This window comes from Vanessa atalanta, chromosome 5 (genome assembly GCF_905147765.1).
Source record: "Vanessa atalanta chromosome 5, ilVanAtal1.2, whole genome shotgun sequence".
In the NCBI taxonomy this organism is placed as follows: Eukaryota; Metazoa; Arthropoda; class Insecta; order Lepidoptera; family Nymphalidae; genus Vanessa; species Vanessa atalanta.
In genome coordinates, this window is record NC_061875.1 from 1,514,963 (window position 1) to 1,575,517 (window position 60,555).

Sequence of the window (60,555 nt, forward strand, 5' to 3'; positions counted from 1 at the left end):
ATGTAAACAATGTACTTATAATCGTATGTACAGTGTCATGACACTGTACATACGATTATACGTTTGAATTTAAGGCGACACTGTTATTCATAAAATTTAGACAGTTTCATTATTGCATAATTTATTCAGTAAGCTGATAAAACTATTTGGACTTTGTTGAAAAAATATTCAAATTATAAACAATACGAAAAATAAGAATTTAAAATATCAAATATATTTTTTTGTTGTCTAATTTAAATTTGGAATATAAAACTCTATAATAAAAATATATAATTATAAAAGTCTTGTAACCAGTCTTATGACACCAGGACGCCAACAGTGGATGTTTGCTCGTGCGGACGCATGCGTCTCTCATCACTTCACACAAGACCACCTGACGGGCGTCCTTAACCTCATGAGCTCCTGCTGTCGCCGACCACCTGCCCCGACGCAGGCATTGACGACGACGATTTGGAGGAACGATAGGACAACGCAACCACCGGATATGACACTCACACGGACCGGTCAACTGTCGGATTTTACATGCATCAGACAAGACACATCACTGGGCCAATTAGGCCCTGACCCATTGGGTCAAAATTACTGACACGGTAGCTGTACCACCGTTAAAGAGATCACGAGGCCCGAACCCGGCTTCACCTATCACGATCAAGCAAGGCGACGATGATGTTTATTATTTGGCATTAATTGGCATTCTGTAACTCGAATTCTAAACTAAAAACTAAAATTCACCTCGATTTTTATACGCTAGCGTCAATCTCATGTGTCGTTCTTATAATTTATTAATAACACCAAATAAGGTTTAAAAAATAGCAATATATATAACCTACCTATATAATCGCTTAGGAAGACTTTTATTTATTTATTTTGTCTTTATTGCACCAATACTTAAAACTATTTTTTTACATATGGATTAAACAAAAGTTACATGAATGCAAGAGCACAGTCTCTTCCTCCCGCTCTCCCTTTGAATCGGATTGAAAAGACCTCAACTTTTCGCCAAACTCATTATATTTATTAGCACTAATCTTGGTAATGATATTAAATTCTAGGTATTCTTACGGGAATGTTGGAATCTACCTAAAATAAAAAAATATGTTATTTGTGGTAGATTTAGATTTTGTTCTTAAAAATTCAATCTAAGTATTGAAAGTGTATCTCGTATAAGTAAATATGTTTTAATTACAGTTTTTATAAAAAAAATCACACCCCGGGGGTTATTGATCGCATCGACGGCGCAAACGTTGCGATAATAAGACCGCGTGAATGAAGAGAGGTTTTATTGCCGAAAAGGATTTTATGCGGAAAAAAATATGTTAATAAGTTTAAAATTTAACAATGATGTATTAAACATTACTATGTAGGCACTATATATATATATATATTTTAATATAATTTTACAGATTTTGGATACTTTACAAACATTAGCAGCCTGTAAATTTCCCACTGCTGGGCTAAGGCCTCCTCTCCCTTTGAGGAGAAGGTTTTTGGAGCATATTCCACCACGATGCTCCAATGCGGGTTGATGGAATACACATGTGGCAGAATTTCGTTGAAATTAGACACATGCAGGCTTCCTCACGATGTTTTCCTTCACCGCCTCGCACGAGATGAATTATAAACACAAATTCAGCACATGAAAATTCAGTGGTGCCTGCCTGGGTTTGAACCCGAAATCATCGGTTAAGATGCACGCGTTCTAACCACTGGGCCATCTCGGCTCTTTGGATGCTGACCTACAAATATTACACATACATAAGGAGCGAGAACTCATGTCAGTTTTATTTTTAATAATTCTGTTATGAAGTCATTTAACAATTTTAACGAACTCCTTTGAAATTGTCTTCTTATTGGGAATTAAATTTTTCTTATAATAAAATTTGTGATCGCTATTATTGTGCAAAACCCTTTACATATGGTATAAATATTTAATCTTTATGTTTCCAGGGCTAACCACGAGCGCAATGTCTAATGAGTCCATGGGTATAATAATGACACACCCGAAAGTGATTACAATCAGCTGCATGCTACTGCTCGAATTTGCAATTTCGCAGCTTCGTCTGCTCCGATGGTAACAGAAGATGACCTGACCTGATGGGCGCAATTTTGGATAACAATTTATTTGTAGCACAAATAACCACTTGGCAAGAGACAATATCTTATCACCAGTGGCGTAGCTAGGTGGGTAAGGGCCCCGGTGCATAGAAAAAGAATCGTGCCCTTGCCCCCTCTTCAACGTGATTTTATATTTTATTGGCCTTCAAAATTATAGATAGGAATAAGAATAGGATACAGTGAATTGAACATAAAATTAGTAAGTTAAATCCATACTTCATCTCTATTCAAAACTCTTATCATAGGTTAGGTTAGAAGGCCCCCAGAGCTCAGGGGCCCTGGTGCACTGCACCACCTGGCCCTACGATAGCTACGCCACTGCTTATCACCCACAATTGTAGTTATTATAAGCAAAGATACATAATATCATAGTTCATATCACCATTGGGCGTTGGGGAGGTTAATATTTCTTATAGTTAGTTCAATATTTTAACATTCAAATCAAATTCAATTCTGATGACAATTTTTAGCTTGTGTGCAAAAAATGTGCAAATTATTCAAATGGGGAGTGATTGCGATCGTCCGTAATCGCCACCTGACTATTTCTTTGTTGTATAATATATTGAATAATTTTTAGTTTTTAATTTGACAACCAATAAGTAAGTGTAAAGCCTGATTATTGAATAAAAGTTTTTGATTTGATTACATGAATGTACTGCGTGCTTAATTATAGTATATATTTAAATTAAATGATCCATCAACATTGAAAATAAATTGTTTACATCTTAATTCATTTATTTATCTCTTCCATTTCTTCAATTATAATATAATACATATCTCGGATTACCACTTGATTTTAAATAGTAAAGATATCTTGCTTCCTTTGACGTATATATATTAAAAAAAAATATATAAAAAGAATTTAAAAAAAACTGGTATAAAAATAAAACAAAATCTGGTATTCGCATTTATCCAATGGATAAATCAATTTTATTATATCGAGTCCGCGTTTACAGCGAACCTTCATTTATGAACATCGTAGGCATTAGGTATATTGTCCCGATCAACATAAGAGGCATATTATATACATAGGATTTATAGGTAGTGAATTTTCTTATTGCATTTATTTATAAGCACTATACAATTTTACATATTTCGATATTACAAGCACTTTAATATACAATATAATACTATAATAAATCTAGCTGCCAAAAATATAGCAACTGCAGTGTGCATCTCGATAAGTAGTCAATAAACAGTGCTTCTCATGTACCCCATCACAAATTCTAGCACAGAAGAGAACATTATAACTATGATCTACATTTTATAACAAGATTCATTATCTTATTGATATAATCCTTTGTTAGTTGAACTATAACTTAGCAACTAAAACTACATGAAATTCGAATAATACCAGTGTTAGGTAAACATCGGTGTGAACCGACTATAAGCAAGATGCAACGACTGTTTCCATATGATCTATAAAATATGGCTCTGTTTTATAGCGATGGGTAATTGCCGTTACATCTTAGCTTAGTAATGGCACAATAACTTGAATAAACAGGTAACATTTATGTATGCACAGCTTAGCGAAGCCATAACTGCGAATTGTTTGCCTTGGAGATGTGTTATAATACAATGTGTAGCTGCACTGTAGGGCGTAAATTGACCAATCCAAGGAAATCAATGTATTGCTGTCTTACTTTGCATCTCAAGCGATTTTTATTGCAAACCGTTTTAGAGTGAATGATTCTAGTACAATTTGACGCCCTAGAGTGTTGCCATATACAAGACCAATTTTCGTATATTTGAGTATTCTTAAACGCTTCAAGATTAAAAACCTACATTTTAAAACTGTTTTTATTTGATATTCATATTCTAAAGACTGATGTTTAAGTAGGAAATTCTAACAGACTTTTAGCCACTATTTTTTAATCTATAAAATTAAACATTTTATTTAATATATTTTGTAAAGCGTTACAGATATATTGTTAATGATATTACGATTACCTCATTGAAGCTGATGAGTTATAAAATACAATTTCGTTGGAAAATAAATGAAAAGTGAGTTTAAATGAGTATTGCAAATATTTGTGCCCAGTATTCGAAGCATCAAACAATTCTAATAAGTAGTATGTATACTCATGCTAATAATATATAAGTATGTTTGAAGAAACATACTTATACATTACTCATTTGTTTCGAGACAATTTGGAACGTCATTCACTGCCCATATATATAACTAAAATTATAAATGAAGTGTAATTTATATTTTATATAAATGATGACATTTTTCATGCATCTTCTTTTAATAGTTCTTGTAGCTTGAGTGATAATCGAGCCAATGCAGTCTCTATAGATATATAACATAAATAAACAAATTTATATAAAAAATATTTTTTTTAAAACATAGTATAAGGTTATACATACTTAACCTACAGAATGTAAATTTAATTTAGTTACAGAAATAATGAGAGTAATCTAAACTGAATAATTAGTAATAGCAATGACATTAATTGAAATTTCCTATATTTAATTAACTGTGATTTATACAAGAGATTATCAATTGAATTGTTTGTATATAAAGTATATGAATTTTTTGTTGTAATAATTGCGATTTTTATCGCTTTTTAAATTGAATTGCAGCTTAATTAACAAAAAGTTATAAAATGGAATGTAATTTAACATTGGCAATTAAACATATTTTTCTAAGGACTTACTCATTATGAGCATACGCATGTAACATGAAATCATGTAATCAATATAGCCTCTGCTGTTTCATCAACAATTACCAAAAAAAATATGAATAAATCACATTCTTGTAGCAATCAATTTCAAATGTAACAATTGTCCATCGAATTTATTTTGATTACATTCCAAGCGTATGCTGTTGGTGAGTATTTTTACTCAGAATTAAGAAAATGCCAAAAATACGATACAAAAATGCATATAAAAATATAATGAATATTAGGATATAAAATATTTTTTTATTATCTACACCGCAGGAGTCACTATTTTTTTTAGTTTAGCAATAAAGGCTTAAATTGTATGCAAAAGGCAAAAAATCAAAATATCAAATGCAAAATCACGGGTGGCAAATTATTTCTGATAACATTTAATAGAATGATATTATTTTCGAAGAATAATTTTAAGGCAGCAATTTGAACATATCAACTCTGTATTCAATAACCGGAATAAAATTAAAATTTTTATATACTTTTTCAATGTATATTTTCCTATTAGAAATTTAAATAAAATGCCATTGTACTATCATAAATATTACTATTATCTGTTTTCAACGCGTTTTTTTTTTGTATTTATAAACCTTTTTTTTCAAGTTATCTATTAAAATAGCTAACGGATTAAAAGTAAATCCGTATTTTATTCATATTTACTCAACTAACTTTATTATAATATCGCTTTAAGCTGTACATATTCCATTAGAAAGTCCTTTAATATATAACTGGAAAAAAAAAGAAAAAAAAAAGTGTATTAATAAAAAAATAATTTAAAAAGTTTTAATTCATATTTAAAAAAAGATATATTTAGTAAAAGAATAATAGTTGTTCTGAGAGACTTTCTTAATGAAATAGATTATATATTTTGTTTACTATTCCACTAAAGTATAATATTATTGTACATAGCATATTCCAATCACAAGAGGAGTATTAAAATGATCAACTTTGACATTAAATTGACGTAAAGTCATTGGTCGAGATGTTTAATCTGTGGTATTCGTTATTATAGATTCGCGAAAAAATTGCGTTTTGAATGTTGGCAATGTTATTATCTCAACTTGTACATTTGGAAAAGATTTTATAATATTTTTAAATTAATTTTAAATAAAGATATATTAATCATGAATATATCAGAGCTATAAGCAAATAGCATGGAATAAGTTTATCACTACTTCTTCGATTGGAATAGCATACACAATTTATGTGTAATATGTAAATCTAGATGGGTCGCTACACATATCCTTAAATGGACAAGGAATACAATCATGAAGCATACTGATTTATAGTTATTATGGTTGCTACTTTCATTTTAAAGGATTTTATATATCTATTGTAATTTATGATTTCGATTAAATATAACTCTTCTGTAACGATAAATAACAATGACGATGTTATAAAGTACGTAGCTAATGATCTGAATAAAAATTTCATACATTCATAAACAACTTCGAGGCACCTGGATGGTTATATACGTATAACAATTACGCGTGTAGTTTAATGAATACATACATAAAGTAATTAAAACTATTTTTAAAGGATAAATGATTTGTGGCCTTTCAAATTTAATCTCAAAGAGCACATTCGTTATTTAATCGTAACATATTATGTATGTATAATAATTATCGATCATTTTAATAAATGCATTATTGTGACCTTAGTTTTAATGTTATATAATGTTCGACGATAGCAATTTAGTGATGAAATAATGATAATGGCAGTTTATGAAATTGTGTAATGTTTACGTTTATAAAGCTAATGTTGGAAGTTTATGTTTTTGCCTAATTTAAAAGCATTTTTACTTATAACGGTTCAATATTATTACGATATGGTTCGTATGTTGATTAATATTATGTTTTATTTATTTCCTCATATAAAATTTACGTCAAGTTTTGTAGCAATAACGGCTTCAACTGTAATTATAGTTTATTAAGTAGTAATTAGTTAAACAATGCTGTCTTCTTCTTTCAAATGTCAAATCAATGTCGACAGAAAGAGACGAATCAGCGTGTAACTAAACACCCGCTAAACAACGTTTATAAGCGAGACCGTAGATGTTTGTGCGTTTGAATGCTGTAATCGGTAAACGATTTAATTAGCAATTTTATAATTTAAAACAGCGTAAGCTTTCCTCGAGAGATCTATTAAGAATTCAATTTTTATAATTTGCTATTTTTTTCATTTTTACAATAGTGTCTTAGAAACATTTCCCCAAAATATCTTATTAAACAACAACTTTAATTTATTATAAAATCATACTGGAATTATATTACGGAACCCTAATATCAGCGTTCAAAGCATAAACGTGTTCATTACGCATGCGACCTAGGTCTATGATAATTGTGATGTGTTCGTTCATAAAGCTCTTATCATCGTATATATTAATTCGTTACGGGCTTCGAATTTGTGCACTCACGCACTAAATTGTGTACTTAGAAGATAAAAATAAAACTTAAATTAATAAGTCCGCACATTCTCCACGCAAAACTATACTAACTAATAACAAACACGCAACCGTTCCAACAACAACTCAGCTCGGAACATTGCACATACACTTTTGTAAAGCTCAAGTCTAAATATATTTTTAAATCACATCTCATTAAATATCTTTGGATACGACCAAATAAAAGTATTACACAGCGTACAAAAATACAAAAAATATACAAGAATGTCAATTATAATTCAAGTAAGGGAATTATCAAGTTCGCGTGTACTTCCTAGGCGTAATCGAACCTGCTGAAATATGGTATACATACGTTAATTGATAGGAAATGGTCAACTCCTCCCACTACTTGCACTAAAGGCATCAGATTCGCTACTACAGCAGTATCGCCGCCTCGCTGTCCGCGGGAAAGGCAGTCGCTATCACGTGGTAACGTTAAGGTACTTTTTAATAATTATTTTAGCAACATGCTTATAATATAAGATATACTTTTATTTTATGTCGTCTTGACCGACTTAATTTTAATTTAAATTATGTCATCATTGTGCCTACTGATTTTTTTAAATGTCGTATCGTTTTCTTTCGCGTGATACATACAGCGTCATGGCGCTCCATAAGACCCGCGAGAGCGGCACCCTGCTCGCACGCGGTACTTCCCCGAGGACAGCGAGCCTACAACACTAGCTCATTAGAATTAATTTAGGGGCTACAATCAACCGTCGCTAGAAAGTTTGTCTGGCGACATTGTTGTTACAATAATTGAGATTCGTCGGTCACAGCAGATCCTGCACGTGGGAGGTGTCGAGGTTAGTGATGAGAGTTTTGAGGAAGGTCATCTCCTTATGCGCGTTCTCGAGTATGACTCGGGGGTCCTGCGAGGTGCAGCGGAGACAGTTCGGCGCGAACACCATCGCCAGATTGGACGAGTCCATTTTGGTCTGACTCACCACCTCGGGCGCGGCGAATTGTTGAAGGAAGCTTATCAGATACGTAAGTACCTGAAAAACAAAATACATGTCTTAAGTCGCTACGACTAAGAGTACTTTCTTTCTAAAAGATCGTTCTTTAAAAATCGAAGCACTGACGAGGCGGTTGAGCGGCGGCAGGCGCTGCAGCGCGCGCGTGCAGGCGCCGAAGTCCGCGCCCGCCGACACGCAGGCGCCGTACAGCGCGTCGGGGATCAGCGGCTCGTACAGCTCGCGGTACCACAGCTTCAGCAGGCTGGCCGGCGCGTGCGCGTCTGTGTTTTGCAAGTATAACGTTCAGTCACTGTGACTATACCAACTTTATACAAAACTTTAAATATGGGAACCCCGTAGTCTCAATGAAACAATCTGGTTTCACTCCAGCCTAAAATGGTTCAATTAAAGGTGATAAGCACTCGTGGGCCAACGATTAAATAGAAGCGATCGCTGGACGAATAGAAGCCGGCTCGTACCCGTGAGCATGGTGGCGTCGGGCAGCTCCCAGTTGTCGATCTTGGCCTTGAGCGCGCCCACCTCGTCCACGTCGGCGGGCACGCGGAAGATGCCCTCGGTGTCGCGGCCGTGCAGCGCCAGCACCTGCTGCGACAGCGCCGTCTGCACCCACGGCAGCGCGCGCTGCGGGAAGCGCTCGCGCTGCAGCGCCATCACCTCCGCCAGCGTGTTGCCGAACATCGACTGCCGGAAGATCTGGATCTGCGGGGGCAGGACGACGTAGCAATGTAACGCAGTGAATAAAAGCTAAAACATAAATTATAGAACTTAGGTCTAGGACCTAAGTCCGGTTAATTTCCTACAGTCAATTTGTTCACTTGTGAATCGTTAATAGAAAGTATAACTTAAAACTCACTCTCGCTTGATCGATATCTTCAGTGCTAGGTTTCCGAGGCGGCCTCTTGCCTCCGAAGCCAATCCTTTCGAGTCTCTTGCACGCTACGCTCGCATAATGTGATACTTGAACGTGGATCGGCCACTTGCCGACCTGTACAAATATGAAATTATAAAAACAATACTGTATCATTTATGACATAACATTTTTTATTAAAATTTCTAATTAAACAATTTACCTCTGGGAAACAGTCAGCAAAAGCGGGATCCCTGTGTCTATTAACATAATTAGTGAGAGCGGGCTGGAAGGCAGGAGACGGCGGCACGAATGCGAGACACACGGCCAGTAACTCCCAGCCGCGCAGTAAGGAGTCTCTTAGAGGATTTTCAGTCGTCTGCCTGCACAGCTGAACGTAGAGCTCGTCTCGAAGTCTATGGAAATTTTATTATTATTATTATTACGACCCAGACACAGACACTCCACTTCTATGGAATTTATAGAAATAATACATTAATTTCAATAATATTCATATAATAAATATATAAACGCTGATTCAAACACAATGTTCTAGCTTGCTTAATTGTTTTTGTAATTTATTCAAAGATGGTGACAAGAAATGTGAAGAAACTTCAAAGTGAAAAATAAAAATCACGTATATATTGCAGTGGAATAGCGTGTTGACATAAACTTAAAATTTTAATGAAAGAGTCCTCTACCCGGATACGAAAAATTACGAACAGGAATCCACAGGAATACGTCACAGAAATGTAATTTGAGGTAAAACAATATAACTGTATTATACCTATAGAATAGTTGTTTCCACTTTGGTTATGTACGAGAAATGATCAAACAGTGACGTAACTCTAAGTCATATAAAAATCTCACTTCTCGTTGCTGAAGGTGGCGTGCAGTATGTCTTGCGCCACCGAGTTTAGCGTCATGCCGGGCCGGGCTTTGCGGTCGCCCATGTAGATCTGCACGAGGCGGAACAGATCGATGGCCGCCTTCTTGTGCGCCTTGTCCCACTCCGCGCCCACCATCGGGGCGCTGATGGAGGACGACGTCCACGACAGCATGTCGCGGACCGAGGCCTGAAAAGGAGCATCATGTAGAGCGTTGCGGAATACTTGCAGGGAGGATCTGTAACACGCTTAGTTAGTTCCTTTGGAGCTGGTGAAACCAACTATAACGGAAATTCTAGCAAATGTAATCATCAACAGGTAACGATCGTAGTTTCTGTTTTCGCAACATTCTTCTGAATATATGCTACTATAGGATAGCAGAATATTTTCTCAATAGAATGGCTATTCCAGCGTTAACTGATTCGAGCCGAACCTTTCTTCTGAATATTCCCTTGTTGAAGTTGAGGTTGTCTTTGGCGAATATCTCGATGTCCTGCTCGGGCGGCGGGCCGGCGTGCGCGTGCGCGTGCGGGTGCGCGTGCGCGCGCACGGGGCTGTACAGCGCGCCGTCCGCGCGCGCGCCCGCCTCGCCCGCGCCGCCCGCGCCGCCCGCGCCCCCTCCGCCAAGCGACGACGTCTGCAAACGGTTACATATTCATAATTAGGCATATTTTAAAATGTACAGCCGGTTCCAATTGTAGTAGGAAAAGTAAATAAACGAAACTTTCATCTCAAACTGACATATTACCGTTGGTCGATATCTGAATATTTTGTGGTATTCTTTATGGATTCGAAAAAATCCCACATTGAGTGACGGCGAAGTTGTCATCGAAACTTTAGATATAAAATGAAAATGGATTTTGAAGTATTTAACTGGAAGTTTTGTATTATAAATTAAGCTTAGCTATTAGCAATATGCATGGAATATGTACATCTAAGGTTTATTTAATTTTACTCGTTCTTCCATAGTATTATAATATAGAGGAAAAACAAGTTATTGTCCTTCAAAAATAATATTAGCAACACACCCGATGTATGCCGGGCGACGGCTGTCGGTCCCGCTCGAAGCCCACGAACGTGTTGTAGTAGGAAACGCCGTGGTTCATGTACTCCACATCGGACGGGCGGTGCGCGTACGTGTGCGGGAGGTACACGCCCGAGCCGTCGTCGTCGTCGGGAGTGCGCGCCCCGCCGTCCGATGACTCGTTGTCCGGCTCGTGTCCGGACAGCGAACGCGACTCGGAGCCGGACCGGGAGCGCGACGTGCAGGACTCTCCGTCCGAGTCTGACCCGGCGTAGCGACCGCGACCTTAAATTAATACATATTTATTTTAAATATTTATTTTTTTACATCTTTTGACATTAAGTATTTCTTTTGTCTCTTCCTTTGTAAATAATAATTAGCGAGATATACATTAGCTCTAATGAAAATATCAAAAAGAAAAATCTTTACAAATTACAATCTGACCAATTGATATTTAAAAAACTATTCGTCCACGTAATACTTACTGGAGAGTTTAGCTTGTTGGATGATATAGTCTTGCAGAGGCAATAGGTGCTGCATGCCGCGTAAATCCCAATTGCAGTAAAGAGGTGACCCGCCTCCTTCTTCGTCTTCTTCCTCGCCATCGATTTGAGGATCATCTTCTACCGGCCTCTTATGCCCTATTGTAAATTAATTATTTATTAACTGCTTTAAGTATTTATTCGGAAAAGATATCGGTAGGATTTATCAGTATAAGTCTAGGGGGGATCTATAGTTAATACATTAAGTAAAATATACTTACGACGGGATTTCGTACGGTCTCGTGGCGTGGAAGTTCTTTCTAGGCGTTGATTGTGTTTCTGTACATTGGGCTCCGTCAAGGCAGGCTCCAGATTCACGCATTTCAATTTAAAGTTAACTGCAAAACACGTGTCTAATTATATTACGAGACCGATTATACTTATTCTAGATTTCTATAGCCATTTCTCATCAGGTATAAAAGTGTTTCTTTCGGATCAGTTGCAGTTGACAATCAATAAGCAAGTGTAAGCGACTCTGTCGAATACAGAATATTTTTTTTACACTGCAACATCAGTAACATTGGAGGCGCTTGACACAAGTCTGCCAAGGAACCCATCCGCAGCCCTCACCCGCGGCGACGTCGGGCTCGAGGGGCGCGGCGGGCGCGGCGGGCGCGGCGCGCGCCAGCGCGAGGTGCTCGTGCGCGCGCGCGCCGCTTCCGCCCGACGACACCGACGCCTTGCTCGACGTGTAGCGCTCCGGCTCCGCCTGCTGCCGCCTGCGCGTGCCAACGGACCGATACAGTTGCCGCGGATACACGAAAGGGGCAAATTGTCCCGAGCGGACCGTGGGTGTCAGGCGACGAATAATATAAAATTTATTAACAGCGTGGTTATCGAGTGTCAATTTCTGGTGAGCTGTCTGTGTTTTGTTGAAAAAAATTGGAAATAAATGAAATTAGTATAAGTATTGGATTTGTATATAGACTTTCCATGTTTATATGATTCATTCGACGAGAACTAAATAACAATAGAATAGATGTGAGACGAAAACGTCTATGCTTCGGCATCTATCCTTCTAATCAACACTTCTAACTCATGTTAATTAAAAAATCACTAGTCTTGTTCTCGTTTGCGTTTAGCGTTGAAATGATATTGAAATTGACTTAGACACAAAAATCGTGAGGACATCTATATGTATACTTGTTCTGCCACTGCCATGACGTACACTCGATCAGAGTAAAGTGTTTTCGTTAATTGGAATACATCAGTAAATCATTTACGAAGTGTTGTGATTACTACGACACCACATTATACATAATCCTCAGACAGGAACCTCGTGAACTCCCTCGGCGGATGCCAGCTGGAGGCGTTGTGTCGCAGGTCGAGGCTGGTCTGTCGGAAGGGTTTGTCCACGCTGTACACCGCCTGCTTCTCGGGGTACCGCTCCATACGCTCGAGCTCAGCCAGACGTTCTTTATCCAAGTGTCTGAAAAAAGTTTATTTAGCTATGTAGGACAAAATATTATTTCAAAAATTATTATTTATACTACTGTAATATTGCCAATTTATTGTCAAAAATAATAATTTTCAGGTTGACACGGCACTGAACACAGCCGTATATCAAAGATGCAAATGTAAAATAAAATAAAAAGCAAGAACAATATAAAGAGGAAAGCGATCGAGATGTATATCGGGTCACCTGTCGGAGAAGCGCTCGCGCGCGTGCCGCGACAGGTGGTGCGGGCGCTCCAGCGAGTGCAGCGCGCGCGCGCCCTCCGCCAGCGAGATGGACGACACCAGCGACGGCCGCGCCGCGCTCGCCTGCGACACGCGCGAGCTGCACACCTCGGTACACTACTACTACTACGGCTACGATACTACTTTGTGCCAAGCGTCTGGACTCGCCCACTTCTAAGAGCTCATAATATATACGCGGTATGTTGGACTTCTAAGTCATTAGTAAAAAACAATGCATTATAGGTACTATCGTACTAATCGAGACGCTAGTCACTTCTTATGCAGTTGGCTGCTTGGTTTGATCGAGAAACAATTAACATTTCAAGAATTACAAATTCTTATACACCACCGATTGTAACGATTACCACAGTGTACTCTTGTCCGAGTCGATCCGAGGGTGTCCAATGTATGACGTCAAATACCTGCAAGAATGGCGTCGGTTGTGGTTTCTGCAGCGGACTACTAGGACTTTGCGGCGACGCTGAATCACAAGACGAGCCGCCGGCCGATTGTTGTTTTAGCTGCGGCGAAAATATACGTGTTAAAAACGTGTTTACAATTAATTTTAATGTTCAGATATTCTACCGCCAAACAGCAGTTGTTGTGTTCCGGTTTGAAGGGTGAGTGAGCCAGTGTAATTATATACAAACATCTTATTTAATGTAAGGACTGGTTAATATATCTTACAGCGCCATTGTCTGTCGGCGAAGGTGATCACTTACCATCAGGTGGCCCATTTGCTCGTCCACCACCCGCAAGTGAACTCTGATTTTATTATCTTAATACAATGTTACTCCACCGACAGGTACCTTACGTCTCGTTAACGGTGTGCTTTCGACGGATTTAAAATACTTTTCGTGCATAGAATCGTCCGAGGCATCCTTTCGAGGCGATACAAAGCTGCCGCTGCGATTGAGACCTGTAATTAACGTTACCTTCATTACAAACGTATGTACAAATTTAAAAGTCAACTTCCATAGGTCTATTAACGGATGAATCTGAAAGAGGACCCGAATGCGGCGACCACTTGTCGTCGAGCGGCGGCGCGGCGTGCGCGGGCGCGGGCGGCGCGGGCGGCGCGGGCTGCGCGCTGCTGCGCTTGCGCAGCTGCGGCGTGCACGCGCTGCTCAGCTCCTGATAAACGACATTATTCTATATTACATACTATCTCCTATTTAAAATTAAAAATATATATTTGAGTACTTCTCGAGACTCCCAACTATTGAGGAGAGAGAGAACACTCTCGAACGAACGAGAGACGCTCGAAGGTATACCTGCTTGCGGCGTTGCTGCGCGCTGCTGATGCTGCTGTCTGAGGAGCGACCGGAGTCCGTGTGACGACATACTGCCGTGGTACCGTCTTCACTTAGCCGTCCACGTCTGCTCTCCCCACTGTTTCTACAATAAGAGAGTAAGATATATAAAAGAAGATAAAAAGAATATGTAATGTATGAACTGTTATTTTGGAGTTTTAAATTATTTTTAAGTGATCTACTAAAGGCATTCGAAGTTTAGTGCAAGGCCGCCTGAGTACCATTCACTAACCAGTTACCTGTGTTTAATAACGAACCAATATAAAGTATTAAATTTCCAATTTGACTGGTAAGCAAAAATAAGCCGAAGGTCCCCTTGTTGTTGTATTATTTAATATGCTGATTTTAAAATATATATATCTTGTAATAGATATAGCTTAAGAGCAAAAATCTAATTATTACCTAAACAGACTTATTAATAATTTAAAAAAAAACGTTGAAATGTCGAGGAAGTGCTGATTAATGATGTACATTAACATTAAGTATATTTAAAAAAAATCGATAGTTTTTGATTCACCTCAAATAAGGTCTAAAAAAATGTTTTACCTGTGGTGATAATGAGTTCTCCTAGTACGCACGGGACTGGTTTGTGTGATTGTCACATTTTTAGTATTGCACGGAGAAAGTTTGCTCACGCTCGCCACGGTATTGTTTCCATTGCTACTAATCGGATCAAGTGTAGCGGGGATCTAAAAATAACAATATTTTTTATTAAAATACAACTTAAATTTGATATATCATTAAAAACTAATTATCATTTATAAATAAAGGTAACTTTCATTACAGTTTGCATTATGAATAGTGTTATTAATTCTATAATAATTTTAACAGAAAATATAAACATACAAATCTACGACACTTGGTTCCCGAATTGGAACAGTTGCAGTGAGTCATAGAGTTACACAATGAAATCGAAAATAATAATTGACTTCAGCGAGTGATTCGTCAAATTATTCGATCCAGATATTTTTTCCTAAAATATTATCGAAATAATCGATTCCTTCTTATTTATAATAAATTGTCTTAATCTTATCTTATCGTCACATCTCTAGACCCTTCAAATCCTAAACACAGCATCGCATTCATGTATCGTCAGGAGGATTATAAAATAAAATTATTGCATGAACATTTATTTAAAAAATGATCAAATCTATCGAACGCCTAATAAACTTATTAACAGAACAACTTTTTAGTCGCTTTGATAAAAACCGAGACAATGGCAGAGGTCGAGTTAACTTCCGCCCTCGATAAGCACAATGAACTCCCGTATACCGCAGGGGATATTCGTTGCGTTAGAGAAATCGTGTTAGAATATTGTATAATTAAGACTCAATAACTATCACAAGCATGCAGCCGCGTTTTTGATTGCGTGGAATTACTAATATTCACTTTAACATAATCTAAAAACATTATATGATGCACAATTACATATTACAGATATGCTTAACAATTTTGATTTAGAATACCTAATGTTGTGTATATAAATTATTGATAAGATGTGATAGTTTAACTTGTATTCATTACTATAAATAATTAATAACTTTTCTTCTGTGACGTTAAAAAATTATCTGAAAGAACTAAAGAAAAAACATACATATATAAATTAAAGAGATATGTAGTCTAGTCTAGAATAATAAATTATATTTTAATACAAGAATAGTATTCATTGAGAACTTTAAATATAAATTAAAGTAACTACTGTACAAAACATGAATGCGTAGAATAGCAAAAAGAATGCTACCCTTGTCTGTTGTATCGCATTTCATCTCAGGGTGACAAATGTCTATGTATTATATAAAAACCAATTATTTATAAATATATGCCAAAGATTTTATGTGTATGCCAAAGTTTAATTTAAATCTTCAAAATAATGATAAACAATATAATATGAATAACTTAGCTTTACTTTCATACCAATATCACGACCAACATTTATGAAAAGGTAATCTCTTAGAACATGTAAAAAAATCACTATACTAATTATGCTTTGGTCACTATAAATATACATTCATTTATGTCCTGAAATATTAGACATATTATATAATAAAATGTATACCTGTGGTGCAGCTTGGTTTGTTTGAGTTGATGTCTCACGTCTTTTCTGAGGATCAGTATTTTGTTTCAAAGTTTGAAGCTTTGCTAGAGGTATAATATCACAATCTGTAGGTCTGTGCCACACAGTACTCTGAAATAAATATTGAATACAATTTATTATCTACTTTTAATTTACATATGTTTTTATTACGTTTATTGTATAAACTGATTATCTGTGATCCTAAAATGGTTCTTTTTTTCTAAATTATAATTATAATAAATCTTTTATTTATAATTATAAAAAATACATAATTTAAAAAGTTATACATTTTTTAGTTAATCAAAAGATAGATTCATTAAAATATTAGTACCTACCTGTGTAGATGCATTATAGTAATAAAACCTATGTGTATTGATGTCGAACAATTCCCACCATTGTGATGAATCTGTGCGTTTTACTTTTACTCCCTGTAAAAAAAAATTGAATGTATATCCTTTGTTAGAGCTTCTACAAACTATATAAAAAATTAAATTTTTATGAGGGAATAATTACCATATACAAAAAATATTAGTTAAAAAATGCTCAATCAAAACATCAATCGAGACCAATAGTTCATAATATGTTGAAATACTATTTTAATAATCCACTCATTGATAAACAAATATCTAATGAAAATTGATTTCATTTAAAAATCAAATGAACATATACATTATGATGTAATTAAAAACAGTGCTCATGATTTTATTGATTTGGTAGGGTTAAAGAAACAATAACAAATTCTACAGATTATAATAATAATTGCAGAATATGTGATAATATTGAGAAGATTCAAAAACTCAGATCAAATTAAAAAAGGCCTTTCAATTAATTTGTGTAATTTTTAGGCTCTTTTAGTTAGGCTTTCTATTTCAAGATATGAAAATTTCTTAATATAAATGTTTTAATCCAACACAACAATTTCTGATAATGTGTATGGGAGAACTACATTATGTTTCACTAATTAATTGTGTAAATTTAAAACTTATGTTCGATCTTACCATATATTAATAGGAAACCAAGCAAAAATATCGTTACATGGTTTTTACTTTTTAAGAAAAAACCAATAAGAAAGAAATTTTGTAATTCAATAAAAATCAAGTTAGTAAAATTATATTTGCAACAGGAAACTCCTCTATAGCATGTCCAAATATATAAAAAAAATTACGTTAGTGAAAGGTGTCATTGTATTTTTCAGGAAATGCATAGTTTACCTCGGGGGGATCCCAAACACATTCGCCAGTTGTGAGGTTAGCATACATATGCTCCTTTGTCTTCGGTTCTATAATCTCCACCCATTCAACCCTAGAATAAAACATCACTATGTTTTAATTTATCACAGTAAACTACCGCACACTAACAAACTAATTCTGGGCGTGACATTAGCGATTTCCGCGTACTTTATTGATTTTGCAACTTTCGACAGAATTTCGGAAACGATTCAATATTAATGGTAATTTAATAAACTGCACAAATAACAATTTACCTTTCTGATGACATTTTTACAATTTATTTTAGATCCTCTTGTGTATTACTAAAGCATTTTAAACAATTTTAAGCTAAAATTCGAACGAAAGCAGTAAGAAACCATCCATGTTGAGTGTTTACTTCGTTCCACAGATGCAAAAAATATATCAGTGCAGAAACCAATCAAACACTAATGTCAATTGTCACTTTACAGCTGTGTCATTTGACGGTCAACTTCTCTCCAGATCCGCATTCTATGATAAAAAGCCCTAAAGGCAATTTCACATTATGATATTTCTTAAAACAGTAAAATCACTCCGGATCCCCATTCCACGATAAAAAACCCTAAAAGAAGTTTCACATTTTTATCATATTGCACAAAACCGTATAAACAAAGTAACTCTATTGGCATTCAAACTGTGTATAAAAAATATCGATAAAAAAAGCTGTACCACCAATCCAAACTACATATATACATATACAAACAAAGAAAGAAATGGAGATTGGAGAATTCATTGATCCTACAGGATTGTGATGTATTGCACATTGAGGTTGGTTCTCTGAAATTCATTTTCATTAAATCTAATAAGGACTACCTATATCAGTTTATAAACATTCCTTATTCCAACTTGAATTAATACTACTATAATTTAAGTAATAAATAAATAATAAAAATAAAATCAGATCATGCATGATTACAATCACTATTTGCAAATCATGACTTTATTTACTTTTCGTTTTTTAATATGCAATGGACATCTGTCGCAATTTAATTATAATGAATATATATAATTTTATAATAAATCATAAATATACCATTAAAATCGAAGGATATCACTTGTCTAATTTTTCAAGGACTTTAAAATTTACAACTCAAAAAGAAATCGTTATAAAATATTCATCATAAGCTTGTTACCACGTACATACTTAACTTTTCGAGTGTTTTGATGATGGAAGAACGAATATTAAAATAAATTACACAAAAATTTAATACTTAATTATACATTACAAACATTCTTTAAATCCCTGCTGCTGTTTTCCTTATTTATGGAATTCTTTCGTCAACATTTTTAATCGATAATATCTTGCCATAGACAATTCTTAGTAACAAACGTCAATACGACATCGAATGAAAGTGTCATTTGTCGTGCTGTAGCTTTCTGAACCCTGCTTCCAATTGTCAATTTGTGGAACTTTACAAATTGAAATTAGTGAAGGGATTATTTTGTGTTTAAAGTAGATACAATATTTTAGTAAGTACGGCAATTTTAAATATTTGTAAAATATAATTACAGCTACGGTCAGGTATCTATTATTGTAATCAATGTTGCTTAACCTGACTATTAATCTGTCAAAAAGCCGGCTTATTAAATATGCTGATTCATTTATTAATAAATACAAAAAACTTTCAACGGGAGTCTCTAAATTTAACAGTGTCCAACCGGCAAAATCAATTAATGGTCAGTATCGTTACAGGTCCTTCTGATCATATAAAACAAACATTTCTGAAACATCATAATATAAAGTATCAAGATTTATTTTCTTACGTTACTGTGCTTTTAATATCAGGAATATTCACAATTTCCAATTCAATTGGGTTTTTTTAGCTATGGAAGACAAATCAATATATCTGCTTCCCAATAATCAAAGATTTGTTGAACTAGATAGTTCGCAAGCATTTGAAAATTTGACCAATCAGGAAAAGCTCTATGCTCATTATTTAAGTAAGGTAAGTGAAATTGATTTTTAAGGAATTTTTAACAATAAATTAACTTAATTAATATTTTTAATTGTAGGAACAAACATAATTTTAGTAAAATTGTTAGTAAATAAAAAACATGGAACATATTATGCGGTTATGAGGTTCTTGTGAGGTTAAGATTGTTTACAATCAATAACATGGTTTTTATGCATGTCAAAAACCAGGAGATTTTTCCATCATATTTTTCGAGTTCTTTTATTGTTTACAATATTCATTCCTTAGTCAGAAAGAGTTGTATCATTGCCAAATATAGAAATGAAAAAAGACTGATTTACTGTAGAACTCTTATACTTTTGCATTCAATTAGGCAATTCACAATAACACAATTATTATCATATAAATAAGTGTTCCTCTTTTATCTATTCGAACACTCCTAACAAATTCTGTTTATACTGAAATAATCCTTATTTAAATAAATATAATTTAGCTGTTAATGGATTAGTCTTTTAATTTACCATGTTTTAAATGTTTATTAAATATCATTTTTAAATTATTTTATTTTTTTAATTTTTATAAGTTTCATATAATTGCTCTATAAAGATAATTTTCAATTGATCATAAGGATTGCACTGAGAATTGTTAACTGCTTAATAAGTTTTCCCTAAAAAACAAAGTGTTCTTAATCTCCCCGAATTATTTGTAAAATTGTTCTAAAAAACCTGGAATATTCAGCAAAATTGGTTCCCAGTAGTGCATAACAATCATGAATAACAAAGTGTAACCCTTTGGAATTAAATAAAGCCTTGGTTTTTACAGTCTATCTCACTTACATTAATTATGAAGGAAATTAATTAAGAGGAATGACTGACATGTTTTGGAATGAATTTGCATGAATACGAGAATTTTGTGAATCACAATTTAGTAGGATATTATTAATATGAATATATTTTTATTTATTACTTTCAGGCTGCTTGGAATGGTGGACTTATTGTACTTTTGCAAACAAGTCCCGAGTCACCTAAAATTTTTTCATTGCTACATAGAATTTTTCTGGCTGAGCCTTTAGATGATTTGAAGAAATCTGCAATTGGTGCAGGAGTAGCAGAAGATGATTTTCAGGTGTTTACATTTATTTAAATGTCTTGTTAATTTTAATAAAATTACTCATTTCTAAATGTTGAGTACCCTATGTTAAATAAAAAAAGGTATAATGTATATTTGTTTATGCTTTAATGGTTCATTAACTTGCATATTTGTACTATATTATAGTTTGAGGAAATGCTAACCATAAACTTATATGTTAAGTTCAGCTTATTAACAGAAATGAAATTAAAAACATTATACAAAATAATATTCTATAAAATGTTTGATAGCCTCATTAATAAAAAAGTTATTAATGACGTATTAACATATGATAACAATACCACTTCCATTTAGATACTGTTGTTATTGTGGTTGCTTGTGCTCGATTAATTTAATAGTAAGACCACAAAGTATTATAATTATAATATCTTTGACCAATGTAATTTTTTATAATAGAAAATATCATGAATTAATATACAACTATCTATGTATACAAAAATATTATTCCATAGGAGTTTTTTTTTTTTTGTAATTCAAATGTGTAATGAATAGTGTATGATATAATTGTAATCTAAAAAAAATATTTTTTATTTTTTAGGCATTTCTAGTGTATGCTGGTGGCCTTTTTGCAAACAGTGGAAATTATAAAGGATTTGGTGATACTAAGTTCATTCCAAATCTATCAAAAGAGACATTTGAGTCAATAATAAGAGCATCAAAAGCGTATGCAAATGATAACATACATATCACGAAATTATGGGAAAACACAAAAGATGCCATATTCAGCATCGCACCAAGATTAACAAGTCTCGGCTTGTCAGATAAAGTGAGTAAAAATGTTTAAGTATTATGAATATGTTGAAGAGGTAAATGAATGTTTGAAAATAAACTTTTACATAAAATGGAAATTTCAATAAATTTTTATTTATTTATTATTTAGGGTGTAACTACATACTTTTCAAGTAACTGCACAGAAGAAGATTCTAATCTAGTTAATGATTGGATGAAGACAAAGCGCATCGAGGCATATATCTGTCGGACATTCAAAACTGTTGCTGATGATGGATGTGAGTAAAATTAATAATTTATTAATTACAATAAAAAGAATGAATAAGGTTATTATAATTACTAACATTAAGAGTTAGTAAATGATTACATATTTCTACAGAATATGATTTGTATGTCAATTTGCAGTACCAATATACACAATTCATTTGGCCAGTGTCGAGAAGAGTGCTAAACCCCCACTTACAATGGAAAAAGAAAAGTACAAAAATGCATACTTTCAAGTAACACGTGGTGACTATTCTCCCTTACTAAGTCTTGTAAACGAGAACTTGAAAAAGGCTATAGAATACGCGTCCAATGACAATGAAAGGAATATGTTGAAACATTATATTAATAGCTTCCAAGAGGGTGATCTGAATGAACATAAAGAAGGCAGCCGGTACTGGATTAAGGACAAGGGACCAATAATCGAAACGTAAGTGTGAAGTTCAACTCTATTGTTGTTTGAATGTTTATAAAAAAATACTAAATAAACTATTGTAGTACTGTCCATCTATTAAGCCGGCGCCAGACATGTGCTCATAGAAGTGGTCACTTCTTTGAACATATGTTTACAGATTTGGTTACATATTGGTGTATCTGCCAGATATGTGTCCAAAGATTTGATCACTCTTTTGAGTCCCATATGTCTGGCTCTCTGTGCATCAATTCTATAATCTCGAAAACGCTCTCGTTACTCCATTCCATCGTTACTTTTTTTAGACACAAATTATACAGGTTTGCGCACCGACGCCACCGAGCGCAAGTGTGGCAGGCACGCAAACATTCGAACTTTGATCCCTATGATCGGCAATGCGCACTTGTGTTTACAAACATGTGGCAGTAGTATCAAATGGCCGTGCCACACATGTGAACACTTAATAACACTGTTGTAATTTCAGGTATCAAGGCTTCATAGAGACGTACCGTGACCCGAGCGGGCAGCGCGGCGAGTTCGAGGGCTTCGTGGCGATGGTCAACAAGGAGATGTCGCAGAAGTTCGGCCAGCTCGTGGAGGGTGCGGAGAACTTCATCAAGCTGCTGCCCTGGGGGCGTCAGCTCGAGAAGGACTCCTTCCTGCGCCCCGACTTCACTTCGCTCGACGTGCTCACCTTCTCCGGCAGCGGCATCCCGGCCGGCATCAACATTCCAAACTGTGACTACGCCTCCATGTTTCTTAGACTCATTTAGACCTTACGGTCCTTCGTCTAGTTTATTAAATGATACATTCTATTTGGTTATTATAACATGTATGCGGTGAGGGTTTACCCATACAAATCCGACCGAATAATATTCCTTATAAAATTCAGGTTGCCTAGGAAAACGAAAATTTTAAACTAAGAATTGGTTCATTTCACATAGGAATGTGTTATAATATAAAATAATTGGATATTTTGTTTTCAAGATGATGAAATCCGCCAAAACGAAGGATTCAAGAATGTGTCGCTCGGCAACGTGATCCCGGCCGCGTACAAGGAGTCCGTCATTCCCTTCCTATCGGACGATGATAAGAAACTGCTCGAGAAGTACCGAGTGCCGGCTTTTGAGGTATTACCTATGTACAGTGATTTATTTTACCTTCAAAGGTTATGTCAATTCAAGGTCAAAGTTGTTTATTGAATCGGGTACATGTTCATATCTCATTATTTCGAATGTATCAGGGTTAATTATTATTTTTGCCGGAACGGATAGCGAATAGTATAAATGATGTCAATATAATATGTTTCATACAAAGTCGAATAAGGTGCTCTTTGTGGCTTATCTTAAATCATCTAAAATGTTAATAGCGGAACAAATCGATTGCAAACATTCAATTATTTGATTATATCATCTTAAAATGAAATAAATGTTTTAACGATGTTGCATGAACGAAAAATTGTTAAATATTTAATTGTGAAAATTACAGAATTATACTAACTGATGTGTATGGTGTGTATAATAAGAGGTATATTATAACACGATAGGTATATAGATTTAAAATAAGATATTATACATATTTCTTGGTACATAGTTTATAGATTATCTGAATACTTTTTAAAATGGTATCAAAAAAATAAAGTATATGGTTACTTTGAATCATTTATTAGAACAAAAATGACATGCATATTTAAAAGTTATTATTAATTTATATTTTCATCTCAGGTACAAGTCGGTCTCCATGAACTTCTTGGACACGGCAGTGGGAAGCTGTTACGACAGAACGCCGATGGAACATTCAATTTTGACAAGGAGAAAGTTAAGAACCCGCTCACGGGTCAGTTTTCCATTTGAGCAAAGCTCGAGTTACAATGTATTATAGTCTTGAGATTTTTCGATAAATTTAATTTTTCTGTCATCAATAGATATATGTGCGTGAAATAGCGTAATTTGGGTTACATTGATTTATATTTTACTCGATTATCTTAATTCTCTCGATTAATTTAAAGAAGTAATAGAAGTAAATAACTTAAATATCTTCTGATTTTTTTATTATTACTACGAGATTTTATACTTACATCAAAACGTTATGTAACACAATCACTTAATTTTTTTATCAAATCCATATTGTACGACAGGAAAGGAAATAGAATCGTGGTACACCGACGGGGAGACTTACGACAGCAAGTTCACGACGCTGGGTTCCGCCTTCGAGGAGTGCCGCGCAGAGGCCGTCGGCCTCTACCTCTCGCTCGAGCCGCAGATACTCAAGTAACGCTAACATTTGGCACACTAAACTATCTTATTACTGGGAATACCTTATCTTTTTATTTTTATTATAAAAGTCTATAATAGAATTTTACTCATAGAATCTTCGGTTACGAGGGTGAGGAGGCACAAAACGTCATGTACGTGAACTGGCTTAGTCTACTCTGGAACGGCGCTGCAAAGGCGACGGAGATGTACCAACCCGCTAACAAAATCTGGTTACAGGTAAATTATATATTTGTATACATTTTATAATATCCGTTAAAAATAGTAAACAGTACATCCGAATACACATTTTCTTATACTCAGGCTCATGCAAGAGCGCGGTTCGTTTTGATGCGGTTGTTGGAGTTAGAAGGCAATGGACTGCTTACCGTCACCGAGGTGGAACCTGGAAAGAATTTGCTTCTCACATTGGACAAAAGTCGCCTGGCCACAGACGGGAAAAGAATTATTGGTGAGCATTTCCCTAGTTAATAAAGTAATAATTTATATTGTTATCACTTATATTTAGGCATTAATTATGTTAGTAATTTATTATAATTTATGCGGTACCAGGCGAATTCCTCGTTAAACTTCAAACCATCAAGGCGACGGGCGACGTGGCGGCGGGCGAAAAATTATTCGATACCTACAGCCGCCTCGAGCAGCCCTGGAACAGCTGGAGGGACATCGTCATGATGCACAAACAGCCCAGGAATATATTCGTCCAGCCGAACACAGTGCACGAAGGTAGCGATCGCTTCACAATACTTGAATTTTCCCTAGTAGAATGGCATAAATGAACATAACGGATTTCGCAGGAGACAGCGTGCAGCTGAAGCGCTACCCGGCCAGCGCGGAGGGCATGGTGGCGTCGTGGGTGGAGCGCTTCCCCGCCGCCGCCGTGCACGACGAGCTGGAGCGCCTCGCCGACCACGAGCGCGCGCACTTCGCCGACCTGCAGCGTCTGCTCTGAGCACCCCGACCTGCAGCGTCTGCTCTGAGCACCCCGACCGCTGCAGCGTCTGCTCTGAGCATACACCGGCACTTGTGAAATGACTACTATCTTTGCAAATATATTTTATACGAAGCACTATTTAGTTTTAACTTTGACTTCCGATACGTTTCTGCGAAAATATATGTAGTTTACCGATGGTTGCGTAAATGAAAGGCCAATTTTTCAACTATATAATTTATTCACATTCAATACAAAACGTGTGTGATAGTAATTATAATATTCGAAAGAGTCCGTATTGCCTATTAATAAAATATTAATAATCACCACACAATAATAAATAATCATTAAAATTCTAATGAAATGATAAAATAAATAAATAATGACAAATAGTAATAAATTGAGTCACATCAAAATGTCGCTTTACAAACAGCGCAAACGCCTTACACAGACTAGTTTTTCACTGACATATAAATGTGAAAATGGCAACAAATGAAAAACAGTAACTATTTCTTTTTAAATATTTCCGTTTGATTTAACAAAATAGATTCTTTATATTCGAAAACATTTTATGTATATACCTACACAATGTAAGTGGTTGTAACTTTTACTATAAATACTAATTACTCCTAAGAAAACCTTCAACTAAGCACCATTCTATTCGATTACTGTTGCGACGTGTCTAAGCAGTCAATACTATTCGGTTATTATAAACATTTAAACTTATGAGCTGACTTACGTTATCAACAATCAATAATATCTAAAATAATTAAAATTAAACATACTGAGTAAAACATTTGTGCAAAAACACTAAAACTTGTGTCATTTTTCACCAAACTTTACTATCAAATCCAGTTGCTTATGTTATAAAGGCACATAAGATCAATTCACAATAAAGTTTCTAAAAAATTAATATTCGCAAAATATCGTTAAAATTGTATATTCTTATGAAAGATCTTGTCGAAGAAATATCTAACTAAATATATTAGTTGTAGAAATGATGTTGAATCCATTTTCGATAACTTTTCACGAGACTTTCGAGATTCTTAGGTACGACATAAAATTTGGATATGCTATGATATTGGCAAGAAAAGTATGCAGTCAATACTATGTAGTTACAGATAAACGGAAATATTTTAGTCGTATTCAGTTTAGTATTTGGAAAACGTTCGTTTTCACGTCTATTATCTGTAAATAAATATGCTATTGTCAGAAATGCGTTACAAATAAAATTTCGTAGTGGATATTTTCATCAATAGCGCCTCTCAGTCAATTTTCGCAGCGCGTTCTGAACTGTCGCCTTCGCTTTTAGATGTGACATTGGATCTGGAATTTAAATTCGACCTTATTTTTCTACACATAATGAATATAATACAGTCGGTTCACCGTAACGTTGCTCAATTTCGTTGATGCTTGGTGATGATAATAACGTGAAATGAAATATATAATCAACGGTATTATTTCTACTGAATGAAACTGTTTCGTTAATCGAGAGCACTCCTTCCTTCAATTCTGTGTTTTATTTATACAAATAATTGTGTTCATTAGGGTGAAAGATTAAACGAATGTTCATATTTATTACATTGTAAATGAAAAGTTTAATACAAATATTTATAAAACTATTGTATTAAAAACTTAAGCATTAGTTCCGTAAATTTAATTCAAAAGCGTGAAGCGTGCACAGAGAAAAATATTATACTCGGGAAAGTTATTTATAAAATTATTTACGTTACATGAAATTATCGTGGAAATATACACACCTCGGTACTGATTCCTTTTCAGGGTCAGGCTTTCTTGTAACACTGATCGAAATCTTTTTTTGTCTTATTTTATCGAGTATGTTTTCAGGACTAGGTTCTTTTTCGCTTTCTTTTAGTATTATAGCAGAGTTTCTCGTTCGTTTCGGTCTGTATGTAGCATAACTACCGGGTGAAAATAATGAATTAGTTCGGCTGTACTTAAGGGAATCTCTAGGAAGACCGTAAGTTTGATCTTCTATTGGATCAGTGCTTTCGAATAATGATTTCGTTCTCGAATATCTATGAGAATTGTACGATGACGGTTGATCATAATCCAGATACGATCTGGCCCCCGAATATTTTCTGTCAAGTGATCTATACAAATCAACTTTGTCATTAATTCCATCGTACCTGTAGCTACTTCTTGTATTGATAGGCAAATCGCTTAGTAAAGATCGGTAGCGTTCTGTTGACGGTGATATATCTGAACCGACCGATAAGCCTGGTGAGAGGTCATAATTTCCTGGAGAAGTCGGTGACGCGTCATACTTTGAGTCTGTTGCATGAGAATGTATTCTCGCCAATGGGTCGTATTCCGTAGCTCCGGGACCAACTAAACTACTCTTCCTTCTTTGTTTCTTTTCGTTAAATCTCGAGTAAAAACTTTTTCTTCTTATTCTATCAACTATATCCTCCTTCTCTGGACTTATCGATTCATGATTTCGAATGCATATGTGATGGGTGCTGTCATTTACATGATGTTTATTTTTGACATCTATACTCGTTTCAGACTTAATATCGGAATTCGAATATGTTGATCTACTTCGAGATCGACTTCGCTTCAAAGTATCGCAATAATCTTTTAGGTCACTATCTAAAAGTGCTTTATTTTTGTCTAAGACGTCATTTTTGTCTACGTGTTTTTCAACATCAGAATAATTTATAATTTGTGGTTCTATCACAGCATTTGTAGGAACTATTTTTTTTACTCTTGGCAACCTAGAGAAATCTAATTTTAAAGTATTTTTGGAATCATTTTCTTTTTTAAGTACTTGGCGTTCATTATTTTCTACTTTTGTTATATTATCATCTTCACTCGATGACCTGTTAAATCTACTTTTACGTCCTAAACCGTTTAATAATAATGAATTTGGCCGTTTGGGTTTTTCTTCTGGATCAATGAAATTCGCTACATTATCGTTTTTAGCTATACACTCATTGTTTACGTTTATATTTTCTTTGCTATTTTTTTCTATGACCGATTTAGAGTTCTTTTCTTTTGGTTCAAATTTCCTGAATAAACCTAATACTTTGGATACAGTTGTTTTATTTTGATTGCTATTTTCTAGAGCAGCAACATCAGTTATCGTTACAGCCCTTTTAATTAAATTAGATTCTGAAATCGATTCGATATTTGCTGGTACCGAGTGTTCTCGTTGATTTCGATTTTGTTTAGAAGAATCATTATTTTTATCGTTTATTGGAATACTATTGTCAGAAACTTTTTCTGGTGAATTTGATTTGGATGATGTAAATTTTTCCAACTTATGTCCTATCGATTGCAATACTGATTTCTTTTTGGGAACAGTCGTTGTTTTCGTAGTATCATCTGTACTTTTATCTTTTTCCTTAACTTTTTTTATGACTTTCTTTTTATCTCCAGAATTTTTTGTTTCATTGGCGTCTGAAATGCTCAAATCAGTCTTTGATTTTGATGAAACTTTTTTAATAATTTTCTTCTTAATCACTCCTTTTTTCTCATTCACTTGATTTTCTGGCGATGCTGACTTTACATCGTCTTTCACAGTACCATTTTTGACCTTTTTTAGCTCATCACTGTTATCGACCTTGACTTCAGATATCTCCGCCTTTTCATTTTTGTCTTTTAAATTTGTAACCTTATATTTCTTTAATGTCAAGGAATCGTTTACCATTTTATTTTCTGATTTTGAATCCATTGATTCCAATTTCGTCTGTGAGTCTGATTTCGATACTAATGATTTTGTTTTTTTTGGTAAAGTTATGCTAAAGCTTACTTCTACGTCGGTTTTTCCATCTGAAACATTTGTCACTTCTTTGGAAGTTTTTGTATCCTCTTTTTTATTGTTACGGTTCAAATAAACTTTTTCTGGAGAAGGACTACTTGTAGGATAGCTCTTTGGTCGCATTAGTTTCGATTCCCTGCAAATTTTTCTATCTTCTATTTCATTATCGTCATTTCTACAACTATCTGTTACTAAGTTCTTATTCGTATCGTCATATTTTTCGATATTTTTTATTGGATAACTTTTAGGCCTGCTTAATTTTGAATCTAAGTTAGAAACCTTATTTTTCGTGTCATTGCATTCTTTAAGATCTTTAGTTTGTTGCATCACAACTGAAGAGTCTAAATTAGTTTCCTTTATATTATCTAGAATAGGGAAAAATGGCGTATTAGATCTACTGCGGTCTTTTAATATTAAATTAGTCATTGGAGATAGACATTTTTTCGTAGAACATTCATCTTTTGATGCAGGCTGAGAATCATTCATTTCAATAGGGTTTTTAGTGACAATTTCTAACGATTTATTTTTCTTATCTCTTATTTCTTTTAATATTTTTTGAGTTTCTAATTCCTTTTCTTTCTTGTGCTTAGCATATGAACTCTCGTCAGAAGGTGTATCGAAGAAATCTGAACGAAGGAATCTAGAAATCCGTTTTTTCGACGTGTCTCCACTCAACCTTAAAGAATGACGTCTGAAATTCGATCCCGGAGTATTGATCATGGCGGGCGATCCATACGCTGCAATATAGCTAGGTTCCGACAATATACTACCACCGTCCGATGAATACGTCGTCTCGTCCAAAGATAAATGTTTCTCAGGCGCCAAATATTTACTCAGCAGAGGCCGCTCCTGAGTATACCGTGCGCTTTCGCCCCTAGAGCTATCGGAATCTCTGGTCGACGAGTCCACTCTCGACGGACTCTCCTGTCCGAACTCCGAAACGGGGGGCGGCGACTCGGGTTCCCTCGACGGGGCCTCACGCCGCCGGACTCGAGGCAGGGTACAGAATTGCGAGGCGGACGAGGCGGCGGGCTCATCGGCGGGCTCCTCGGCGGGCTCCTCGGCGACGCCCGGGCGCGGGTCGCCGCCGGCCGACAGCGAGCGGTCGGCGCGCGCGCGCGCGGGCGGCGCGGGCGCGGCGTGCAGCGACAGCGTGCGGCGCAGGCGCGCGGCGGCGCGCGGCGGCAGGTGCGCCAGCAGGTGGCGCTGCAGGCGCCGCGACAGCGCCGGCGTGAGGCCCGACAGCGCCTGCATCTCCCGCTCCGAGAACTCTATCGCGCTCAAGTCCAGGTCCGACAGATCCAGTGCGTCGGGGGCGTCCGTCTCCGAGTTTGGCGAGGCTCTCGTTTGGTGCTTGCCGGTTTTCTTACTACTACCTGCAATTCAATCGAAAACACACGATTTCCATCATGCATGACGTTCGCTAGGATGGTATATTTACAGTGTCGTTATACGGATGGTGGGTCGACTGGGTACGGTATACACCTCCGGTAGCGATCCGGTCTCTTTCGCGGCGACGGCTCGGAGGGAGCCTCGCGAGCCGTGGAGTTATTTTTGTCGTGATTAGAGATGCAAACATAGATGCGACTAGTTAATAGTTATAGGTTTTAGTTTAAGTAAAAATTAACAATTAATGTCATACGAAAAGCGAAAATGCAAACCAAAACACACAATAAGTTTATGCATTAAAATGTTGCTTTCGGAATCAAAAGTGATTTACCAGAATGCTTTCTAAATAATTATTGCATTAGCGATTCCACATAACGGAGGCGTCCTTACTCTGAGATCAGCCGCAACGCGCGATGCGCAACACAAAAACACAAATGAAGAAATAAACATAGTTTAGTACCTATTCTTGCGTGGCGTTTGTGGTGGGTTTGTGGTCGGCGCCGGAGCCGCTGTGAAGTGAAGATTTGGTCGGAGCATGCAGTGTAACGCGCAACCCAACTGCAACCACACCAACACAACCTCACTACTGCGTGTCCGCTCGCCCTCTCGCCCCGCTCCAGCCCTAGCGTGGTGGCTCTACGTACCCGGCTCGTGTGGCGGATACTCGACTACCGTCTACCACATCGACTAACTACGATAAGGCTGTGATTCTTTCCAAACAAATTAATTAACTGTAGGATTTGTTTGAGATTGTGATGTGTCTTTCGAGAAATTTAAAATAAAAGAAATGCTCTACGTCATTCGAACTGTGTTCCTTAGCCTCGATATTTACTATGCGACGTGAATAATGCCTTTCCTGAACACTTCATGCAATACATAACTACATCGATGAATTTATGAATATATAGAGCAAGGCAACATTTTCCTGCTAATGTTAGGGGGGTAGAAAATTCCACACCTGCACAAGGAATGCTTTATAAAACAATGTAAACACTACAATGCAAAAAAAAGTTAAATTTAGTAAAAGTGTTAATAAAAATCTAAAAACACACTGAAACATAAAACAGACTATTTTGAACGTATCCCATATTCACAATAGTCTGTTAAACGTGGCTGTTATATAAAAAAATGCCGACCGAAAACGTTACTAATACCCGACGTGACACTGACTCGAAAACGGCGTTTTGGAACAATTCCTAGATCGCGGTTCATAGTTAATCGATTTGTTTAGTGAAGCTGGCAGTACTGTGAGTGGGAGCCGTGCGGAGCTTAGCTACTGGCTGTGCCGTGAATGAGTGATGTCTATACACTTGTTATCCTCGAATAGTTTACGATCAGTTTCAGATTTACGATTCAGTTTTCACTTTAGATAAATTAAATAAGAATATAACGTTTAAGGTAAACTTTTTTGAAAAAATATTTTGATATGTTCAAAGGTAGGGTAAAAATGTGCGAAAAAATTTCATATTAATCTCGTAAAGATTTGCAAAGATGTCGGTAATGTGATGTGAGCGAGTCCCGGCGGTGCGGTGTAGCGCGGTGTAGCGCGGTGTAGCGCTGTGTAGCGGTGTGTAGCGGTGTGTAGCGGTGCCTAGCGGCGTCAGCGGTATCGGCAACGTTTCGGGCGTGCGCAAGCGGTGCGAAGCGTCACTCACCTCTGGGCGTGGCGGGCCGCGCCTTGCCGAACATGGAGTCGAACGGCGCGTGCAGCTCGCGCGAGCCCCAGCCCTCGCGCCTGCGCACACAACACTCCGTTAGCGACCTGCCACCCGCGCCCCGCGCCCCGCGCCCCGCGCCCCAGCGGCGGCGTGGCGCGACGAGGGACATTCCTCGCTACGCTTTTATTACTCTAGATGCATTACTTATATTACTGAGACTCACGTTTCAGAAACGCTTCTTTTATTTTCCGTATATCTATGGGTGCTGCGTGTAAAGTACGGAAACTATTAATAAAAATATTTGATAATAGTGGTTTGGACATATTGCTTCTTTATTATTGTTATTTATATGGCGTCCTATGATAACATGTTTAGATGAAAATGTTGATACTTACAAGAGGTTTCTCCGCGGTAAGTGGGGGCTGCATGCGGAAAAAACGTCATTATTTATTAGTCTGTACACAGAAAAGCATGCGTGATTAATTAATTACCTGAAAATAACCTGAATGAAACAAATTATATGTATTAACGTGGATGTAATATTTACACATTTATTACCGTTTTATTGCATTAAAACTTAGCCATAGCGTATAGTTATGAAATAGTGCATTCATATTCAAAGTCAAATTCAAAATCTTTATTCTGTATAGAGTCGTGAAACTTGCTTATTTGTTGTCAAAAATCTATCATCGGTTTGGAAATAAATACCTCAGACCTGAGTAGAACCGGCGAAAGAAACTCAGCGGGATTATTTATCATCTCTTATCTACATATTATGGGATTCATTACAATAACAATTTTTTTTTTCTAAAATAACCTGAGTCGATCCCCATTCCTCTAAAATCGTCAATTAATCATAATAAATGCACGTCAAGGCGATAATTTTATTATACTTAAAACTCTTTCATGACTCATATAAACACACTCAAATGAATATCACTCAACTGTTTCTTACAGTTTTATCATGAATTAAGTTCCGTATGTTCACCATGATGATATATTAATACATTTAGAAAAACAAATCGAATTACTGTTAATAAGATGAGAAGTCGAATGGGACTTTAATATTAAGTAAAAGCCCGTATGTACCAAAATTGGACAAATACAAACAAATAATAAATAATACGAGTATAGAATATAATTTTCTTTATGATACGCAAAGCGACGCGTTAAAAAAAATTTGACACAAAATAATTGGTGTTCTTTCCTCCCCATCCTCCTCTCGCTCTAGGTTGTATAAGATTTAAGGATTGGATTCACCAACACTTTTCAAAAGTACTAATCAAAACAAATGTCACAAAAAGAAACTAAATCGGCGTTAATTAATATGAGACACCTTTTTCTTTACAATATACTCTCAATGTACTCTGTGTGCGTGAGACGATTAACATGAGAGTAAAACCAACAAAAAAAATAATGATATTATAATTCTGATAATTAAACAATAGAATTTAATTTCTGTCTGTTATCGTTAACATGAACGCGACCGGAGCGAGAGTTTCAATTCCACTCGTATTGTTTATTATGTTAATAGCAAAACCCTCATCACACTTTAAGAAGATGAGCTTGTTGCTGGAGGTTGTATGATTCAATAGGAAATAAATCTAACAAACGTAAACAAAAAAAAGTATGATAAATATTTTTTTGTGTTTAATGAGTATTAAGGGCAATATTAGGCAGAAGTGGGAGGCGGTTCGTCATCCGCGACGCGACTCACCTGTTGAAGAAGGGCGACTGCAGGTTGTAGAACAGCGAGTGCGGGTGCTGGAAGCCGGGGCCCTCCTCGCCGTTGAGTCGCTGAGTTAGCGCTCGCACCTGTACACGCGCACGGACGTACGTTTATATGTTATAGTACTAAATATTTTTTATTATTGATTTTATTTATTTCGAACATAATTTATTAGTCTTACATATCATATGCTGTAATGAGTAATTGTCAAGTTTAGATTAATACATATTTAAATCGATGATAATGCAATACAGCTTTTTATATGGAGTTAACTTGGCAGGAACGACGGGACATTTATAAGTTACAACTTATTTAAATTGACTGTTTAAATAATAACCAAGAATATAAACATACTCTGTGTAATAGAGTGGAGAAAAGATTCTCTGCGGTGAGAAGGTGGAAGCCCTCGTCCTCCTCGTCTTCTTCTCCGGAACTCACAGACTCCGCACGAGCAGCTCGAGTAGATCTAAATAATAACATTTACATTAAAGGCAGATAATCCCAAAGAACAACGATCCTAATTTAGAAACATTTATAAAAAAAATATGTGTTTGTCTCTAAACCGATATCACGAAGAGTTAGCTCTCTCGTGTCTAATCTCAATCATTAAAATTCACTTGGAATGATCTTTATAAACGAATATTTTATATCAAAACGGATTAAAAATTAAATGAGCGAATGTTAGACCTTAAGTTTTAATTCAAGTAAGATATCTTTACATTTATCAAGGGCATTATTACTTCATTCAATAATATTAGTTTTGAATAGTAAAGTGTTAATAAGTAATACATAAAAAAATGTTTACACACCTCAATCGGTGCATATGTGTATCATCTTCCTCTTCCGATTCCCCACCGCTGACCAGGCTGCTGTAAATATATAACATTATTCGTAAAATAAATTTAGTTTATATTTAACCTTAAGGATAGTGAATCGGTTTGACGGCTAAAGAGTAATTGTATTGGTTTTGACACATGATGTGCGGGCGCGTACCTGATGCGGCGCGGGCGCGCGACGGCGGGGCGCGCGAGGCGCTCGGGCTCGAGGCTGCGCTGGCGCGGCGTGACGTAGCCCTTGCCCTCCACCGCGATGGGGATGATGAACTCGCGCGCCGACTTCTTGATGGGCTCGCCCGACGACGGCGACGCCGCCTCGCCCGCCGACTCCACCGACGCCAGCCGCCTGGAACGAGGGCGGGCTGTAGGTCGGCCACGTGCGGTCGCGCACCGGTGCGACGGCCCGATAGATACCTCAGCGGCGTCTGGGTGACGCGCGGGGCCGCGGGCGACACGGGAGACGTCAGCGAGGCGGGCGGCGACGCGACCGGCGTGACGGGCGTGGCGGGCGTGGCGGGCGACGTGGGCGTGCCGGTGGACGTCGGCGTGGCCGGCGACGGCTCCTCGCCCGGCATTGTGATTGGGATGATGCGCTCCACCGATACACCTCTGTAATATTTTTACTTTCAATGAGACGCGGCAGGAAGCGCGATCGTATAGTGGACTAATAGAGGAGACGATAATTCAGAAGGACAGCGAATGGCCGTCGGGGAGTGTGCGTACCTGTTGCGATGGTCCTCGACGCGGTGCAGCGCCTCGGTGCGGAACACGCGCGGCGCGGGTGGAGGCGCGGCGGGAGGGGGCCCGGCGGGGGCCAGCAGGCCCGCCACGCCCGCCGACGACGAGCGCCCGTAGGGCACCGGTGGCTTGCCTGCGAATGTTTCATAACAGACCATTATCATTTCACATTAAACATAGTAACTTGTTCGAAATATTCTTGATGTGAGCACATACTTCATGTCAATCTTTACTGAGACTTTAATTTGAGTACAATCGTTTAACATTCGGCAATCGAAACGATAATAAGGTACCCGTGCGAATGGCAGAGGAGATGATGTCCCTGGCGGCGCGACGGCGACTGTCCTCCCCGGCGCGCTCCTCCGCCAGCTTGGCCATCGAGTTCTGCAAGCTCCTGGAGGCGAGGGACGAACAAATCACATGAGTGTCCCACGAGCGATACAGTACTGAGGGCGAGTGCGTACCGGCGCGCGTCGTTCAGCAGCGCGGCGGGGTCGGGCGCGGCGCCGGGCGCGGGCTCGCTGTCGGCCTTCTGCACGCCGCGCGGCGCCTGCGGGCACGGCTCCCGTGAGTGCGCGGGCGTACGTACCGGCGACGGCTGGATGCCGATCTGCTGCAGCCGCACGGTGCCGTTGTCGCCCGCCTTGCTCGACAGTTCGCGGTCCTCGCTCTGAGCCTTCGGCTTCGCGATCTTCGACACGACTGTTCGGAAATATATTTGAGTTACGTTCCGTGTGAGGTTCGAATGCGTTGCTCGAGAGCGAATTGTCTTCTGGAGAGAATGAAAATGAGAATCGACTCGACTCTTAAAGAAAAAATCGAACCCGGTTTGGTGATATTTCGCTTTATTTCCGGAGCGGCGGTGAGGGATGCGCGTCTCTCGAATTGCTCCTTGAAGCTTCCGACGTGACCGCCTATAAAAAAAAATTGCTTCATTAGTTAAAATTAAATAATTTTCACGTTGTTATCGTTGCATTGCGAGAGTAATGTTTTCAAACTGTTAAAAGTCTGGGCCAGCGGTGGGGCTTGGCCTGCTCCTGTTGCGGAGAAATATTTGAATCCTATATACATATGATAACTTTCTTCGCGGTGTTTCGTTTCACTTTCGACCACAAATTGAATTATTTCGTTGTGCGTTATGAACCGCGACTTTCGGTTAAAACCCAGTATACCAACGTTTTTTTTAAACAAGTTGAAAGTTTACGACAACACATACAAATATAACATGTTACCTGGTATGGACAGCTTCTTAGGTTTAGCAGGCGCAGACGCCGGCGTCGGCTGAGCGAGCGACGGAGACGGCAGTTTGTCCGTCGGCGACGACACACTACTTGTTTTGATTCCATCCTTAATCAAATAGTTTTAATAGATAAATAAAATTGGAAACATTACAAAAACATCCTCTCATTTCCAGCCCAGTTTTTCCTATCTTTTGTTATTGTTAATATAATAAAGAACTTAATTACGAGATCATAGCAAGAATAGTCGGAGGAGCTGCGACTAAACATACTTTTAATTATAATTACTCGATGTTTTCATTTTACTATATTACTGTTGTCGAGTTGCTATCTAAAATCATTGATACTTGTTTGTTTTAACATAAATATGGCTCCTTACCTGAGGCTCCTCCAATTTTTCCGCGTTTTCGTCGGCCTTTGGGGGCGACATTTTCTTCTTAATTACGACTTTAGTTTTAGCTTTGGGCTCTTCCTCTTTCACAGTATTTTCTACAACTTCGTTTTGTTCTACTTTGGGCGCGGGCGACGGCGTCGGCGCCGGAGATATCGTCATTGTGGCGGACGATTTCAGCGAAGGCTGAGTAAACTGTATCTGAAACATAAAGTTTACAATTATATTATTGTCCTTTGGTATCCCGCAGAATATAATTAGATTCTTAATCATTGATACTTATTGTTAGACCAAAGTGTGAGCTTCCTTCTGTATTGAGTTTTTTTATTTTTTATTTAGGTTGGAGTGTTAGTTAGCAGTTTGATGAAATATAATGTTTGTATGGTTTTTACTAAAGCATACAATGTTAATCTGTAGTTCGTATAACTTTAAAATCAAACGGATATTTTTTTATATCATATTTACAATGTAAGTAAAGTTTATCTCACCGAATCCTCAGACATTCGTTCCGGCGGCGGAGAATCGAACTTAGCCTCCTCCTCGGGCAGAGCGGGAGACAGGGGAGCCATACTCGCACAACTGTACGAGAAAATGGTTTAAGTGCGAAATCTATAACATCTTCTTTTGTTTTATATTATATAAACATAAAAACTTTCCATTGCTCATAATGTTTAAGTAACACGTGGTAATTTGACGCCATTTTTAGAATAAATTCGTATTTGAATGCGCTTTAAGCCCGCCATGGGGCCTGCGTACCTGGCGCGCGGCGCGTCGAGGCGGCGCTTGCCGTCGGCCGCCGACACCAGCGTGCGCGTGGGCGACGGCTTGATGGCGTCCTCGCCGCCCTCTGCGGAGCGGAAGGCACGGGAGTTATTGCGGAGCCCAGGCTGTGATGTCGCACTGGATTCGTATCGGGGGGCGGGGAACGGTCGTTACCGGCTACGAGCTCGAGGATCCTCTTCTCGGCGGAGTTGCTCGGCTCGACGGCCATCGAGGTGGAGCTCGTGAGATCCGTGCGGCTCTCCTGCGGGCCGAGGTCGGTGGCCTCGGACGGCACGACGACGCTGGAGCTGGAGGGCGCGTTGGGCGCCAGCGACAGCAGCAGGTCGAGGCGCACGGGGGTCTCGGCCGCCAGCGCCTCCGACATCTCCAGGCACGACGTCTCGCAGCCCGTGTTCACCCAGCTGGGTCGGCGATATTGTTTATTAGAACTACTGTATTCGTCTGATTTATTGCATATTATGACATAACACTACTGATAGCCAAGGTAAACCACCGATGCTTCGGAGAAGAAGACATACAAACATTTTCTGGGGTTGTGTTATAAAATAGTTTACAGATACCTAACAATTAAATGGAACTATTGTCGATTTTATACTAAAACTATTTTTAATTATGTCGTGCGATGACGTACCTACACCGAGATTAACTATAGCCTATTCCATGGATGTAGGGAAAAAGATAAACAAACCTTAGATTTACGTATTTCATACGATTTGCTAATAACTAAGCTATATTGCTCACTACTAAGAGTTTATGATTAATATATCTTTATTTAAATTACAAGAGTACTGCACTTAACTACTTATTTTCACTTTAATTTTACTTCCAAAATTCCAATAACAGTTTCGTCGACATTCAAAACGTCATTTTTTGGAAATCCATTGTGAATATCATAGATTAATCAAGCTCTCGACCAATGATATCTCATCAATTTGCTGTAAAATGTTCTTTATTTAGCTTTTTCCTGTTATGGTTGGAATAGAGTATACAAATATATTTGCTTAATTATTTACTTAACCGAACCTCTTTAAACTTGTAACAAATGACTTAACATTCGACCAATAAATATCTCCCGTGAGAGTCTTATTTACCATACTTGGCCTTTTGCAAATTCCATAACGAGACTACAATCTCATATGTTTACGATATACATAACAAAAGGTCATACTCACGGATGATCACAGATGTAGGCGATATCCGCTCGCTTCAACGGATCCACGGTCAGCATATCCCGAATCAAGGGTGACGCCGCTGCGTTCGATCAAAAATAACTGATTAAATTGGTTCTGTAAAATCACTTGAAAAAATATTATCTATCCTAACTAATATAGTATTTTTCAAAGTGAGTTTCTTTATTTGTGTTGCACCAACTACCCGACCGGTCATCATGAGATTTCGATTACAGCGAATAATTTCAAGATAGATCAACAAACTACGCAGGAAATATAATAGTGCACAAGTGTGTGCACAAACACAGGTGCAATCTCTGCTCCCTCACTCTCATAATCTGATGGAACGGTAAATTCGACACAACCGAAGGAGTTCAGGCGCAGCAACAACGGCTTTACGTGCTTTCCTAGGCACGGGAGTGAACAACTTCCAACTTCCAGACGCCGGGTTGTTTTTTACAGAATAATCCAATATTTTTATCAGTCCGACCTGGGGTTCGATCCCAGAACCTCGGGATTTGTTACAGAAAAGGACAGAGGGTACCGAACACGCGTCGACCCTCCCCACCTACCACGCGAAGGCAAACTAGTTATACAATAAGTAATTATGTATATCAATTTTGAGGTCAGGTAATGTGATATTGTGTTAATGATATTATGAAGGTAACACTGGTATCATAACACAAGAATATTTTTTATATTAAGAAAATCTTACTTACTCGATGGGTTTTTAGGTTCATAATAATCGCCATTGCTGATCTGTCTGACCAGACGCTTGAAGTTCGAACCATCAAACGGCATCGCTCCGTATACTAGGGTGTACAGTAAAACTCCTAATGACCAACAATCCACCTGAAAATAAACAAATTAGTTCGAAAACGAAGTCTATTGCTTGTTCCATATTTAAATTTATTTTAGGAAGTTTACGAGGGAATCGGTCCTCTTTTGACAATTATTAGAAATAGAAACACTGGAATGAGTAATACAAGAAGCAAAACTTTGGCGATAGATTAAAGGGCTGACGTACAGAAAACCGTTAAGTCGTCATGCTAATTAACAATATATACAAACCTCAGGTCCAATGTACGGCGTTCCTTTTACTATTTCTGGAGAAGCATATAACGGTGATCCACAAAACGTCGACAATAGAGATGTTTCCTTGAAAACGTTCGAGAGACCGAAATCAGCGATCTGGAAATTAAACATTAATTAATTTACATGAAGCAAATGTTATAGACATAAATCACAGTCATACCCACCTTAGCACTCCCAGTGTCGTCGAGTAACACATTTTCTAATTTTAAATCTCTATGACATATTTTATGTATATGGCAATAATAAACAGCGGTTGCAATCTGCCGGAATAACCTGCAATTTTATTCCCATTAAACAAAAGAAACTTTTTAAAACTAATATTCCTTATAGTCGTCCGACCTTCTGGCTTCGTCTTCTTCTAATACTTTTTTCTGGCTGAGGTAGTCGTACAGTTCACCGCCAGAACAGTACTCCATCACGAGAATCATCTTCTCGCTGTTTTCAAATACTGAAATTGATTTTATTATTAAAAAGATCAGATTATTATATTAACACTGCAATTGACGTCAACTTTCGCATATTGGATAATTTAAAATGAGAATCTAAAGGCAGTACATCAAAGCTTATACGTAGCTTTAATAAATCATAGCATGTACTTCTATAAATTTCACAGGCACGCATACTCCTTAAAATATACAATATATAAATATTATAAAAATGTTTCTTTTATTGACTGGCCTGACTGGGCATGAGACTCAAGTCACGTGTAGGGAATCACCTAAGTAGATGTATTCTGTAAGGCGAAACTGGAAAATCACCGCAGAACGCGAGCGTTAAATGTTATATGCGACATTAACTATAATAATTATAAAATTTATTGCGTAAATAAATTGGCGTATCACCATCAGAATCTCACTACAAATTTCAGAATAAGTAGGTCTTAAGAGTCTACCTAATGTTAAACTGGTCACTTTTTTAACGACGTTGTTGGAAGGAATTAACAGTATAAATTAATAATATTATTGTTTGAGGTCAATCAACAAAATCCACTTATATAATTGAGTAAGTAACTCAGTTCGATTGTTACCGCGTTCAGGTCGTTTTGAGCCTGGATGAGATCAAAGACAATAGATAATTCTACTTACTACTACATAAATAAATAAAAATATGATATATAAACATTCTAACTAACTTTCTTCCTTATTTTTATATTCACATATAGTTTTTTTTTATTATTATGATTTATCGTCGTATTAAGCGTGAAACAATAATAGCTTTTTGTGCCAAAGTTAAAATTAGCGTCTCGTGTGCCCACGTCGACCAACGAGATAATGTAACGGCCTAATATTGTCCACCGACAGGACAAAGACCTAACGACCCACACCGAAAGTATAACCCAAAAAAAGGTCTCCCTTTTTAATACGCTCTTTATCGGAATCTGTCCCGGCAAACAATCTTAACGGAGCCTACATAACCAAATATTACAAAATAATGCATGCTTTACTTTGTCGTAGGGCTTTTTGCGAGACTGTCTAGTCATCACATATTGTATCGCCAAGCAGCAATGCTTAATATCCTTTATTATAGTGATCTGGTTTGAAGGGAGAATGAGCCATTGTAACCACAGGCACAAGAGATAACATCTACGTTCCCAAGGTTGTTGGCGCCACGGCGATGTAAGGAATAGTTAATATTTCTTACAGGGCCATTGTCTAAGGGCGGTGGTGATCGCTTACCATCAGGTATCCCATATACTCGTCCGTCTCGTCTAAGGCTGTTACACGTACCATTTAAAAACGATGCAAGTGCAGACGCACTCTGATTCCTTCACTCCCATGATCAGAAGGAACCGCGATCCGACATGACAGGAGTGAGTTTAAGAGATTTAATTCCAATAAATCTGTATTAGTCTTATCCCTCGGACTCGAGATTTAAATACTGATATGATATCCAAAACACAATATTATATTTTGATTTATACAAAATAATAAACAAATAATCTACATTTTTTTTATATACCTTCATAAATATGTACAATATTAGGATGTCTGACGGAAGACATGATCTGAACCTCTCTTCTGATGCGAATAAGATCGGCCTCAGTTTCAATTTTACATTTTTTAATCGTCTTGATAGCAACCTCCTGTCCAGTTTTCTTATTGATGCCGAGCTGAACCTTTCCGTATGTGCCTTGACCTAGTTTTCTGACTATATCAAATCTGAAAAGAAAAGAACAATTGAATACAGTGATTATCTTAGAAAACTATTCACTTAGGACATATTAAACTTCCGCTGCTCCGATCATAATTATTTTCTATTTTCCATGTAAACTTTAAATAAATTGTAATGATTAACTGTATCAAATGACTTTTTGGATAGATGGTCTTTACTTGGTGGTAGGGTATACCGCCATACAGCAGTACTTAATACTGTCGTTTTCCGCTTTGAAGGGTGATTGAGCCAGTTGGTGATTGTTACTGCAGGCACAACGGACATTACGTCTTAGCTCCTAAGGTTGGTAGAACATTCGCGATGTAAAGAATGTTTAATAATAAAAAAAAAAAACTGATTTTTATTTTATTTCATTTAGTCAATTGTTTTAAATGAAAGTATTGTAATATGTTACATAATATTATTACGTATCATTTTGTCGTATCTTTATATTGTTTCGAGTAGTAATTTTATGTGCCTGCATGATTTTAAATGGAACTGTGTTAAAATAACATTTATTTTATAGGATATTACAGAACATAGCTCGATAGGTTTTCCTCCCGATAAAATTTATTTGAGGAAAACTGAACTTGAACTTAACTGCAACAGAGTGAAACAAACGTAATATTATATACATGCTTTATATAACGTTTAAACTATATAGTATATGTTAAACCGTTCACACTGTAAATACGCCTGATAAATTCTACATAAAGCAATATTTATTAACAAACAAGAGCATAACAAACTTACTATACATCCAATAAAAAGCGTATTTACTTTAATGAATAGAATAGTCGATAAGGTGTGAATTGAAGCAAAATATTGTATCATACACGCTAAATTTACATAACTATACGATATAATGCAACAATCAACCGGGCGAAGGTATTTTATCAGTTTACTATGTAAATATTTGAACATCTAGCTCACTCGATCCTAAGGATGCCCCACAACACTAATGTTTTACTAATAAAACTATTAGGTGACACGGGTTGACCATGTTTATTCAAAAAATTTCATAGCGCTAGATAAAACAGTTCGCGAATCTTGCCATCGCGATGTAGAATTGTGTACAATTTGACAAATTACGTGTACAATAATATTATTAACAACAGTGATACGTTTCAATTTATGTTTATAATTAATCTCGAGTTCCGTAGTGAAGGAAAACTTCTTTAGAAAATCCGAATCTTTCGGATTAACATCTGTTATTATCCAACAAAACGAATTAAAGCCGACTGGCGGAATGTGCCCTGAAACCTTCTGCTCGAAATGAGACCTTAGCCCAATAGTGGGACATTTACAGGCTATTAAATTACTTAAACGAGGACATTTATTTATAACACAATGACATCGCGAACATCTACTCTAATGTCAACCTGCATTTGTAACGCCCTAGCTTATAAAACTCAAGGGAAATAGATACGATCAGACGTTCCAAACATCAGAGTAGGGTAGAATAGGTATAAATAGTCTGGCTGTGTCGGTAAGTATAGAATAATTTATGTGATCCAAATCGCACCACAAAGTATGCATAGCCGTGTAACCCAGGAATTTACTCTTTAAACATCCATACAAATTTTCAATTGAATATTACCATACACACATACATATAAAAAGTATTTTACTTGTATTATTATTTCTATTCAATGATAAGGTAGAACAAAAGCGAAATATTTCCGACAATGAATTAACTATATCGATAAAACTACGGTAATAAAATGGGCGTAACCAGCGAGACAACCTATTGACGATTGTCTGACGCGACTTGATATTCAAAACAAATTTAACGTTTGCCTAGCTGCTTATACCTACTAAACTAAAGTTAGTATTAAAAGGATTTTACATATGTAAATCTAACGCGCCTGTATGTAGTAAGTTTGTAAAAGTAGCCGCATTATATTGAAGGTTAAGTTTTTAAACAAGTTTAGTTTGCATAAGGGAAACGACCTCATTCCTTACAAAATTTATACAAGAAATTATTTAAATTCTAAAAAATAAATAATTAACATTATTTGATTGAAATATAATTGGTAGGATTAAACTGAACTCATTTGCATGGTATATTTTTGTGTAGGTATTTAGTGAAGCTAGTGAACACGACAAATGCGTGTATAAATAATCCGTACTCAGTTCGCAGTATTAGAAGCCATAGAACAAACAATTTCATTATCCCTAATGCACTTTCTCGGAATTTTTTTTATACTATTTATCCTCCGTCGTAAAAATATGCTATGACTACACTATACGACAATAAACTAAAGGCCGCCATCCATTGGATTTAGGCAGGGTCATGCAAATAGGTTCTATCCCTAGACAACCAGGAATTTATACCAATAGTTTAATATTGCCTAAATAATTATTTCTCGTATATAGTAAATTTTCCTATTTTAGTTGTACATTCTTTTAACCGACTTTAAAAAAAGAAAGAGGTTATGTTTGACGCTTGGATTTTTTTACTCCAATTTTGTAGTTCATATAAAAACAATTGAGTTAGCTTTCACTTTACATTGCATCTTGTGCTACTTTTCCAGTCAGTTTTCCTCATCGACTTAGGTAATAATATTTTATTCTGAAAAATCAAATTTACCAAATTTTGATTTAATTATTTTAGATCTGTAATCTCTTCTGTACTTGGTAATTTTGTTATATTCTGGTGGGGTTTCCGCCAACCCGCATTGGAGCAGCGTGGTGGAATATGCTCCAAACCTTCTCCTCAAAGGGAGAGGAGGCCTTTATTCCAGCAGTGGGACATTTACGGGCTGCTAATGCTGGTGGGGTGTACTATGGTCTACGCCTACCTGGCTACGCTCATGCTAGGCATTGTATATCACTGGAATGATGATATACCATTTAACCTTTACCTAATTCCATTAAAATATATACATAAAAATGGAAAGGTTGGAAGTCCTCAATGACGTTATTTAAACCTTCCCACCCACAGATTATCGGAGAAGCCAAGCGTAGGTGCAATAAATCGAAACTTTAAAATGCGGTCAGTGGCTCACCACGACAGCGAACGATTGTAATAATAGTCAAATTATTCAACGTTTTCTCAGCTATTTTATACTGTAATCGAAAACAATTTACAAAATATTACAATAACAATTAAATATCTTTAAGAAGAAAAAATACTTAAACGGGATTATAATTAAGCTCTGTGTACATTTAAGAGAAAGCAAGATACAACTCTTGGCTTTGTCGATATTATAATTAACCCGTTTATATGGATATAGCATTATAATATATAAATTATGAACTACTCCTGGCCGCCTTTAACATGTAATGAAAATGATATTTTGTTATACCTTTGTTTGAGCCGAAGCCGGTGGTCGTGGAGGCGGACGTCCCCCGTGTTTTCGATCCCGTCCATGATATTTGCAGTACGCTTACTCTCGCCCACCACCATTTTGCCTGTAAAGAAAAAAAAAATGATTACACTTTCGGTATTAAAATTACATTACTTTATATATTTTATTACTTTTTACATAATAAAACTATTACTACTTCTGCTTTTGCTAAATTATCATTGTTCGTTTAAGAAATTTTTAATAAGTTACATGTATTTACTTTTAACGATTTATTTCGATATTTATAAAAATATCGATGATAATTGTATGGTCTTCATAACAGAAAGTTACGTTTGATTATTCCATTCGCGTGTATCGCTCTAATGACTCAACTCGTAATGTACTGCCTTAATTAATCGAAATTTAATTACATAATATATTTGGCATTTACTTTTCTAATAAAATATCGAATTTTATTACGAAATTTAGACAGGCATATAATTATAAATATAGATGTTATCCTAATGGGAAGTTTGCCGTATATATTCGCCTAAAGTACGAAAATTCTGAAGAATACATTTTCATTAAAAAGTTGACTGTATGTAGCTCGATACATTTGTCTTATGGTCAATTTTCGTTGTCAACATATTTGATTTTGTGATTATTTTGTATTGTTTCGTTCATTTTAGTTTTATACCAAATGTCAAGAAATGTCTAAATTATCTAACTTTTTCTTACATTCATTATTTAAAGCAAGTTTGATGTTCCACGCAATAACAGGTCTGGGAAATTGGGGCTACTGGGGCGGAAGGTTCTTACGCTATATGCACAAACTTGTTATTTGAAGAAGCTAAAAAATCTTGCCGAGAATCTACCCTATAAGTATTCCAATATAATTCGTTCGCATGAGATAGATCTTCGGTCAGTTGTGCGCACGCTCGCCAAGGTTTCCGAATTAGTACAACAATTATAGAACAGGTGACGCGCGAGTCGTTTTTAAAATTGAAAACCACGCGGAAGTCGCGGGAAAAATGTAGTTTAATACATAAGTACATCATTTATTACCAAGAGTCCAATAACTTTAACTGATTCAAATTCGAAGTTTTCTTTCAATGCATATGACCACTTCATATGTGAAAGTACAATATTTAATGACAAAATTACACCTATGTTAAATCGGGTGGGCGGTGTACCTACGTACTAATTTAAACACACAAATATTTATTTTGCAACGTACTTTTCACTAGTAGACAGCGTGTGAAGAATTAGCGCGATGAAAGAAATGTATAATAAGGTCATTGCTTTCAAAAATGGTTCTGGTTTATTTATGTTCTAAGATTTAATAAAATAACAAAATTTTTCAATGGAACTACAATTACAGAAATAAAATATCATTTAATTTATTTAACATGATATGTTTTTAGGAAATACGGTTTGGCTAATATTCTTAATTTATGAAGAAGAAAGTGACACAATTACTTGAAACGGATTTAGCATAGAATTTTTTGAATTGCGTTCAACTCAGATTTGTTGTATTTTGCCGAACCTTTGGTAGATTTTTGAAAATCATCAATAAAGATTTTGACTTGGACTTTCGACTCCAACAAACTACCGCTGATTATTATTCGTGTGACTCATTTATTCTTGTCTGCAGTAATGGAAACCGTTTAGTATCGGATGACATTATGCCACAGTAAGTTTTTCCACCAAAAGCGGCTTTGATTTTTTCGAGTCAGTTCGAAAGGAGTTATACAGCAACATATTATATATATTTATATTAATTATGTCGCTAAATAAAACATAAAGTTACCTAAATATTATTTTTTCATTTTTATGTTTAGAGAGTTACAGGCTGTGTATACATTACAAGTGTACATAGGAAATTCTTTGATTAAATGCAATAATTATTTTTATTCACGAATATTTGAGTTTTAAATCGATTTAACAATTTAGTAATTTTTTAACTTACTGCGTAACGACGCGAGAAATGGACGTTAATTGATGTGTTATGTTTGACAGCATAACTAACAACCTAGTTGCATGTTCATTTTAATTAGTTAAGTGATTAGGACATACGGAACCGGAACGGCCCGTCTACATTTTACATAATGGACCGTTAGAAGGCCCACGGGATTGTTTCTGGTATCAAATTAATTATAATTAACTCGCTCATATGACTCGCCCGCTATTACATATCGGATATATACATTGTAGTTACATTCGTTGATAACTTTACCATAATTTAAAATCTATGATTGCTGCTAATAACATAACTAATTTTGATTTTTAATATACATCTTCGTTTTAGGCCGAAATCACCTTATAAGCATTAAATATAAACCATAAAGTAGTACCTAGAAGAGACTTAGATAACTCGGAACATTAATATATAACGTAAAATAACGTTTAAACCATAACAATAACATAAAATAGCTCAATTGGTTTGGTTAGATAATAGTTGAGGAGTTTCTTCGTCTCGAGCCAATCCTGGGTGTAGAATCGGGTCATGCTCACAATAAAAATGCATTGTCATCGAAACTGAATTAGTTATAAAAAATTACAACTCGGTAGAATAAGAGGAAGTCGTTCAAATACGGCTTGCTTGAAATGACTTAAAAAAAACTAGCAAACATTGCAAGTTAAATAAAATCGTGTTAAAATTTGTCTGCAGACAGCAGAAAGTTGAGAAATATAATTTTCTCTAATCTATTTGTATTGCTGAACTAAAAACAATGGTTCGGAACGGTCCGATTTGAGGAAGTTTCACGTAGACAATTATTTTTGGTGCGTGTCTACAATACAATACGAAGTATAAATTTTCTATGTTGTCTATATATATTATACTAGGCATAAAAAGTTCGCTGTATGTCCTTCCTTGGACATCAATCTTGCTCTATACCAAATTTCACCAAAATCGATACAGTAGTTTGGCCGTGAAAGAGCAATAGATACAAATATACATTTGCCAAACTGCTGTATCGATTTTGATGAAATTTGGTATAGAGCAAGATTGATGTCCAAGGAAGGACATACAGTCTGTCTATACAGACGGAGTTACTTTCGTACGTATAATATAATAAAAGAAATTGCCGTTTATGATGTATACTAAAGACTTTCATAAAATTAATCTTTCGTAGTATAAATTATACATATAACAACATATACATTGTTATTCAGGTGTTAAAGCATTGTTTATCAGCTACAATACATTTATTAAGCGCGGCGCGCTGGATTTACGTAACTTCGAGATCGAATTGTGTGCAAAAAATTTATGTAACGATACTGACGCAAACGGAGTTGTAAGCGTTCCTAATGGTATTATATGATTGATATATATAACTAAAATGTTGATAATACTACAAAATAAAGTTTTCATCGATATAAACCTTTTAATACTTGAAATCCTTTTGATTCGCGTCGTTTTATATGTTAATATAGAATGATAAACCAAAATTCCTTATAATCGATTTTTCAACAAGAGGTGCCTGACCTCTGAGTGTAAATCCAGGTCTCGAGTGTGGGCGAGCCTTAGCAACCACTTTAATAAAAAAGTATTGATAAAATGAATTCTTCAACCGATAATTTGAAAAATATGAAACTTTTCAAATGAGATTTACGAGACTAAAATGTATTATTAATCTTAAATACAACTCGTAACTTATTCAAATTGGATTAGAAAAAAAAAAAAATATTTATTATGTTTAGCAGGTTGCTACTTTTGGTATCATCTTTCATGGAGTAATAAAACCAATTTTCGTAAGTATCAAAAGCATATGAGTATAAAAGAAATTGCTTATTATCAAGTTTTAGTATATCGGTTATAGTTTGGACAATATTCGCTTGAGTATATTGAATGATAGTTTTCTCTCTCATTACGTTAATGAAAAGTCTGTAAATATCCTCTGTGGCCGTGTAGACCAAAGTATATGGAAATAACATTATTATAAATATATATATTATATATATGTTTATCATGTAACTAGCAATTGATGCATTGAATTGAATAATTTAGACGATAGCGAGGTTCGAAATCGCTTCGACAATTGTCGAATGACTTTGTCTAGCCCCTCTAACAATCTTACAATAGTCTCGATACGAAAGAAGGGGGATACTTATTCATACGAGTCGACACGATTTAAAAAATATTATATTTATCGAAGAACACTCAATTTAGTAACAATAAACGTTATCAGATGAGAATAAATTTAATACCGGTAAATAACATTTAAAACAGAACATTTTTAAATTGTTATTAAACGTACCTAATAGTTAAAGACCTAACCTCTGATTTAAGAAAATATTAAGTGTTCTATTTTCCCCTTACTTACAGAACCCTAAAGAGAGAACATCTTAAAACTATTTTTTTATTGAGATTGTCTACATTTTCTACGAAGCTTGACATTGAATCCGACACAATAAGAATCTGTTTGCTATTTTCGTCAGTGGTGACTATTTCATTTTCCTTGTCACTCTTTGTTAAACGATTCTTATCATACATTAAACTCAATACCCACACGTGGCTGGTAATATTCGGATTAAGGAATGCTGTGTCTTCTTCTTTCGAATGTCAAATCAATGATGAATGAAAGAGAGAAAACAGTGTTTAAATTAATAAGTATAATATAAATATAATATGTATAATTTAATTTATATAACGGTGACTATATCTATTTTACAAATTATTTAAAAGCAATTAATGATAAAAAGATCCTTTATAGATATATATTATATTATTAGTTATTTTATTGTCCTAAATATTCCATAAGTTATTTCATTTGGAATTTCTTACTGATTGATTAACGGTATTTACAAATCAATCGAGCAAAGCTAGGATTTTTTTATAAAAGGCTTATCGTGACTTGACTAGTGACAGTTATTCGAAGCATATTTTTTTTAAGCCGTACTCAAGGTTTTTTCATTCGTGTCTTCGACATCATAATTATTATTAATAATCCTAATCGCTTAAACGATAGCGTAATGTACATACAATCGTCTAACTTGTAAATGTCTCAAATCAAACCATGTCATCGTATATCACGGTCTTAAGGTTTTTTCATGCTAATTAGCCTCATAATTCAACTTTCATAAAATCATTCTAATTTATAAGATATTTACCCGGAATCGTTTGAGAAAAATAGCTCTGTTGTTATACAGAATGTAATAAAAACAAATTAAACGCTGCGAGGAAGTAGGGCGGTCGGTTACCCGGATGAATTGCGTTAGTGTGAATGCTTCGGCATAATTCATCATGCAAAATTGCTACATAAATTAGCTTCGTTAAATACCTTCTGATCGACATTTCGCTGTGAATAATTAACATACCATATTCTTAAAAAAAATACAAACTATTACATGGATCAGCCAGTTATGTATATTGAACATAAAACGACATTCAACATTAAGAAGAATAGATCTTCTTTAATTTCGATATTCTATAAAAAATGCTTAGCAATAAAAGTGTCAATGTTTATCAGCCCGCGTGGCCTTTTCAATGGCATTGGCGTCATGTGAGCGGTCGTCCTGAAAAATGCGGCGCAAGTAGCCAATTAATATGCGGGATAGTGTGAGGCCGGCGTCTCGGCGCCTCTATAAATATCACGTTCTGCCGAACGGCAGTGCCGCAGCCGAACCGCCGCCGCTTGCCACCGACCGGCGATACATTGAAGACGAAGCGTAATCTCGACTTCTAAATGGATATATTGCCCGACATTCGTGTTTATTACTTTATTTCATCCGTTTGCGAAGAAATATACTAAATTTAAACGAATGATGACATTTCTCGCAGTATGCTGAATATATCTCCGAAAATCGATTGAAAATAAAGAGCAAGCTGTCTCTGTCAAGCTATGGTAGACTAAGGAGCGATAATAATAAATCGTCGCGTGAACGTTAATGATTTAATATTGAACTACCGTTGTATCCCGGAAGCACGGCTTGTCCCAAAGTCGATGGCGGCAGCGCGGCGTCATCAGAGGTACGCGAGATGCCGCGAGTGATCGCGCTATTTCTGTCCACTCACCAGTTGAATAACCTCCAATCAACTATTCGCACTTAGTTCGCCGACGATTCCTACTAACACGGACTACATGCAATAAACCTAATTTAAATTGAAACACAAAAACAGTATTCAAGATGTAGATTTTCTAAAATGGTACATATCATTTTATTTATGTCTGATTTTCTGGTTGAAATTTAAAGCGGTATTAGACTTTATTTTAATTGGCTACATTCTTTTTTTTTTAATAATAATTAATTTGGCATAAAAACGTCAAAGAGCTTGCGTCAGAAAAATTTAATCTAATCGTATCTAACGCTGAACAATAACAATAAAAAGGAAATATTCCCGCTCTTACCGAAGACGTTTCATTGGGTGCTCTAATGAAAAGTAAAAATCCGTAAAAAGTAATTTGTAGGCAAAGTTAGCAGCTCTAAGCAATTCAATACGAACTGATAATTCTTATAGGCTATAATTAGAAGAGAAATTATAAAGCTAATGTACAAGCTATGGCGCTTTAATTGTATTGAAGATTTTATATTAAATATGGGTCGTAGAATCTTAAGCACACTGCTCAAATGATTAATTTTCGGGACCACCCTTAATGTATAACTATCCAATAAAAATCATCACTGAAATCCATTCAAAATCGACAAGATGACGACCAACCTTTTTCTTTTTTAAGTCTGCTAAAATTTCATTAAGTACGTTACAAATTAATTTAAAATACACCTTCAACATATATTTTCTCTCACAAAAATCGATGGAATAAATATTCAACATTAATTTAATAGCATTAAAAAAATCACGAGCCACGGATTACACCCAGATACTTCAAAACTAACGAAATAAAACTAGTCGTACGATAATTGTCGATACATATGTCGCAAATATTAGCCCGTGCCTGCCCGCTAAAATAACGTAACAATGAGACGACGCAGTTCCTAACGTACGTATTTTTGTCGTAAAACTTTATAATTTGGCATAGTCTAGAACTTTGGACTAGTGAGTGTAACGAATATAGAACATAATTCCATGCTGCTGACTCAACATTGCATTTTACACTAAATCAAGATTGTAAATTATATTTAGTATTTGTGTCTGTCTTTAAAGAGTAAGTAATATCGTCACGGAGGCTATATTTATTGTAGTATAATTCAAATTCAGAAACATGGTGAATATTCATTTATCCTTCGTTCTATCCTAAAATGTTGTTATATTACAACGATTAAAATGAATTAATGTTAACAGTTTTCGTGAACACGTTTTTGATTTCAGATGTGATAAAACCAAGTAATTGCATTGAAGCAAGAGTCAACAAATGAAGCGTTATTGGATAGAGGCCAATTATTCAATAAATATTTAATGAAAATACTTGAAGTGCTGTTATCGAATGTTATCGACTGAATATATTATCGGACATATGTATGTGCCCGTGTTAGGAACGATACGACAACACGGAAACTACGAGAGATCAATGAATGTTATCCAAGAACATTCCCAAGCGATCTGTGGTCGAATTACATACGGTACATGCTACATATATATTGGTCGTGCTGTTTTTCCCACTTTCCTGAGCTTACACAAATTAAACACATGGGAACTTAGTGTACCCGGATACCAATATGAAATACATGCAAAAATCTGTAGTGTTTTTAATTTAATAAAAAAGATTTGTTTGTCTCATATAAATATTTAAATGTCATTTTACAACTACCAAATTTCCAATCCTAAGCACTTTTTTAAGACAACCGTACTAATGCAATAAAGATGTTAGTATATAAAAGGTTCTCATACCATCTTATTTGCACACTATTCGCACCTCCGCACCGGTACGGTTGGAAAAAAAAGTAAATTTTTATGTATGTATAATGTTTGTAAATTTTCAGCTTACATTTCAAGCGCGACTAGTTACTGTCTCTTGTTTGTTTAGTTAAGATTAAAATTTGTTATTGTTTTGCTGATCGTCATTTTGTTATTATTATTGTTGTCAATTGTTATTGGAATTGTTAAAATGACTCCTTTTAAGGAGATCAACAATATGCAGTGACGCCAGAGAAATACAATAATTAACAATGTATTAAATTATTTTGAACAAATACATATTTTTCATTCAAACGTCCTTTTTTCCATGATCAAGTGAATTTAATAAAACGCCAAACTAAAAAGCAGTTTGTTATTCACCTACAAATCTTTAAATACAATCGGTATTTAAAATTTTAAATGTATATAAATCATTTCTTTATTAGAAAAGAAGAAAATCATTTCTTTATTAATACCATAATATTGAACTTTATTTTACGGGTGACGTGTTTTTGAGCACGGGTGAATCGCTTAATCACTAAGACACAGATCGTATATCAAAATAGTTGTAAAAATACCCGTCCAAAAACAGGAGAGATTTAAGAAATTACAGAGATTATAATAAAGATTTCCATGTAAAACTTTACATATAAAAATTTAATATTCATAATAAACATAACTTTTGAGTACGTAAAACAATATATCTTAATTAAGGCCAAACGATTTTTATATTCTGTATTTTCAAAAAACAAAATTTCAGCTAACATTCTGACAACCTACGTATAAAAATTGTCTTAAGTAAATAACTAACAGCGACAACGCGTAATTATTCCACTGTTGGGCAAAAGTCTGAAGCTTATTCAACCGTACTGCTTGGATTGGGACTGAACGTATATTATTTATCTATTTGACACTAGTTTCTTATGTTATTACCCATTGCCGCAGAGATAATCACAAATTAGGGAAATCAACGGTTGCTCAGCTTGATGAGCGGAACTTCGGTGCAGTCCACGTCTCCTAATAACTTGAAAATCTCTGCTTGATATTTAAGCTGTTCGAATATTGAAAAACAATTAATTTCGCATTATTTTAGGTAATCAAACAATTTTGCTGTTTTATTTTCAGTGTCTCAATAGCAATCGGGTAAAATTTCGTCAAATAAGCGAAATTATGACTCATACGTATCGTTCAATGACCTATTTATATGTACTTTTGTGAAATTTTAAAAACGTTTCGAAAGATTAAAATTAAATGCTACGATACCTAAACGTACAACGATTTTGGAATATTGATTCCATCTTATGAGAATAACCGACAAGAAACTAAGTAGTCATTATATTTCGCTGATTAAAATAAATAAAATTTTAGTAATATATTCTACATGGAAATCAAATAAAGGCAACCTTACGCTTTCAACATCAACATTCTTCACAAAAATATCTTGTAAAATAAATAAATAAATACTCATAGTCAATTTGTGAAATTAGTTAGAGGCTTTTGATAAAAATATATTAAAACCGATTTGAAGTAAGTTTTGGTAAACGTATTTTACGGAAAAATATGATATTATAATTAATTGATTCTAATAAATAAAAGAAGATTCATTATTTACCTTGCAATACCATAGACCACGTGGATAAATTTTAGTGCACAAGTATGTGCGCAAATATAAGTGCATTTTCTATTCTTTCGCTCGCATAATCCGATGAGAAGGCAAATTTGACACGACCGGAAGTCTTTTAGGCGCAATACCAATGCTTTGCAGGCTTTCCGAGCACGGGACTATTTAATCTCCCAGAATTCGAACGCAAAGTATAAGAACTTTTAATCGTCCCGTAGGTTGAACTTGAGGTATGCGGCCTTATATGCTATTCATAAGATCAAAAACCTATAACATCCTCCTGACTGAATTTCAGTTACGGTGGTCAAACCCTAGGACCTGCATAGACAATTACCCAACAGATTTATGTTTATATGTATAAGACAAAAGAATAACACCACTATTATAATCCAACTACCTAGACCTAGGAGATCAGACGCAGGACAAGGACAGAATGTTATACCGCAAACTTCTAATAAAATTTTCGATGTGACAGAAAAACCCAGTAAGTTTTATTGCCCGACTTGGAACTCAAGTCTTTACGACTACACCGACAAGCCGGTTAAATCTCTCATAAGTGGTGAAATTGTCGCTAAAAGTAACTCGTATTGTTTTAGAGATAGCTAACTAGAGGATAGGTATAGAATAGGATATACGAATGGCAGATGTTCAACCGACACATGCAACTTTCCTCACATGTTTGCCTTCATCGCCGAGCAAGAGTTCGTTTATAAAGACAAATAATACACATACAAATTCCCTAGTGTTTTTTTGGATTTGGACCCGCAAACTGTGCCTAATATATACGTATTCGGGCAATCCCATTCAAAGATTTGGTATATAGTACGACTATATTACTTTAACAATTTATTCTCGTCTAAAACGCACCTGGATGTTTCTCTTAAGACATTGTTGTCATTCTTAAAAATCATTGGCTTAGAACCATTCGGTTGGCTTAGAATATAATGAATTAGAATAACTTTACGTAACTCTATTGTACTAATCAATTGTTAAAAATAATGGAGAAATACACGTTAATATTGCGCTAAAGTACCTACTAGGTAAATACTGTAAACTAATTCGCAATTCTATTTTTCCACATTATTTTTTGTGAGTTTGTACTTAAACGTACATGTATTTAGCAAAGTCTATACAGGCGGAATTTAAGGTATTCTTTTTCAATAAAGACGGTTATCAACAATAATAGTAGTTCCTCAATCAAGTCATACAGCAAGCTCATGGTCAGTTCTCATCCGCAATGTATATGTTAGCAGCAATTTGTATTATTCAGGTATTCTATACAACACCTAGGCAAAGTATAGAATACCTAAAACATGTAAGTAATGTATGAAATATTATAAATTAGCATTATAACTTTACCTACGTGATTAAGACAATACTTAGGGATTGTATAGAGTACTTGCTAATACACAATGTGTATTAAATAAATACATTTTGTTCAGTTTTACCCCTTAGTGTTTTTAAGAAAATGATAGCGCGAGGGAGCATCCAGTGCAGTAGAGGGGGGCCAGGTACAGACTGTTACACGAGGCGAAGCCGCTACACATCCTGTTGCGCCGTAGGCCATTTTTTTTTTCGAAATTTTTGTTTAACAATTCAACGCAAAGCAAATAGCCTGCTTGCCTGCATGTCAATTCTTTCCTGCTCACGTCATTTGTTGCGCAAATTGTATTGTATAGAATATTTAGGCAAGGAATAGAATACCACTCTACAGATTACCGGTATATATACATCGCGCCCACGCTTCCTCGCGTGTTGTACATATTTGATAAATACAAGAAATTAAAACACCCCCCCTAATAAATTTATTTATTTATTTATTTATTGTTAAAATAAATAAATAAATAAATAAATAAATTAACGATGTCCTTCTTTTACCAAAATCATTCAGAATTTCAAAATCAATCAATTCAAAACATGTAATTTCATTTCAACTATTTTTCTTTTAACATTTTCATTAATGCAGTTGAAAGATTATATTCAGCTTTTTAGAATGTTACTCCAAATCATTCTATAAACCATTGAAAGTAACAAAATATGTGTTGCCAGAATAATAAAGGCAAAATTAAACCGTCTCATTTAAAAACAAACAAAAGTTTAATTCAGTTTCAAATCTGAAATTATGTATATTAAGTACTTGCATTTATTTTCATTTATAAAGTAATACGTAAAAGGCTTTGTTGACATTGTAGCAAATTTTTTTAAATATATATTTAATTTTAGTACAAATGCACATTATAAAGCACCATACAATATGCTTTGGTGCACAATCCAAAGAATATAAATAACATAAGAAAAATTCAAACAGCCGATTCTTCTAGACTACCTTTGGGAATAATTTGCACAGAAAATAAATATAATTTTATCAAGCTTTTCTGGCCTAAATTCTCACACACGAAGACAATATAATACTAATTTAAGTTGTGAGACTTCACAATGAAACAAAAAACACCTGTGGATCTTTAAAAAAGGAATCTGTCTTGAAATCAAATGTAGCTATATGTATGTACAGTTTGAAGAGAAGAATCAGAAGAAACATGCATGTGATTGATGAAATTCAGCTGAATTCATTTGTATCCACAAACTCACCGTGTAGAGAGCTTATCTCCAACAATTCTCCATAAAGGAATGTCTTGTGTTTTTTCTACACTACTGATCTTAATTATTTCGACCTGGTCATAAATCTATGTCATGAAATCTATGCTCAGAAATTTAGGAAGTTTAAATTAAAACTACAGACCCAGTTTCCATTTTATTATAAGAATATAACTGGTGCACAAATAGCCAAGGACAGACATTTGTTTTGAAAGTTTGAATTAACTTTCTATTGTAATTATTATCCTGTTGTGAAAGCAACAGATTAAAAAGGATTAGTTAGTATGTTATTAGATTAATAATAAAATAAAATTTTATAGCAAAATCACTACTTTGCATTAAAATCATAAAATCTTAAATTGTAATTCTTCCTTAACCTTAAGTTCCTGTCTCAAGCCAAAATTAAATAATCTTAATTAGGTAGTTTATAATAAAACTAAAAGAACCTACTGAGTAAGAGTATTTAGTACTTGAGCGATGCTTTCAATAAAATGTTAAAAATACACTTTTTTCGGGACGATAATGCCGTCGGATGATTCATAAACCCAAATGTTTACAGCAGTTGGTATCGCCTGCTGATGTCATGTAAGCTCGCTAAGGCATCCAATAACTCACGACGTTCATGACTCCTGCCTCGATTCAACAGAAGGCACGTACATAAATTCCACGAACCCTAAAACTGCATACCATATCGATACTCGAAATTTCTTAATATATTAGTATCCAGCCTTTATGGTGCTCATAATCTTATGTAACGGTTCCAAGCATAAGTTTCCGATCACATAATTACGAATGCATAAAGATTACTAGTTATTCTATAGTAATAATATTTTAAGCGTAGGAGTTAAATACCTTTATTTTATGTGTAATCCAATATCCCAAAGAATGTCGAAGTCTTATTATCACACGAGTAACACTGTCATTCATGTAAATTAACACAACATCACATAGCAGCACTACACAAATTTTCACTTATAATTGATAAAAATTGTGAAAATATCACATAATGCGCCATTTTCGCAATAAATCCGTAGGACAGCAGACGGCAATCGCTGCCATCTTTTTTGTCAAATGTCTAAAAACTAAATATAGCGCTTTAAACGAACTCTAGTGTTATTTTTAGAAAATACGTTTATACATCCTTTGTAACGCCATCTACTTGTAAACCAATAAAATTTACGTTGGCTAGATGTCGCTTACCGTGAATAGAGTTGATATTACTTTATGACGGAAACTGTAGATGTCGCTACAATTTGAAAGCGCGAAATTTAATGATAAAACTTATAAATTTTACATTTAATATGATTGCTACTATGATACTGTGTATTATAGTGGAATTATTAGTAAAGTACAGATACATTTTAAAAATAATAAAAAATACTTTGAAATTAAAATGACCGATAACGCTCACCAAAGCTTTTTCTTTCTGAACAGATACTTTTCTCCAATTGGAAGAGACATAGAATAGAGATGTAGATTTTTACTAATTTAGAGTTGAAATTTATAGTTTTTTAAAGCTTATTAAGATTTATCTTTAATTGTTACAATTTTTTATATACATATTTAGACACAACATCAAGATTTAAATCTTGATGTTGTGTCTAAAATATATGTCGATAAAATTATCCAACAGGTAAGTCTATAATATCGAAATTACTATTTAGGATAGAACGGGTTCCACAGTGACCATAATTTTATAGAATTGGACAACCACAATTTATAAATATTACTATTATAATCACCGCCCGTCGTTATTCTCAACATCCGTTTATTGTATAATATTTATTTTGAAACCTTTCCTTGAACTTTCTAAAATTCTCTCAAGTTGACTCATGTATTTGAATACAAGAAAGAGTTATTTACAATGTCGTGAATATCAGGACGAACGTATGATATAACATGATAGATAATAAGTGGTTAGTGTCTAGTGTACCGGGCTTGTCCGGGATAAATTCGAATCCAGTGTAGGTTTAGTAAAAGTATCCGTCCTCGTACTTCGGAAAGGTCCTACAGTCATTGGTCCTGGTGCGTGGTTTCTGCGTATGGTCGGATCCGATGGCTATCGCGCTATGAGAGAGAAGTAAATACAGTACAAAATATTGCAGATGTGCCTTTTCTTAAAATTGTTTTATGTGAATACTATGTTTTGGAAGTTACGCCTGTGAGGATTTTTCTTTGACAATGGACAACACTTACAACACACAATAAAAAAAGCAATTAATTCGCTTTTTAAATATATATTTATTGGGTCATTTGCAAAGAGGAAAAATTTGATTCCTCCAAGATTAGTCAATCACGTACCAGGGCAGCTGATCTTTCAAAACCATTTATGATATGTTGGCCCGACTGGGTAGGTACCACCCACTCACCAAATATTCTACCGCCAAACAAAAGTATTGTTGTGTTCCGGCTTCAAAGGTAAGCCAGTGTAACTACAGGCACAAGGGACATAACATCTTAGTTGCCAACGTAAGTTGCGAGGTGGTGACCACTTACCATCAGGTGGCCCATATGCACGTCCGCCAAACTATGCCATAAAAAAAAGAAACAATATCGAATGAGCCATATCTAAAATGTTATGGATCCTTGGGCCTATAATGACTCTTGCTCACACGCCATTCAAACCGGAACATAAGCAATTCCAGTTTTTGACACTATACTGACTGTTTAATGACTGACACCAAGGCGGATCTGCACAAATCATTACCACTTGTAAAATTATTATTATATTTCAATATGGTTGGAGGAACAATATTCTTCTGACTTATTTTTGGAAAACAATGTCGGTT

The 60,555-nt window shown here is 35.6% G+C and overlaps 3 protein-coding genes across 13 annotated transcripts; 1 reads left to right on the forward strand and 2 right to left on the reverse strand.

Moving 5' to 3' along the window:
• Positions 1 to 5,600: 5,600 nt before the first annotated feature.
• LOC125064123 (rho GTPase-activating protein 39) lies at positions 5,601 to 18,195 on the reverse strand. The gene is made up of 22 exons (XM_047670930.1): positions 18,064 to 18,195; positions 17,792 to 17,882; positions 16,916 to 17,008; positions 16,563 to 16,691; positions 15,053 to 15,195; positions 14,468 to 14,591; positions 14,204 to 14,327; positions 14,003 to 14,112; positions 13,616 to 13,714; positions 13,156 to 13,277; positions 12,790 to 12,942; positions 12,084 to 12,232; positions 11,735 to 11,851; positions 11,457 to 11,612; positions 10,976 to 11,256; positions 10,381 to 10,584; positions 9,931 to 10,136; positions 9,284 to 9,476; positions 9,067 to 9,198; positions 8,672 to 8,912; positions 8,319 to 8,473; positions 5,601 to 8,231 (listed from the first exon to the last, which is right to left on the reverse strand). The coding sequence occupies exons 1-22, from the start codon at positions 18,075 to 18,077 to the stop codon at positions 8,007 to 8,009; spliced, it is 3,261 nt and encodes a 1,086-aa protein (XP_047526886.1). The 5' UTR covers positions 18,078 to 18,195; the 3' UTR covers positions 5,601 to 8,006.
• Positions 18,196 to 19,160: 965 nt separating this feature from the next.
• Positions 19,161 to 25,636, forward strand: LOC125064134 (dipeptidyl peptidase 3). 2 transcript variants are annotated; one of them, XM_047670959.1, is made up of 14 exons: positions 19,161 to 19,297; positions 19,652 to 19,773; positions 20,713 to 20,865; positions 21,428 to 21,655; positions 21,770 to 21,896; positions 22,024 to 22,312; positions 22,779 to 23,032; positions 23,282 to 23,424; positions 24,019 to 24,130; positions 24,432 to 24,564; positions 24,663 to 24,786; positions 24,871 to 25,018; positions 25,120 to 25,293; positions 25,365 to 25,636. In XM_047670959.1, the coding sequence occupies exons 2-14, from the start codon at positions 19,654 to 19,656 to the stop codon at positions 25,517 to 25,519; spliced, it is 2,160 nt and encodes a 719-aa protein (XP_047526915.1). In that variant the 5' UTR covers positions 19,161 to 19,297; positions 19,652 to 19,653; the 3' UTR covers positions 25,520 to 25,636. The 2 variants fall into 2 exon arrangements, with proteins under 2 accessions (XP_047526915.1, XP_047526914.1); XM_047670958.1 differs by lacking the exon at positions 19,161 to 19,297 and adding an exon at positions 19,326 to 19,504.
• An 83-nt stretch (positions 25,637 to 25,719) lies between these two features.
• LOC125064133 (NUAK family SNF1-like kinase 1) lies at positions 25,720 to 58,824 on the reverse strand. Of its 10 annotated transcripts, XM_047670949.1 has the most exons (27): positions 58,619 to 58,824; positions 45,771 to 45,876; positions 42,268 to 42,467; positions 40,648 to 40,756; positions 40,473 to 40,581; positions 40,285 to 40,404; positions 39,933 to 40,065; positions 39,217 to 39,295; positions 38,198 to 38,445; positions 38,018 to 38,108; positions 37,750 to 37,840; positions 37,250 to 37,462; positions 36,865 to 36,979; positions 36,457 to 36,546; positions 36,222 to 36,334; positions 36,097 to 36,182; positions 35,926 to 36,026; positions 35,618 to 35,765; positions 35,309 to 35,503; positions 35,052 to 35,240; positions 34,868 to 34,927; positions 34,413 to 34,524; positions 34,047 to 34,144; positions 32,725 to 32,784; positions 32,327 to 32,406; positions 27,259 to 30,658; positions 25,720 to 26,824 (listed from the first exon to the last, which is right to left on the reverse strand). In XM_047670949.1, exons 2-27 carry the CDS (start codon positions 45,869 to 45,871, stop codon positions 26,764 to 26,766), a joined length of 6,402 nt encoding a protein of 2,133 aa, XP_047526905.1. In that variant the 5' UTR covers positions 45,872 to 45,876; positions 58,619 to 58,824; the 3' UTR covers positions 25,720 to 26,763. The 10 variants fall into 10 exon arrangements, with proteins under 10 accessions (XP_047526905.1, XP_047526904.1, XP_047526910.1 ...); XM_047670948.1 differs by having other exon boundaries at positions 32,725 to 32,751; positions 36,097 to 36,334; XM_047670954.1 differs by lacking the exon at positions 27,259 to 30,658 and adding an exon at positions 31,132 to 31,229 and having other exon boundaries at positions 32,725 to 32,751; positions 36,097 to 36,334.
• Between the last annotated feature and the right edge of the window lie 1,731 nt (positions 58,825 to 60,555).

What these genes read in the sequence shown, in the direction of transcription:
- LOC125064123 (XM_047670930.1), bottom strand. An exon ending in GTGTTTGGGATCCCCCCGAG is followed by an intron (nt 17,009 to 17,791) that starts GTAAACTATGCA and finishes TTTTTTTTACAG; the next exon opens with GGAGTAAAAGTAAAACGCAC. An exon ending in CACCGTTAACGAGACGTAAG is followed by an intron (nt 13,715 to 14,002) that starts GTACCTGTCGGT and finishes TTTTCGCCGCAG; the next exon opens with CTAAAACAACAATCGGCCGG.
- LOC125064134 (XM_047670958.1), top strand. Translation starts at nt 19,369, where the DNA reads ATGTTGCTTAACCTGACTATTAATCTGTCAAAAAGCCGGCTTATTAAA. An exon ending in AGTTAAGAACCCGCTCACGG is followed by an intron (nt 24,131 to 24,431) that starts GTCAGTTTTCCA and finishes ATTGTACGACAG; the next exon opens with GAAAGGAAATAGAATCGTGG. An exon ending in CTCGAGCCGCAGATACTCAA is followed by an intron (nt 24,565 to 24,662) that starts GTAACGCTAACA and finishes TTTTACTCATAG; the next exon opens with AATCTTCGGTTACGAGGGTG.
- LOC125064133 (XM_047670947.1), bottom strand. Translation starts at nt 45,871, where the DNA reads ATGGTGGTGGGCGAGAGTAAGCGTACTGCAAATATCATGGACGGGATC. An exon ending in GAAGAAGACGAAGCCAGAAG is followed by an intron (nt 40,582 to 40,647) that starts GTCGGACGACTA and finishes ATAAAATTGCAG; the next exon opens with GTTATTCCGGCAGATTGCAA. An exon ending in GCGGCCCGCCACGCCCAGAG is followed by an intron (nt 30,659 to 32,326) that starts GTGAGTGACGCT and finishes ATTGAATTGCAG; the next exon opens with GTAGTAGTAAGAAAACCGGC.